Raw genomic sequence first — 72089 nt, 5'->3', positions numbered from 1 at the left:
GTGTTAAGATGAGCCAAAGCCAGCAGAGGAAGGTAAATTAAACTCTGGTGTTTGAGGATGCACCTGATACATATTTTTAGTACTTCTTGAGTGAACAGTGCTTATAGAGAAAATGATTATTTTTCCATAATAATTACACTGTTTTTAAATATATCCTAACCTTTTTTCATATGCCCAGTGCTATTAAGTGGCCTTGCCACAAGATGGCATAAATAGCACAGAAGACTTTTTTTTCAGCGGTATTTTCTAGAAATTTTAAACATTTAAGGTATCATTATTTTATTCAGAGCAATTTGTTATGGTTTATTTGAAGGAGAGCTTGAGATCTGTTGCATGTGCCTTGCATTATTTAGGATTTCAGCATGTAGAACTTAGAAAAATAATTTCAGTATTGCAAAAATAAAGTAAGATTTTTTTTAGTAGTAAGATGTTAATTTAAATAATAAGTCATATTTTGGTATATTTGAAAAAATAGAACTGATTTAATTGGTTTTCAGTATTTTTATAAATTTCTATAAAAAATAAAAATAGACAAAAAATGCATCTTTAACTCAATAAGCATATATATATATGCATATAAAGTCTCAGGAAAATATTTAAATTTACAATACCTGAATAAATATCACCCTCAAATGTTTCATTCTGAAAGTCAGAGCAGAGTTCTAGAGGTAGAGACAGGGGAAAGCAAGGAATGGGGCTGGACTGCCCATGATAATAACAGCAATACCAGAATAAAGCTGTAACTTCATTTGTGAATTGTATGGGTAGCACTCTACTAAGAAGTATTTGTAATTATTCTTAGGAGGAAGAATGAAAATACATGGATACCAGGTAAGCAGAGAATCTCTCATCAATTCCATTTTTTACTGGTTATTTTGCCATTTAATAGATTTTTAAAAGCAGGCTGCCATTTTGCTAGCACTAGCTAAAGGAAAAGAGAACTGCTGTCTACATCACCTCACTCACTTGCATTCGCATGAGGATGTCTTTTATTCCTCAGTGATTTCAAAATGCCATGTTACAGAATGATGTTTTGTGCTGTAGAGCACAGAAACCCTTTGACTCTTGACACAGGCATGTCTACTTAATCTAAATTCTTCACATTTCTCTCAGGTAAACTAAGGGGGGGAAAAAAGCTTACAGAGATTTTTGTTTCCTCTCTTTTCCAGGAGCCTACACCTCCCCCACGGTAAGATCACATCAGAGATCACTTACCTGTGCTCCCCAGGGAACTCAGTGCTAATGAATGCTCACATCCATCTGTGCTGCTCATGGTAATGAGGTGGCTGGAAGTGAGCCAGCATCCTTTTACTGCTGCCTCTCTTTGGACTTACCTCTTATCTCTTCTGATATGGAATTAGGGAGAACAGCACGTGAGCTCTAAGCATTCACAGCAGGAGCTCAGGCCTGTGTCTTCAAAACCAACTTGGCTGTGCCTGCAAATATTGAATCCTGGAAATATTGAATCTGGTTCAACCCAGATATAAATTGCTGGGGAAAAAAAAAAATATTCCACCAATTCTATTGGTGCCTTAGGCTCTGTTCACTGTGATAATATTGACTTCATTCTTACTTAAATCAATTTGCTGGGTTTTTTTTGCTGCACATCTAAATCATGTATGGAAATCAACTGGAATATTTCCTCTTACTCCCACAGAAGATAGACCAAGCTCTATTCCACAAATATATTTTTCTATGATATGTCCATAAATAAAAAATTAAGCACTTCTTAATTTGGTCAAACTCAAATAATAACAGCTATAATTAAAAAAATCCTTTCAAAAGGTCATTTAGGAATGGCAAGGTTATTCCTCCATGCCTACACTGACTGGTCTAAAAGATAAAAAGAATTTTAAAATATGATTAGCATTACATATTTAGATTTGACTCTAAAAAATATGAAATAGCATAAAAGGGGAGTAAAACTTCACAAATTCAAAACCATGTTAGCGCAGGAATAAGAACATTCTCAATCCATCATTCTACAAAATTCCAAAAATCTGTTTCTGTTTGTATTATAGTGGCCAGAATGGTTCTTAATTCTCTCACTTGACTTAATTGGGTATGTGCAAACACACAAGGCTCCCTCCCCAGGAGCCACCACTGAAGGCAGCTCTGCCAGGCACCTTGGGTGCACCTCCAGTTTTGTCCAGCCAATCTCTCCGTGCTCCAGCTCCCAGCTGGAGCTGGGCTGGGACTGCCTGCTCTCAGAGCACAGGCAGGGCGTGCCCACATCCCTCAGAAAACACCAGGCCCCTGGTACCTGTGAGCTTTCTGGGGTGAAGAACATTTTTTCCTCTGTGTCTGAAACTGGATTGTGTTCACTGGACCATGCACACAGCCGTGCCCACCTGGAAATATCCACACTGCAGAGCTGTACTTGGCACACACTGGTGAGGCACACAAGAGCAGCATTTAGTGGCACACAGCACAGTGCAGTAACGTCTAGAAATGTAGAATATTATCCAACATTACTGTTGCTGTTGAAGGGCCCTGAAGAGCTCCTGGGTCTGAGCTTGGCTCAGCACAAATCCATTGAAATACTCTCAGAAAATTCCAGTCTGTTACTTCTAGAACTTGCGCTTAAAGCACAGTCCCTGCACCTCCTTTATTCCCTAATAGCTCTTCAAGGTCTCTTTTGACTTCTCTAGGCCTCTGAAGATGCTGCCAAAGCAGTATCAGCCCCTTCCTCCAGAGCCAAGAATAAGCAGCCAGGTCTTACACAAGAGGAACACGCTCAGCCGAGATCCCACCTTTCCAAGATCACCAAAAGTCACAAGGTACAGTGCATTCCTCATCTTTTCTCCCTGGCAATCAAAACACTCTCTCTGCTCAAACCACAAAATTTTACTTCTGTCACACCTCTGCTTTTACTTAAGAAAGTTATTCTTTAGACAGCTGTGAATAATTGAGAGAAGTGGTATTTAGTGTCATGTGACGCTGGCAGGTTTTTTTAAAAAAAAAGAAATGACAAAATAATGGTAAAGGAGTAGAAAAGCAGACAGAATTTTCATGAACACTTCGTTTAAGATTTTTTTTCCTTAATAATATTTAGAGGTCTTGCAACCACTTTTAAGTACAAAAATGCTATTTACTTATCACAGTTAGTGAATCAAGTGATGGGGAAACACACCAACTGCACCAGAGATACAGAAACTCACTCCACATCCCAAAAACATTCCATGCAGCAAAAGAAATGACTCATCTGTAGGCAGAAGTCTGGCTTCAGCCCATGGGACCAATGAATCCAAGCTACAAATCCCTTCTTGCCCTTTCCATTTGGCACTCCTCAGGCACACAACACCCGTGGGCATTCAGCATCCTGACGTGGCAGTGGGGATGAGCCACCTGAAGCACCAACACTCGTGCCCAGCTGCATGACCCAGCACACGCTTATGCCAGGTCAGGAGCCTGGCTGCTTTTTCCACACAAACATACCTGGCCAGAGGAGCACGAACACACTCTGCTCAGTGCCACACAAGCAGAGGTGTGCCTGCTGTGTGACCAAAATTCACATTCATAACGGGGGATGGTGTTGGACACATGCTGGGAACAGGAATGACACAAATCCAGGGGCCACAGGGTATGATTCTCAAATGACTCCTATAGCAGCCAGAAGCTGTGTCAATCCTGTCCATCCTCCCTTAAGTTATTTCAATTTCAGCTCATCAGGATGGAATTTTGCTTCATTTTACAGAGGTCACTTCAAATCCTTTGGGGGGAAAATAAGCTTACAAATCAAGAAAATGATCTTTGGCTTAAAGTATTTATTTAATGAGTGAGCTCTAATGATGGGTTATTGGGTTGTGTTTTTTTCCTGAATGGTGCTTAAATTTTTTCATGGCTTAGGTTCCAAAATATGTTGTTTGCCAAGACATTTTATTAATATGTAGGAGCTTCATATTCAGATGCAAGACCTGACACAGAGCTGCGAAGTTCGAAATCCCACAACTGATCCCCTCCCTTGGTAGGGCAGCACAGATTGAAGGCATTTTGAGAAATGTTACAATCCATGTTTCCAGCAGATATCAGTATGCAGAGCACTTCCATTTAAAAGGTCCTGCTATAAAGCCAAATTCTGTAATATTAATACGTCATGCCCATTGTACTAGAGGTTTTTATTACATGAGCAAAACAGAAGTGGAACAGAATAAGATAACACAATGTCTGGGGAAGGCACTTGACAAATTTCCCACAAGCACTTCACTCAAAATATTTCTCACCCATCCTCAGTCCAGTTCCAGCTTTGTAAGGAGAAAACATACCCATGAGCTGCAGAGGGAAGGAGTATGGCACCACAGCTTACAGCAAAGCTGTCCAATCATAGATGTGATTTAGGAGTGCAAGTCTTGTTTTCCAACAAAATTTGGAAGACTTATAAAATTTAACACATCATTATTTATACACTCTAAAAAATAGCTTTATAAAAAAATAGGCAAGCACAGGGTCCTGGAATGTATGTTAGAAGCTCTGATGTGATTGAAACTTTTATTGCCTGTGGTAAGCAGGCCATGCAAGGGCCATGTCCCTGGGAGGTGGAGGCCAGCCCTGCAAGCACATCTTTAACGTCAAGGAACTTTACCACATACCCAGAGACCTGAACATGAGCTTTCACACACCAAGTAATGGCCCTGGAGACCAAGCTAACAAATTGAAGAAGCTAACACAAAAACAACTATCCAAACCAAAACAGTTCCTCTCCTTTCTCCTAGCCCTCTTGAATAATACTGATAATTTCCAAACTTCTTGCCTCAGGCCTCCATGCTGATTGATGTTTTCAACACAGACATGAGGAACAGAGCCCTTGTCACTGTTGAAAAATAGCTCCCAGGGTTTCCTATACCAGATCTTTCTTTTGTCTTCTGACTGATTTAGCAAACTATCTCACTGACATATTTTTTCAGTCCATGAGATAGGCTAAACAGGGACTAAATCTCAGAGCCTTCCAAAAACTACTCGATGCTTATTCACACCTTATGTTGCTGAATAGCTTGCAAAATCTGGTACCCTGTCTATTAGGAGATACACACTACTAAAAAGTGTAAGCTTTCATCACAAAACATCTAACAAAAGATGTCAGACTCAAACCTTGTCCATATTTTTTTGGAGAGAGAATACTTCCTTCCCAGGAAAGGATGATATTTCTGTTGATCAGGTATATCAGGAGAAGACAGAAAAATACCTTCAAACCTACTTAATCAGGGCCATGAGGAACATTCTTCACTCATCTTCCCTGTTTTGCACCTCCTTTCCTCTACACTTTCCATTTCAGCTCTGTGACTGTTTCATTTTTTAAATTCTTCAGTCTTCAAGGAACACTTCCATTTATAGCTGACTCTAAATTGTATAATAAGACTTTTTGGCATGAGATGAAAAGTGCTGAAGTTGATGCTCTTCTTTTTCCCCTCCTTCCAGTATAAATCCTTAACAAAGTTGTCTTTTACCATAATGAATTCACATGATGCTATTCTTTTTTTAAGGAGGTCCAAGATAATTCTCATGAAAATAATTCATGTAAAAAATAACCAGCCTCTGAGCTTCTCTAGCAGTAGCAAAATCCTTCCCTTGTCAAGATGTAATCATCAGTGATGATGTATACTCAAAGTGATTTTTATTTTATCATAATGAAATGTTTTGTGTATTTTTCTTTCTTTTCCAGACATTCCTGTGTTAGGGAATCAAATACAGTAAGTATTCATCTTTGTATGTTTTAGCCTATTAGGTAAAAAAAACCTATAAGAGTCATATTAGATTTGTGTCATAAAAGTGTCTATCTTCAATGTGTTGCAATTTCAATACTGCTGCTTCCTGAATGGGGTCAGTTTCTGAATGTGTTTGAAGAAATAAAAATATAGGTACAGTGCAAAGCTCCCTGTCCAACTATCCACATAAAGCATCTCTTGTAACTGCCTGATGTGGATGGCTGTGAAGAGGGAGCAGCAGGAGACACTCTCCTTCAGACAAGCAGAAAACTGAAATTATAAGGTCAATAGAGGAGTGTAGTAGCATTCATGTAATGGAAATACTTCAAATATAAATGACCCATTTCAATATGAAACAAGAATGGACAAATTTTAAATCCAGTTTTAACAGTGCCTGCTATCCCCCAGCTCCCTTTTGCCTCACTTTCTATTCAGACCAATGAAGTAAAGCAGAGTTTTTAGCAATGAGGGAGTTTAGTTTTGACAAGTGGTTTCCCATAAAACTTAAGAAATACAGTCCCTACAATCATGTAGAGTGTTAAAGGATGTTTGTAAAATTTGGAAAGAGGTTATCATTTATAACATTTTGTGCTTCTCACTGAATGTTTTAGTTCCTGCACTAATGTGTTCCTACTGAGTTGGTTTTATTTTTTTTTAAGGGAACAGAAGAAAGGGATCTGTAGTAGCTAATCCCTGTTTCCTTCCACAGCAAGTTGAAGCAGAAATCTGCAGACTTGTCTAACTTTTAAATCCATTGAGTTTTCCTTCCCCACAGCTCTGACTGGGAGGCTGCCCCAAACCTCACTCCTCTTGGTTAGAAGCTTTAGTTTGAAAGATGGTGACAAAAACATGGTTTGATAGCAATATTGTAATCAACACTTACTGCTTAAAAAAATTATATATTGGCAGGAAAGATACTATTTAAAAGAGCTTTTTCTTGTCCTGGATACTGACTCATTACGAACCAAACATGAAAACACTCCCAAGAAAAATAAATATCTTACATCTGTAATGAATATTTCTGGCTGCACACTGTACAGCTGCACAAATACTTCAGCTCTTAACAGATTCTTAGTTTGGTTGCTTCTTAAGGAGAAATATCGTGTGTCTCATGACATGGAAAAGATAAAATTTAATTTTGGTCACTTCCCATTCCTATAGATATGAAAGCCTAAACAGTTTCAGTGTGACCTGGAGAAGACAGAGTGTGCCCTTGCCAGGGTTTCAAACACCAAAGAGCAGGTTTGAGAGAAGGACTGCCCTTCAGCACAACCCAGACAGGCTGCAGGAAAGGCTACTGAGAAGCCTCATGAAATTGGAAAGGACAAAGGCAAAATGCTACCTAAGAATGAACTAAACCCTCTGCTCAGCTCAGAAGGACCTGGGCACCAAAGGCTGAACATGAGCCACTGGTGTATCCCAGATAGCCACAAAGGCCAAGAGCACATCAGGCTGTGACAACAGAAGCGTTGCCAAGAGAACAAGGGAAGAGATTATTCCCTTTTACTCATCACAACACCTGCAGCACTGCTCAAGGCTGAGGCTGACAGAGCAGAGAGGGGCAGCACAGGGTCACCAGGACACGCAGTACCTGCCCTGGGAAATGGGTCTGGTGGGACTGGGCTCCCCTTGCCTGGAGAGGGCACAGCCCTGGGGGAACCCAACAGCTGCCAGTGGGAGTCTGAGAGATGTTTGTCAAAAAGGCAGAGCCTGGTGCACCGCAGAGTGCACAGTGGAAGTACCAGGGGCAACAATCTGGAAATGATGAAGGTTTCGATCAGAAATAGGGAAAAAAAATAATTATGAGGGTATTGGAAGAGGTTTCCCAGAGAGGCTGTGAGATCTGCATTCTGGGAGGTTTGCAAGACCCAGCTGGTTAAAGCTCTGAGACCCCAGGTCTCATCTCACAGTTCTCCCTGCTTTAAGCAGGAGCTTGGGCTAGGACCTGCCCAGGTCTTGTTCAGCCTGAATAAGACTTAAAATTTCTAAGTAATAGGTAAACATTATTGGGGAAGTAACTTATAAGGAAGATTCAAAATGCAATATCTACCAAAAAAACTTATTTTTCTCTTTAATATTTATGCATTATAGTCTTAGATGCATCTTAACAAGCAAAATAATTGATATTACCATTGTTTTGATCTGTGAATCAAAATAATAAAGAAATACAGTGAAAGTTTAGGAGCCAAACTCCAATCTTTAGAAACCTATCAATCTTAATTTTAACATAATGTGCTGGATTAAGACTCTCCACACAGTGATTTTGAATGAAATATCTGCCATGACACTAAAATAATTGTACTGTCAGTTAAGGAGCCTAAAAAGAAGTGACTGATTTTGATCTTTGTGTCTCTCCAGTCAACCATAATCAATCTCAATTTAATACAAGATCAAGGAAGGAAAACCATATTGTAAGTTAAATTTATCCACAGTAGTCATCATGAAATGGTGATCTTTGCAGTGAACCACGTGTTCACTTACACCCCTATAAAGTATAATTCTCATTGTTGCTAGCAGACTGAGATCAGTATTCAGGCCAGGTTTTTGACAAAGTGATCAGGTATTAATGATTGAATGTCTATAAATTATTTTAAATTGGTGGATAGTTGGGTCTGTTGGGGTAAATTCAAGTTACAAATCCAAAGAAAAATATTTACTATGTTATCATTTTATACAGGCACCTGGGAGAGAGCAAGGTCAGTATTCAATATTATGATAATAATTTTTTGTCTTTCCTTTATATTCCAAAACTTCTATATTCTATCATTAAAATTCTAACTGAAACAAGACACATCCCCCAGGTATACATCTGCTAAGACTGGAGAGAGTTAGAGACCTCAACAGTTGCTGATGAGCAGCAGAAAAAAGGAAACTTAACTTGGCCTTAGCTACAGCTGTCTGGGGAGCCAGGGTAACACATTTGGCCTAAGCAAATGTCATAAGGTTTTTGGGGCAAATAAGAGTTTTGGTGCCTAAAAAAACCTCCAAAAGAGATCTGCACAGAGGACATCACCCTTCTGACAATCTTGCTGCTCTACCATTATTGGAGGGTGAGAATTTTGAAATAAAGTTTTTTAAAAGCTTTAGGCTTTTAAAGCTAAAAAAAAATTTAAAAGATTTGAAACATCCAATGTTTTGAAAATATGTCAATTCATTAGATGTACATACAGCTTTGAAAAAAAGGCTCAAACCACTCACTGTGTCCACATGCACAAAGGTCCATGACAAACAGTGTTACTCCAAAATACTTTGAAGATAGATACAGGTTACATGGCTTTCATGTTTGCACTTTGTGTTAATAAATTCATCATTTTCTCTGGCTTTTCCTTTTGTGGATTAAGCACCATTTCCTGATTTTCAGCAAGAACTAGAATCGACTGCATTAATAAATTCAATGCCTATCCTGTCCTATAAAAAGGATTTATGAACTCTCCACATACTTCTTCTTCACCATTCTAGATTATTTACTATTATGTAAAGCCATATTTGGCATCAGCAAACCCTGTAACGTCCCCCATGTAACATTCAGTACTAGTCCAAATGTTTCCCACTGAATCATTAGCTGACTCATTCAAGCCAGAGTGATTACAGCCCTTTAAGGTTTTCTATTGAACTGCCTCACCCTCATGTATGAATTTACTTAATTTATTTCACAGTAGTTGCTAGATGCTGTCAGTTAGACAAAACAGGAAATACTAAGTTCTTATCCTTTTTACTAACAGTTACAAGTTTGGGGAAGAAGCCTGAAATACCTTTTCAAGCACAACAGCATCCTCCTGAAGCCAGGTAGGAATAGAAGAATTTCATGAGTTTGTACTGGATGCTTCAAAGACTAAACATTCTGCCCTAGAAAATTGTACTTCAATGCAATAACAGCAAAATGATACCACTTTCTGATGCCATGCAGTGATGTGTTTTGCCCTAAAGTGTGACAAGAACATCTTTGGGAATTGCTTTCAAGCTATTGTAATTGCACAGCCAATTTTTATCTTTAATAGCATGCTGCTGTATTACATTTCTGCTGCTATTTCTGTGATAGGGTGTTAAATATAAAGGAGTTTTGCTATCTCTAGCCTCAGCATTTCCTCTCCCCCTCATTTTCTATTTTTATTTACAAAGGATACACACCTGGCTTTCCAAAGGCTCATTATTCTTCCACAGAAATCTTCCATAGCTAGACCTACTTTGTTTTTCTAACCTATACAAATCTTTTCTTTCTAAATGTCTGTAATCTTTTTTCTACTGAAATATGCAACAAACCCCAAAAATATAGGAGACAGCATAGGAAGTATATGAATGATTTAACATCCTTCCTAGACAAATACAGAATCTCTCATGTAATAACGTTGTTTACAGTAATGGCATTTCTCCAGGTTAATATTATTGTATGGAGTAAATATGACCATATTTGTGACCCTCAGTATTCTCTTTCTTCTTATGCTTCTGTTATGAGAAGTTATTTGGTCAATATTTCTCCCAGTGTCAGACAACAAAATACTACCTGACCAGCCACTCAGGAGCAGTCTAGAAAATCAGAACAGGCAGGGAAGAACTGCTCCCTGGGTCTTCCCTGGGAACATCAGCTGAAATTAGCAGTGAACAAAAGCAACTGTGCTTTACTACACATGCAGTTAAAATATGGAACTCTTATGGAGACTAAAAAAACCCCAAAACTCTATGCAACTTGAAAAAGTGGCTCGTGAAAATAAGGGAAATCTGTCAAAAGACACTAAGTACAAAATTATCACCCAAAACCTGGGAAGGCCCAAAGCTGCCATCAGTAAGAGAGAGGGGTATTCTGGGGAAGCACAGCTATGCATTGCTCTCTAATTTGACCTTACAGTGCCACTATAAGGAAGATTTTTCTGACATTACTTCTGTTCATTGCTTTTTCCTAGCCCTCAATGTACACGGAGCTCTAAAAACATTTGCAGATCAGGTAAGAACCAGAGATTGCTTTGAAAGCCAAACTAAACATGGAAAAATAAGAGTAAGAACAGATTCGGGTTGCTAAGCTTGTATGTCTGCAGTGAGGATTTTCAATGCACTTCCTACTGTCCTTGACTACACAGCAACTTTTACTCTCCTGTAAATGCCTTTGCAAATGCCCTTTTTTATCAAAAAACAAACCCCTAAGCTGTGCCAAGAACCTATGAGTGCATAACACGAACTTATGGTAAAAGCAAATACCGCCAGGAAGAACATATGGACTGCATTATGTGTTCAGATCAAGTAGGATTCAAATGGATTTTGGTCACTGCCAGGCTAACCAAGCTTACCTCCCCCAGCTTTGTTTCACAGGCCCCAGCTCCCAGATTCTGGTGGGCTCCCTCCACTGAGCCCCTTCCTTCTTGTGCTGGGGTGCAATTGCACACACTGTCCTCTAAAACCTGCTTCTTTACAGACACCTACTAACACCTACTTCTTTACAGAATCCATAAAGCTCATCCAGGTCTGTTTGCTGCTGCCACTTCAGATACTTCCTACCATTCTTACCAGGGCTTTTGCTCCTTTATGCTGTCTGGGACAGCAGAGTATCCTTTTTCCTCTGTCAATTCCTTGCCCTCCTGAAGCAATGGGGAGAGAACAAATAAGTAGTCTTTCCCCTGCTACCCTATAATTGCCTTTAAAGTCTATATTTGGCTTAAAAATATTGTAAGAACAAATATTAATTTTATTAAATCTTATTTCTTGACAAGGTGTTGTTAGGTCCATCTCAGCCAGACTTGGTACATAAGCATTGCAAGAGAATTTTAATTTTACCCTTCTTGTCCCACACCTTAAGACACAGCAGAAAAAAAAAAAATCTGCAAAAAATACACAGCACAGGTCCACAAAGCAACTGTGGTCCTACCACTGGGGTCTCTTTAAAAAAAAATTCTGGGGATGCCAGCCACTTAAAATGCAATGCAAACAAAAATGCTAAAATCATGATTTAATAAGCTGAACAGTAAGAATATGTCACATTTTGACAAGTCAAAGTGATTGCAGAAACAAAAGGTTGATGTCTGGTGGCAGGCCCTTTGAACAGTGGTTTCATTACTGAACAGACTGACTGCCTGCTGAAGATCACGGCTCTTTGTCTACTGCTATCAGTGGATCTTGTTTTAAAAACAAAAGTAATGCAGTTATAAATCAGAACACGCTACAAATATGAATGGAATAGTGAAAGGCAGTGAAAACCGCTTCCCCTCTGTAAAAGAAAGTCTTCCTAGTAAAATTTAATATTGTCATATGCTACACACCAGCATAACAATAATAAACTGATAAAGCATGAACAGATAAAGCACAATGAAATACCACCCTGACAAACAGCACTGTCTCTGGTGACAGTAACCAGAAGGAAAAGATGGAAGCCATTGATAAACACATTTTTCTCATTTACTTTTAAAATGGACACTGGATCATTTCTCCCTCCAGCATTGCATGAAAAAACACAAAACTGTTTTCTGTTATACAGCAGAATATGGTGGTTTTTATCTTCAATTAACAATTTTTCCCCACGTCACATATTTAAAAATTACATTTGATCTTTACATTGAAAGGAAGCCCTTGCTTTTCTGAGGTTGTTTCTGCATCCTCAGAGTCAGCCCAAGCCTCCTGTATTACATGACTTCTTGTGTTCCTGACGCCACCCCTGCACTTCCTTAGCTCCACAGAGACCTGGGTAGCTGGGTCCAGCTTGTAAAGACAGCAAATCACATTTGCTGGGAGAAGGATTTCAGCTACTCCAGGACTCTGTGCCAGCAGCCAAAGACCAACAGCTCCTCCTTCATGCGAGAGCAACCTCGCCCCTTGGTCCTCAATTTGTTAACTCAAACAAGTCACAGAGAAAACTGAAATTCAGCAGCGTGGCAGAACTTCTGAATCATCTGAGGTTTCAACAGCTTGGTAGAAACAATGCTAGTTGGTAATGGAATAATGAGAGGCTTTAATATGATCCAATGTAACAGTAACTGGGATCCAACACAAATAAAAGGGATTCAAAAGGTGAAAGAAGAACAGAATGAATCATTATCCTTGTCCCAGATTTAGTATTTTATTTAGCATTTGCTGTTTTATTTACAGTTTATTATTTTGCTATGTCCACAATAGCCTGTCAGATTGAAGTCAATAAAAAACCATCAGGAATCTTATGTGTTAAATCTCTGGGGGCATTAATCTGAAATCACTGATGCTGCATTAGTCTAAGACCACTCTAAACAGATAGCTCTAAATTTTAAAGGTTAATATCACAATACTCTAAATTAAAAGTACTATTCTCAAAATTACTAAGTAAAACATAGTGTAAAATTAAATTATAAACCTTTTCCCTTCTGAATTTACTTTTACAGGTTCCACATTAAGTGTAGACAATTTGACAGTGAAGAAGCCACCACCTCCTACATCATACGCAGCATGCAAAAATAAATCAAAACATTTGCTTGTAGAACAGGAAATGCAATCTCTTACCAAACTCACTGAGAAGGTAAAGACCAGCTTTGCTACATAAAAATACAAGTTTTTAGGAAACAGGATTAACACTATATGGCACCACCCCTGATCCCCTCTGAAAGCTGTGAGTGCTCAGCACCACTGAGAAAGTCCAATATGAGCTCTTGAAACCATGGATAAGAATTTAAATGTCTAATTTGATTAACACTTCCTAACAGGACTTCTCAATATAGATGCATTACCATTATATACTGTGCTGCATGTGCTTTAAATGCAGATTAGATACAATCTGGCTTTTCTTCTGCTTGTTGTTAATTTCTATACACTGATTATACTATCTTAAAATTAAGGATTTAAACAAATGTGAGTGGTATGTTGGAGAATATGATCGCCATAAAGCAGAGAAGATCCTGTTACAGAAAAACACTGTAAGTACCATTTATCTCAAAACATGGGATGGGAACTCCTGGGGGGAAATTTCTGTAAACTGTCCACAATGGCTTACAAGTTTTGTTGTGAACTAACCATACAATCCATAATTTACATCTGTATCATTCAGGACGAGACATTCTTGGTTAGAGATTGTTCAAAGAAATCAAAGGCTGAGCCATACGTTTTGGTTGTTTATTATGGAAGAAGAGTATACAACATTAAAGTACGATTTCTGGAAGAAAGCCAACAGTACGCCTTGGGAACAGGGCTCAGAGGAGAGTGTGTAAGTAAAATCCCATCTGCTGCTTCAGCCCATGGCTTTTATGTTAGACTTCATGAGTTCTTAATACTAAATATTAGTTACAAACTCTCCCACATAACAAACTTGCTGTTTCATTAAAGTTTCTTTTACAATACCCTCATTTTAAGTATGTCTCAAATTTCAAGCAGCTTCAACATAATTTAATACCAAATTTTGCATACCATGCTCAAATTCAGATTTTAATCAATTTTAAAATCTCCCAAGTACTTACAATACTTCTGTCTACTCTAAGTAACACCTGCAAAGTAAAAATGAAAGAGAAGTTCTACCTTTTCTGGCATACATATTATTTTAGGGTATTTTTAAACTTGTGATAATTTAAGCTCCACATAATCTGACAGCAGGACCTGGTGCTGTGAAGCAATAGGATAACAGTTGTCATGGATATTCAGAAGCAATTAAATCATGTGGGTCCCTAGCAATCAGTCTTTCAGATATGGTAAATTTCAATTAGAAAATCCCTTTAGACGAGCAATGCTTCTTTACATAATTAAATTCAGTTATAGTCATGATAAAAGTCTGATTCTTAAACACTGTATCTGCAAACATTTCACACAAGAAAAAAAAATCATTAAAACTGAAAGTCAACTCTATAAAAATGCAATACTTGCAAAACAAAATAAACGAAAAACCAAACCAAAACAAAAGAACCAAACAAAAAAAGATTTAAAAAAAAGACAAACACAACGTAAAACTTAAAGAATGCTCAGCTGCAGAACAAAAAAGCAAAGCAACAAACTCCTATGGGTCATTAGCTATGTAAATCACTAACAGAAATCCAACTCAGGTGAACCAGCAAACACTCTGCAGCTGAATCTTCAATCACATTCTTTTCATGTATGTCAACACTTTTCAGAACTTACCTTTTGTATAGTTAGACTTTAAAAAGCCTGAAATCACAAAAGACCCAAGCTGATTTAAGGCATTTGATGGGTCCAAAATTTATATTAAAATTTTTATTAGAAAACCTGGGACAGGATTCATAAGCTTTCACAAGAGGAACAATGTTTACTGGCAAGTTGTTCTTCAGGAACATTTGTTTAATGATAAAGGGAGGGAAAAAATCCTTCATTATGCAAGCACAGTGAAACAGTTTGGAAGCTGAATGGTTGCACAAGTCAGGAACTGTACTGCATCATCTTGGTGCTGCTGTAGTGACCATCAGTATTCTGTAAAGCACTGGCTGCATTGCTGAACTGAAACTCCCAGATGATTTCCTGGAATTTCAGTATGACTTAGGAGAAAGCAAGTTTAGTTTTCCATGGTTCTGACATTGTTTAGTCTTCCTGTAATGGCTCTAATACAAACAGGCTCAGAACAGAAACAATGGCATAAGGTACACTACAGCATAATCTAGTATATGTGTGCTCTCACTAGAGAATAAAGACACAGAATTAAATTTTCTTAGGTTAACAGTTTTAACAATTAAGGTAACTGCAAAATTGCTTGAACAGTACACGAACAGTTTTTACTGAACTAAAAGGAAGGAGAACACAATCCCTCCCATCTCAGGAAATACCAAAATATAAGACTTTGTTGTTTGTTCCAACTTCTGCACAGACAGTACATATCTTAAACAGTGGGTCTGGACTGACTAGTCAAATTGCAAAGTACAGCTCCAAAACAAGGATTCTAAGCATCCAGTTAACAACACACAGAGCAGCTAAGACTTGGCTCTACCAGGCCAAATCTGTAATCATGACTGCCTACCTTATGCCGCCTTCTTTGAGGATTCTTTCTCTTTAACTCAAATCTTCCCCTGGATCAAGCACAACAGAAAAAATCAGAATTGCTTTGCTGGTCAATTAAGTGTTGTGCCAGGGAATCACAAACATGGCAATCTTCCACTCCTATGCATTATTCTCAGCAGTAGACACGAAAATAGAACAGGGCACAAAGCACATATGCAGCAATGAACAATCAGTGGCACCAACATTGCTCAGAAGAGCTTCTTGCATCTCAGGCAGTCTCACAGGGTTCCCCAAAAGGGCATTTTCTTGAAAACTCTCACCTCAATTTTTGCAGCTCATCTAAGGTTTTTTTCCTAAAGAAAGTGACAACACTTTGTAAGGCTGTGAATTACAGAAAATTGCTGCCTGTAATTTTTTAGTACTCATTTAAAAGTTTTCCAGAGCATTCTGCTTTGGCCCTCTGCAGGGATACCCTTTGTTACACCACATTTTGCAGTGCAGCCAGACCTAGCTGCTCTATCTAGATTAGCTGAATATTCCCTCTTCACCAGCTAATGAGAAAGAAAACTAAACACTAACAAACATGTGCAGACCTATTACATTTTTCCACAGCTGGTGATTTTGTTCAGAGGTTTGGTCTTAACAGATTTTCTGCAGTGTGTTTTCACTTCTGAATTAGTCTATTTTCATCCATTAAAAACATATTTTTCTCACACATAAATATAATTATTCAAAGTTTTCTGTATCTTATTGCAACTTCCGATTTTACTATACAGCCTACAAATTGTTAACATATTATATCACCAAATAAGATTTTAAATTAACAGTTATTTTTTAAAATGTATTTCATTTAACTCTCATGACTGCTTTTATCATTAGTTCCCAAGTGGCCCTGTATGGTCATAAGGAGAGAAAAAAAGGGTTGATCATCAGATTTTTATGGTAAAACTCAGGTTCCATGCAGCTAAATTAGTATCAAACTCTAATACAAACAGAAGGATAAAAAAAGAAAATCCCTTACTCTCTTAGTGGAGCTACATTTTTACTGGCTATTTAGCCACAGATGTTTACACCTACATACATATTTAAAATACTATATTGAGCTTTCTAAAGGCCAAATTACATAAAGCTATAAAGATCAGATCCCCAAATGATGCATATATGGAATTTAGGAATTTACATTCAAAACTGAGCACCCTTTACTTGGCTGTTGCCTTTCTCTACTCAAGACAATTTCACTACTAAAGATCCAGAGATCCCTGTAACACTGGCTTTTTTCATCTGCATAGTTCTTTGGAAAATGATGAAATACAAACCTTGCTCATATTTAAAGCTAATCACAACACAGTTTACGTATTTTTCTTATCTCCATTTCAAAACTAGATCTGCCACATGCAAAATACATAGTTTTAGCATGTCTGTAGCATCAGTCTCAACTCCCAATGCAGTGAAAAATGTGTAAAAATGAAAAACAGAAGTAGGCTTCTCTTCAGCTTGGTGCCTGCTTTACACAGAAGTTTAGAGCAGAGCCTGATGTGTATCTCTGGATCTCCCTGTTCCAGCCACAGATACTCTCTCCGTCCTCACCACTACATTTGCAGATAACCTTTCATCTTCAAACTGTAAGTCACAGCAGTCACACCATTTCACTCAATTCATTTCCATGTGAGCTAAAAGGATTAGCTGCACCCACCTTCAGCAGCCACCAAACTGGCCTGGCCCACCCCAGCAGATTAGGGAGCACTTCCACAATGCCTCCCAGCGACAGTGTTCTGTCAACTTCACTGCCAGGAAAAGGGGCACAACAAACAGCCAGACCTTCAACTCACCAAGATAAGCATCTTGTCCACAGCTTGAATGACACCTCAGGGATGAAAGGGCTCGCTCAGGATGTGCAACATAGCCCAGAGTTACACCACCTCCCCAACACAATTCCCAAGCAACCCTTGAGACACTATTCCCATCTCCCCAGAACAGTCTGGAGACCTGCAGATAGGAAATTCCTACAACAGCAGAGATGGGCTGAGTCTCTTCCTTCACACAGTGAAGAGAAACAAATCAAATACTGAATTTTCTTCATCTTTATGTTTTTAGGTGTCTTTACACCTAACAAAATGTGGAGTTGCATTAAAAGAGCCGAGGACATAACATTCTGAGACATTTTTTACCCATTAGCAAAGAGCTAGAAAATTGAACAATGTGGCATTAACCTAGTGAAGCCTAATTAAATTTCCAAAGCAGATGAACAATCATTGTAGACTTTTTGACTTTCCAACCAGCAGAAAACATTCAAAAACAGGAAAAGAACTGCTGCTGGAAGAGTTAATTAGAATAAAAAAAGGATTACTTTCATAAGGCATGAAATACAGACCACAGTTCTGCCTCAGTTTTCAGCTGCAACGGTGACTTTGAACATAAGCAAAGACAAAACAGCAAAGTAAAACAAATGCATCTGAGTAAAAATTATCAAAACAAAACTTGAAAAAATTACCACACTAGCTTTGAGATCAAACAATTTTCATCTTAATACAGGAACAGTTTGCCCAAATCACATTTTTAATCAGATTCTGTTGCTATAAACTAGGTGTGAATCAGGTGGGGGTGAGAGACACCACCAAGTGTACAATGACGAGCCATGCTTACAGCAAATGTTATATAAATAGGTGATAAGTATTAATGTCAAAGTAAGCTCTCATTTCTGGTGGTTTAATACCAATAAATACAAAGACTAGCTCAAGAGGAAAACACTGATATGATGAGAGCTTCATGGTGTGATGAGAGCTTAGAAAGTACACACAAGGAAGAGAACTACTTAAACTGAAGGACTGCTAATCATTGGAATGGGATTCTTCCACTAGGGCAGATGAGAATAAGCACCTTGTGTAGCTTTCTCTTGCTCTTTGATCAGGTCAGCAACCTTGAACCAGACCTTAATCACTTGAGGAGTTGCCTGAGAATGTCATTTTTTTGGGTGTGAGAGAACAAGATGCTTCTTGCTCCATACTTCAAAGGGATTCTATAGCAACTGTCTCAATAAACTAAATGGGAAAACAAAGTGTACATTTATTAAGGTACACTAAAACTTGTAGTGTAAAATACCATGTACTGCTAATTAAGACTTGTGGCAGGAAAAAAACTAATAATTTATAGCTGCTTCCTCATTTCAATATCTATCATCACATCTGGCATCACAACCTTTTATAGGTGACACTGCATCCTTTTCCTAAGGAGATAGTTGCTTTGTCCTGCACATGACAGAGACACAAAAAAGAAATATGAGGATCACAATATGGTGCTTTTCCTTTTAGAACTGCTTTCATCTAATCCTAATTCCATGCAAAATGTTACCTATTTTTAAGACTGTCATTTGCAAGTCTTTTACTGTTTGTTATAAACCATCTAGCAATTTTACTTTCAGTCACTGATTACTATCTTTCCCCCCACAGAAATTTAATTCCGTGGAAGAGATCATTAACTTCTACAGATCCGTTCCCATAACGCTCATTGACGGAAAGGATCAGTCAGGAAACCACAGAGAACAATGCTACCTCACACATCCATTCAAGGCCTGCTGATATGGACAGTGCCACCTCACACATCCACTCAAGGCAGGCTGACCTTTGCTGCCTTACTGTCGCTGATTCATCCGTACAGATATAAATAGAACACTTCTTGAAACGTCTCAAAAATCAGATTCGCCTCTTGAGCAAGGAGCTCCCCATAATATAATGAAGCATTCTACAGATCTGCTCCATTTTGTGATGGTTGCATTTTCACTTTGAGGATACAAGTAAAGAATATGTTAACATATTAATTCATAGGAAGGCGTTGAGACCAACTCCTGATACCTTGACGACTGACCAATTTGTTTATCTTGCACTCTATCTTCTAACTTCAAATGAAAATGAAACTTGCCCTTGCTTACCTTAATGTCACTTAAACTCTGCTAAGTAACAAAACCTAATAAAGTATACCACAGTCATTAAATAAACATTCTTGCTTTAAAAATACACATGAAACACTGCATGTCACAGACTAACAGTTAGACAGTTCTCACTGTCTAACAATTTCATGTGGTGTGCATATGTTTGCTCAACAACAAGCTGTGCTCAGCTGCCACTGAAGTTAGTGTCAGTTGATGCTTATAGGCACTGGAAATTTTAAAGCTAGCTGTAATTATGTAAATTCTGTTATTCAAAAAGCACTTACTCTTCAGCTTAAGTGGCAGATACTTGTATGCCATACCTGAGCCTTCAAATGCTTGCATGGTAGGACCATTATGCAAAGTCACTTTGAATTCAAACCATATGCGAATGTAGAGATAAAATCTTAAGCAGAAAGAGCAGATATACTTCAAAATCAGCAAGAAAACGTGCTCTAGTGTGTATGACCAAAGAACATGAGATTGTGATTATTTTTCCAGAAAAAAAAACAGAAATATTTATTCATACAATTTGAGTTTTGGAAGCCTAGCTAAATTCTGTATGTATATGAAGGCAAACTACACTTCCATATGTACATGAAGGGATATATCTGCACAGCATCAATAACCTTCCTAACCATACTAGAAGTTTGACTAGGTTATTGTAATTTACCAAAAAAGGTATATTACAATAACCTAGTTACTTTAGAACCTCAGTTACTTTATCCTTATAGAATAGGAACAAGAAGAACAAAACCACTCAAGCCCAAAACCACAACATTCCAACCCAATTTATGATGTACTATGTAGTGGTACATACTAGCTCTAAAAAAATTCAGCAGTTGATTGTTATTTTCTTTCAACCTTTTTATTTCTGAATGCTGAGTCAAAAGGGAAGAAAAAATCCACTGTAAATTATTTCTCTCAAACTGATGACACTGTTAAACTTGAAGGAAATTATTCTGACATAATTTTATCTAATAAAAGTAACAAAACAGAAGCTGCTAAAATAGTTTAGCAGAGTTCATAACAAAAAGCATGACATAATTTGCTTTAAGAATTTCATAACCACAACGCAATTTAACTTACAAAAGGTTTTCATGTTGAAACAAACAAAAAAAAAAATCTAAATTAAAAACCAAAAAAACCCCAAGGTTTAACAATTAGGTAACAGATTATGGCAGTGACATACAGAGCTCTGCAGATGCTTACTAAAGCAAACAGTAAACTTGCTTACAGAAAACAAGCATTACTAGTGTACTTAAACCACCCAGAATCCACAAAGCTGAGCAGCAACACTTTCTCCATTTCCCCCAGTACAGCTTTCATGAGCAATGTTCTGATTTTGCCAGTGACAACTCTTACAAAGGAAATTCAAAACTATTTATTTGGTAGCTTCTACAGAAACAAAATTAATGTAACCAGTAACCTGTATTGAAGGAATAAAAACAAAGGAGGAATGCTAACCATGGGGTTTTTCGTGTTAACTATTGCAGTACTCATTTTATATGTTATGCTATAATTTTAAAATGGAAACTATTTTCACCATTGAAAATGCAAATAGCACTGTTAGGTTTGGCATCAAAACGTATGAAGTGGGGGGAAAGAACCCTCTAGTGTACCCATCTAAAAAAATATAATTCCATTTGAATACAAAATGAGAACTGTCATTTCCTTATTATTGACAAAACAGGAAAAACAAAGTTTGTTCTGTGGAATAGTTTAGTCTGATACAAATGATACAAAAATTTTCCATGTGTACACAATGAAAAGATCTGACTTAAAGCACCAGCTATCGGAAGGATTTTAACACTGTATTGCAGAATTATGGGAAGCAATAAGTGGTTTTGAAAGTAAACCTCAGTCAGATGTAGTTTTAAAATATTTACATTCTAATGTAGATATGATAAATATTTTATCAAAACAATGTATAATCTGCTGGAGTATATAAAAAAATATTCCCAGCTAAACTGTTTACAAAAATGCACCATCAGTGAAAAGAGTTAGGGACTACCAGTTTACCAGAGAAGTCCCAGTTCAAACATAGAACACACATCCAGCATTAGAATCAGTATTGATTTTCATATTTCTAAAACTGTAACACATTATTTTAATTGTAAGTATGTGCTTCAATATACTTCATTCTAAAATGATTCTAAAATGATTTAAAATTGACAAGATGAAGAGAAACATCCACAGCTCACACACAGAAACAGTAACTTCAGTGTCATCCATCCCTCTTTTTTACTAAAAAGCTGTCATTTGGCCCTGATTTAGAGAAGTGTTTAAGCAACTGAGCAATGTTTACACTGCACTGAAGTCAGTACACATCAGACATAATCTGTAACTAGGCACATGCTTGTATGAATTTGAGGCCTACAAAAAATAAATTGTAACAACATCTAAATTCTTAAATACGATGAAAGATTGCACTGAAAATCTGGTTCAACACTGTCATGTAAAAGCTGTGCAACGTGGCTTTTCAGTTTGAAAAGTCTCCAACAAGCTCCCTAGTAAATAACCTCACCAACTAGAGTTCTAACCAAATACCGAGTCTGTAAATGCTTCTATCACACACGAGGTGGTACACAGTTTATGTTTGGCTAATACTATTTCAGAACAGCCTTGAGGCCATTTAGAGAAGCGCTTTTCACTATCAACCCAAGCCTGAAGGTATCTCTGGCTTGATGGCACAGAATCCTCAGTGTTCTGCTCCCTCGCATCTACACAATACAGTCTAGGTAAAGACTCGGTACTAAACAAAATTAAATTTCTTTGTGCTATCTGACCTAGCAGGAGTAACTGATTCCATAGATTTTTTCATTGACACCCTTGTACCTCCTCTGAAGTCAGCAGAAGTGTTTTTATTTCACTGAAACATAGCACTTGCATTTAAATTTTACTTTTTATGTGTAGTGCCTAATTTGCCACTAAAACCTATGACTTACACTTGCTGTCCACGGAGGACCAAAAGTGCATTTCCATACAGATGTGCTCGATCTCTGAAACACCATGCTGTAATAAAGCAAACTAAATCCTGTTAAATTTACAAAGATCTCATCACCTAAGATTTTAATCCATACAGACCTAGCACAAACCACGTACAGCACAGTATCCTAAGGTAACTAGAAAGATGTTTGCATAGCAAATCTTCTTCAAATTTCTCCTATGGAACAGATGAAGCTGACCTCCAATACAAATTTCAATCACAAGAGTGCAAAGTGGTGCTTAATCCTCACTATCAGCTTCTCTATCTCTCTGTACCTCTACTTTCTTCTTCACTTTGCTAACAGCAGAGGACTTTTGGCAAAATAAAGCAGTTATTTCCATCCTCCATTTCAAGCAAGTTAGTGTCACTCATTAAAAGCAAGAGGGGAAACCTCCCCTAGGCTCTCACTTAACGTTTTTTTGCTTGAAGAGAAAGAACATCCCAGCCCTTGGTTGCCTCTATTAAGTGTCTCTGTCCATGACTTATCCATTCTTCTTGGTCCATATATACTCTCCCACAAAACCAACACCTAAAGAGACACCGAAGTGCTTCAGCTGGCGAAGTTTCCACCACTTGGTAATTGTTTTTGTGCGTCTTTTTTAGCTTCATTTTTAGCATACTCCGCTTTTTTGTCTGGTTTCCTGTCTCAGCATTCTGAAGAGTAAGACGCTTTCGATAACGTTTGACACCAAGACAACTACTTGTCCTTTCTGACAGAACTACTTTCAGGACTTGACCTTTATACTTGTTGATAGTCTTCATGACATTAATTATCTCTGGTGAATCAACATCAGGATGGTTTAGTACCACAACTGGCTGATTACGACGAGGGCATTTTATCAACTGATTCGTTTTCAGAGGAAGAAGTCGAAGACGTCTTGCTGTCAACAGGTATGACATATCAGAACTTGAAGTGGTTTCTGACTGAGCTCTTGTTTTCCTCTTAGGAAGTTCTCTGAGACTTGTTTGTTTTGCCTTATTTTTGTGACTTTTTGAATAGGGCTTGCTTTGCTTGCTCACATCATTGCTTTTCTGAAATGGTACACCGGTTTGCTTGCTGCTATTTTTAGCACTTGCCTCTCGCTTTGGTCTTTGCCTGAGTGATACAGTTTGGGACTCAGCACTTGGTTCACTCTGATTAGGCAAACATGGGAAATTACTGCCGAGTGCCTCAGAAACACTGACGGGGACCGGGCGGGGCAGAAACATTTCATTGCGATGCACAGGAGCTGATGTTTCACCCCCCTTTTCTATTCCATATGAGCTTTGACTGCTAGTAGCATTCAGCACTGTCAGCATTGTCCCTTTGGGGATAAAGACTGGGGTAGCAACATGGGAATTTTTAGTTACCCTGTTTTTAGAAGTTCTTGCAAATGTAAAGAGCTGATCTTCACTGTGTTCTTCACTACTAATCACACTTCTTCCACCATGTGCTCCAGACAAAGTCGCAGGTTGTTCCACTTCAGTGGCACAAACAGCTCCCTCACAGCTTGCTGAACTTTCTTGAGGCAAAAGCAACTTTTTACTAGAAGCCTGACATCTCATGGGCATGGATTTCATGTTAGGTTCAGCAGCAGACATGAGCTGAGCAATCTTTCTACACAGCAATGTTGCTGATTTCTTCCTGCGTGTTGTGTCATCCCATCTGACATCCTCTGGAACATTTTCAGTCCCAGAGCTAAGAGAAAATACAGATGAAATAACAGGTCCTTCAAAAGAACTGCCTTTATTTTCCATCTTTTGTAGCTCAAGTGATTCCAGAAGATGACTACTCTTTTGGCTTATAGTTTCAGTTCTCTTTACTTTGCTCAAGCCAGATGTTATATCCTCAAAAGCTGGAGTTTTAGTAATCTGAAGGTTTTTTCCTCTTTCAGAAGATGTAATAAATTTTTTATCAAAACCCTTTCCAGCCAAATGTGCTTCAGTAGAGCTGACTGGTAGACTCCTATGTTCTTTGTCAACCCTCTTCACAGACAAGGTATCCTTTTCTTTATGGACAGCAGAAAAATTCTTGCTATCCTGAGCAGCTTCTATTGAAACATTCTTGGAACCTTTACCTTCAGAAACGGAAGCGTATTTTGGACGGTATGTATCTTCACCTTCTTCATAACTATACAGATCACTATGCAAGTTATTTTTTCCATCTACTTTCCCCTTTGTGGATTTAAGATCACTTTTTTTTTCAGCACTGTTCTTCACCAGAGATGGGGAACAAAGTTCTATTACATCTGAATGGACATCAATACCTTTCACCAAATGAAGGCATAATTTTGATGTATCTTCCCTCTGTACAGATACAGAGCTATAGCCTGAGAGCTGAGAATCAGAAGAACAAAAACATTCAGAATTCTTGTCATATGCACTATCCAAATTAAGCTGGTTACTAACACTAGATAATTTGTTTACATTCACTTCCATAGTTAGTAACTCATTTTGACACACAGATGTTTTTTTTACTTCTGCAGATCGTTCTATACTTTGATTCTCAAGTTCCTCTTCTGCACAGTTCACAGGTTTGTAAGTTGCTTCTTTCATAGGAATTAGTTTAAGAACCAGCTGTTGTGCTCCATTCACTATTTTTAGCTCTACTATCTGAGCTAAACAGTTGGAAGGAACTACAAGTTCAGACGGTGCAATTACTGTTAAAGGCATCCCAGGTTGTAAAGGCTCTGTTTTTGGAGAATAAACCTCAACCTCCACACTTTGATTCTCACATACACTCATTTCAGATGGCTCCAATATTGTCTTATCCTGGACTGATGATGTGTTTATGCTACATTCTACATTTTGAGATGAACAGACTGTTTTAGTTGCTTTACTTGGAATCTCACAAACCCTATTTGAAGGCAAATTTGAGAGTTCATTTTGGAAAGGAATTTTATTGTACTTCTGCTTTTTACATAAAGTGCTTTGACTCTGCTTCTTTTGCTTGTGGTTCATGAGAGTATTTGACAGGCGTTTTCTGGGTGTTTCATGTACCCTTCTTGTATGTTTAACTATATAGTCATGTCTAACAGCACCATATTCACAGTACTCACACTGATACGGAAAGGTTCCAGTGTGCTTCACCAAATGTCTCTGGAATTCTCCTTTGGTGTAGGATACATAACTACAGTGGGAACAAAGAAACTTAATTTCTTCATGTTGCCCTATGTGTTTTTTATACTGTAAAGGATCCTTTGTTGAAAATCTGCATTTATCACAGTAGTATTTGCCTGGAAGAAAATTTTTTACTTTAAACGTTTTCTGGGTTTTACTTGGGGTTTTTCTTTCACGTTTTTCATAGTCTGCAGCATTGGCACCTTCAGGAACAAAATCGAAAGCTGGTGGTTTAATATGGCTGCACTTCTTGCAGATGAAATTTCTGTCTTCAGTCCACTCAAGCTTCTTATGCTTCTCGATATCTTGCACTGAAATTTTCTGAACATTTCTGCACTTTATACAGCTTATCAGCGACAACTTATTGTTCTCAGCCTCAGTTCCTTGGTAACAGCAGTTTTGGTCATCTGCCCCTTTTGATAGATTTGTTTTATCATCAGATTGCTTTGGGGATGTAGTTAAAGAATTATTTTTATCATTAATTTGGCCAGAGTACAATCTTGGTAAAATTTCCCTCATTTTTTTCAACTGCATTTCAGATGAAGCAACTCTGCATCATTTTCATTAAACACAGCATCAACAGACAGAATGTTTTCTTGGTATTAGTCCTGTGTATATTTCTTATCAATCAATCATTCAGGCTACCAATCTGCAGAATACAAGCTTTGGAAGAAATGATGTTCAAGCAACTGCGTCCATATTATATTCCATGTTCTTAGTCGATCAGCTTGCAGCACTAAAGAATAAAAAACAGAACATTAAGTCAATTAAGATTCAATGATCACTGAAATACAATGAACTAATAATTGAACTATTAGTGGACTACAGCTGAATTACAGAGTGCAAGTCTACTGTCAACATACCACTGATTGTATTCTGCATATACGACCAATAACTCTAAAACATACCAAATCAAATAATCCTTTAACATTTGCTCTCATTCAAAACATTCCCAAATTCGTGTAATTATCTGCTATGCATCAAAACCTGAAGAGTTCATGGTATTTCTCCCATGTCATGAAAAATTTTACACTTAAGAAACATATTTATAAGCCAAACAAGATACTTGATAACAGAACTGAGCAGCAGAATATGATTTCAGTTCATATATAGCCCTCAACTCAGGACAAGATAACATGAAACATGCAAATTCCATTCATATGTGAATAGCAGGGAAACAGAATGGGACTAGGATGGTTACTAGAAATACAGAACTACTAGTTTGTTTTTAAATAAAAGAATTTTTAAGCTAGCATGGAAATTCCTGACATGCAGAAGGAAGTTCTCTTCTAATCAGTGCCAATGTTTCAGATACAAACAGTCTTGAACACTAATTTGTAACAAGATGTGATTTATGCTTCACATGTTCTCAAAGCAATGAAGTCAAAACAATCTGTGGCTGCAAAATTAATTACTTTTTCTTCTATTAATATTACAGCGTAATCACTTCTATATATGTGGACAAGCATATAAATAATTCACTTCATCCTAATAAAACAGAACATCAATCAAGCAAAATAAACAATGCAACATAAGGCAGAGGGAGATCAGTAATATCACTGTAAAACACCAAATTAACACATGCAATATGTTTGGCCCACAGGTTCCAGCACTCTGTTTCTCTACTATATTTAACAGGAAGATCTCAGCCTTTAAGCTTTTGGCAAGATTATGAAACCACTATTATTTGGAAAATAAACAATCAAATTAGGCTTTTGAGACATACATGAAGTCCAATCAACACCTTTCATATTCTAACATCATTAGTTATACTGTTGCACACACTTGCAATCACGAACAGACTCAATTGCATGAGGTTACTCCTGTTTTCCAATACACCCTACAAAAGGCTTCTGCTTCTGAAGTCCAGATCCTCACCAAGTGTACCTACAGAGATCAGGGCCTGATTTGGACTCCAAAAGCACAGTGCTGAGTTCACTTAAGCACCTTCCCATCACAATAATCATGTGGTAATCGAGAAATTAAACTATGGCACTGGAAAGACATTGAGGCGCCTGAGCGAGTCCAGAGAAGGGCAACAGAGCTGGTGAAAGGTCTAGAGAGTAAATCTTACAAGGAGTGGCTGAGGGAGCTGGGGGTACTGAAAAGGGGGCTCAGGGGAGACCTTATCACTCTCTGTAACTACCAGAAAGGAGGCTGTAGCCAGGTGGGTGTCAGCCTCTTCTCCCAGGTAACAAGTGACAGGAAGAGAGGAAATTGCCTCAAGTTGCACCAGAGCACAATCAGATTGAATATTAAGAAAAATTTTTCAGTGAAAGGATTGTCAATAATTGGAACAGGTCACCTATGGAAGTGGCAGAGTTACCTCCTAGGGATGGAGTTAACATTCCTGGGGATATTAAAGACACGTAAACTGGGCACTCAAGGATATGGTTTAGTGGTTAGCTTGGCAGTGCTGGGTTACAGGTTGGACTTGATGATCTTGTAGGTCTTTTCTAGCCTGAATAATTCTGTGATCTCCCCAGTGGCTTGACAGGGCTAAATATCTGATCCAAGAAGGTCTTTCTGCATCTTATGTGCTCACAACCCAGAAAGCAACCATATCCTGCACTGCACCAAAAGCAGCATAGCCAGCACATTGAGGGAGGCAATTCTCCCCTTCTGATCTCATGAGACCCCACCTGAACTGCAGCTGCATCCAGCTTTGGGGCCCCCAACACAAGGAAGATGTTCAGCACCTCTCCTCTGGATCCACTCAAAGCTTATCACAGGGCTGAAGCACTCCTCCCATGAGGACAGGCTGAGAGAGTTGGGGCTGTTCAGACTAAAGAGGGGGCTTCACAGAGACCTTATAGCACCTTTAAGTACTGAAAGGGGCTTCCAAGAAGCGGCAAAGGACTTTTCACAAGGGCACACAGCGATAGGACAAGGGGGAATGGCTTCAAGCTGAAGAAAGGTAGATTTAAATTATATATTAGGAAGAAATTACTGTGAGGGTGGTGAGGCACTGGAACAGGCTGTGCAGAGAAGCTGTGGATGCCCCATCCCTGGCAGTGTTCAAGGCCAGGCTGGATGGAGCCCTGAGCAATCTGGTCTAGTGGAAAGCATTCTTTCTCATGGCAGGAGGTTGAACCAGGTCTCTTCCAGAACAAACCACTCAGTGATTCCATGACCTTCCTTGTACTCCATCAGTATCTGTAACTGCTATATCAACGCTGCCCTAAATACAGGGCTCTTCAAAGTGTTCTGTTGTAGCCACAAGCATCAGTAAAAGTAAGTTAGAAAACTGGTTAGGGACAACATAACAAGCTTTTAACTCTTAAGCAGATGGATGGGTGTACACTAAAACCCCTTAGTGGGCAGTTCTAGAACTGTAGTAATCTTGTCTCATTGCAATGCAGACAGCTGTGAAAATACACACAATTGAAAAACAAATCAATTGCAGCCTTGCAGGAAGGAGGGAAGTATACCTGACCGCTGTATCATCATCTGGAGAATTTTCTTCAAGCAATTCTAATGTGGATGACATTATGTGCTCTGTTACCCTGATTCTAAAGAAGACTGAAAAGCAAAACGTTTGTGGTAGTTCAGATGGAACATCCTTCCCTGGCTATTACCCCTTTCTAGACTTAAGACTAACCTGCTGACACACAAGTGTGGTGGTAGGCCTATGTTCAGGACATCCACTGTTCTGTTTCAGGAGAAAGATGATAAGAGATCTTCATAAGCTCAAGATCCAGACCAAATATGCTTTATGCATTTTTATGCAGCTTTAAGAAAAAGTAACATGGCATTTGAAAGGAAACAGGGAAGCTGCATCAGCATTTGCCTTTTTCTACTGTTAACATCTATCCATTAATACTGAAACTGCCCTCCATGTGAACTAATTGAAACCTAAGTATAGAGAATTTATGCCATCAACATCCTTGACCACAAAAAGAAAAAGTATAAACCCAGAGAATTTTCTTGTATTTTTTAAACTCAGTAGATTTCACTTTATGGGAGAACATGAAAAAGAATCCACAACCTTTAAAGGGCAAGAAAGCACAAGAAACACAGTCCAACATTTTCAGAAGACTTCAATTTAAAAGTTCTGGGCTTCTCAATCCAAGACTATGCCAGAAAAATTTAACAGAGGTTATTCAAAGAACAGGCTAGTAATCCTTCCAAATTTTTCTAATTCAAACAGGTAGGAAAGTCTGCCATGGTTTAACCATGTTTTCATGCAGACCTGTGACAAATACCATGTCACTAGAATGCAGGTTTCAAGCATTGGTGTGTGCCTGCATTCCAGGTTGGTCCCAGGCAGCAGCCAAGCAGCCACAGAGCTGCTTCCTGCTGTCCCACCCTCTCCTCCCTCAGTAGCAAGGAGAGCAAAGGAGAGAAGCAGCACGGTAAAGTTTATGGGTCAGGACAAAGGCAGTCAAACAGAAGGAAAGAAGCAGGGAGGTGACATAAGGGAAATCACTCACCACCTTCCACCAGCAAACCAAAGCCCAGCCAGTCTCCAAGCAGCAGGCACCCTGAAAGTCAACCCCCCTCTGCTTCCAGTTTTCATGGCTGAGCACAACTTTGTATGATGTGGACTATCCCCAGACCAACTCTGGGCAGCTGTCCCAGCTTTGTGCCCTCCCAATCTCTTGCCCACCCCATGGCTACTCAACAGAGTGGGGGGGAGGGGGAGAAAACCTTGACATTGTGCAAACATTGTTCAGCAACAACCAAAACACCAGTGTGTTATCGAGACTGTTTTAGCCACAGCACTGTACAGGCTGCTTTCAAGAAATTTAATTCCACCTCAGCTAGACCCAGTAAAAGGTAAAAAAAAAATCAAAACTCAATAACCAGCTGATGTCAAAGTAACATCTCTGCTGTCTTCCCAGCTAGTTTTTTACCATATACCCTGAACACTGACCAGTTAATAACAAAGGTTTTGATACAAATAGGTCCAATTTATACTTACTTTGGATAAAACAAGGCCAAAGTTATATCGTAATTTCATGCCTGTATTAAAAAAATATTTTTTCTAGTTATTTCAGAAAGCCAAGATCATCAGCGTACACAGGGAGGTGAACATTACATACATTCACTCCATACCACTGGGGAAGGTGGGGAGGGGGAGGAATTCCCCTAAAGATTTGTTTTGGTATTTGAAGGATTGGCAGAAACATGCTTCAGAAGATTTAATTAAAAGATAGATAGTCGATTTTCGAGTTATAATCATATGCAGTGCACAGAGACCAACCCAAAAATATCATTAAAGGAAGACCTCGAACTCTACAAAGAGTCTCAATGGCAAACACAGGAATGGGATGGTTGAGAAATGAAATAAGAGACACTAAGAGTGTCAAAGTCAATTCCAGTTACTGTCTTCACAGGAATTAATTTAGAAAAAAAATATATTAAGAAATACAACAAAGTACCCAATTAGGAAACATTAAAAAAAATAGAGAGGAAGAGTTTGGAGAGAAAAAAAAAAAGTGCATGGAAAAAAGACATAACAAGAAAGATAAACCAAATTTTCCCATTCACTCCTACCGAACACCTGCAATTCAGTGACATTAAAAGGTCAGGCATTCAACGAAACGAACATTTCCACCTTTCACACAACAGTAACTTTGCTGCTCAAGACACAAGAGATTAACAGATGCACGGAAATTAAAAGGCATTCCAAACTCTGGATATCCCAGCTACATAAAGGTTAAAAAACAAAGATGCATTGAAACAAAGGAAAACAGGACGAAACATCCTCTGCAGCCTGACTGCCAAATTCAACCAGTACAAGGGTTTTTGCACTGCAGTAGGTTACAAACCACTGATGTGGCCATTGTCAGACTGGAAATTTCTATTTACTTCAAATACATCAAAAATGAGTTCATCATTTCAAAGAAAAATATGTACATTCCATGGCTTTAGGTTCCTTTAGTTCAAACTACATGCTGCTGTCAATGAAAAGGGTGTGATGAGCAGAATGCATTTAGCCTATGTGAACAAATAAATGAGCCCTTACTTCAGCAAAGCACACACCTCTCATGCACAAAGATCACAGACTGCAACCAATAATCAGGGCATGCTTTGGTACTGAAAAGCCCATATAAGTCATCCCTAAGAAAAAGAAGTTTAAACAGAATTGGAGGACACTATGCATCACTGCATCAGGAGGATGCAGTGTATAAAATTTGTGCCACTGTGAAAAATTTCAATCTCTATGATACTTAAAATTACCTTGCCTGTATTGTGCAATTATACATATATATATTTTTTTTTATATATATATACACACACACATATATATACACACTGACTGTTTAACGTTAACTACCTCTGTTCAGAAGAGTTAACTGTTCTACTGACCCAACTACATGGCTGCCAATTACCAGTCACTAATTTTAGGCCTAATGACTGGGAGAGAGTCAAAGGGCTTCACTCAAGTATTACATATTGCATTAATTAAAAGAATTAATTTTGTATTAAAAACAAACAATTCAAATGCACCAAAGAAATTTTGTCTACAAGTATTTCTTCTTAAAAAGCCATTTTGTCTCACAATAACAGCTAATCAAACATTTGTAACAGTTCTTGGTTTTCAGCTGAAATTCACCAGGTTTTTCAAAGCAAAATGAATGAAGAATGACAATGCAGACAATTAAGAAGAGCAAGGACCATGCACCAAGGTTTTAGAGCTCATTTTTATTAAAAATATACAGTTTTTTCACTCTACAGAAAAAAATCAATTACACCTAAAATGTTTATTACTTACAAAGTCATGCAAAACACCGATTGAAAGGAAATCACTATTTTTTGAATGCATAAGTGAAAAATTGTCCAATCTACCAACATTTTTTAGCATTGTATGGATGCAGGTACATGCATGTACCATGCAGCATTCTACTGAAATGGAGGTCTGCTTCCCTGCGGCTCTAGGAACAAGGCCTAGCTTTATTTGTGTCTGAAAGAGACACATTTCAGTCATATCATTCAACTGCTTGGTGGTCTTCCTGCAAAAAGCTAAACAAGGCATTACCAAATAACTACTGTATCAAAAGCAGTATTCTAGAGTGCTCAGAGACATTTATAGAGTTGGTTATCATTACATGTATGATCAATTTTTTTTTAAATCTGTGCTGTTCATTTCATCAATTCACACAATTTACAACGATTTTCAAAGTCCTTCTGCATACCCAGCTCATACTGACTAGTATAAAGCATTACCCTACTCTTGAGCTCGAAGGCCTGTAGGAAATACAGCAAGGAAGTATGGCACTGAAGAAAATGGGAGAAGAGGGGCAAGAGTCCCATTAAAAGCACATATCCCTCCATACCCTCATCTCCAAAGCATTCATGAAGATGTTAAAATTGATTTCCACAGATTTCATTCCTGATAAAATTAGCCACATACTGTTTGTACGTGCAAGAAAAGAGCCTTGACTGTAACCACCTACTGCAGTAACAATGCACAACAGACTGCTAGAAAAATCCTGTAAAACACCACTAGTCATCTTAACTACAAAGCAGACTTTTTAAATTAAATGTACATTGCAAGACATTTTGGCTACATCTGCGATAACACTGGATTATTTATTTAGAAGAAAATCGGTTTATACCTCTAAATTACTTTCAATGTCCAATGTTACACTTTTCAATGATAGACTGTCTTGCAACAAAATTCAATATGGAATTCAATTAAGCCAATCTTATGCCCAAACACTCAAAAGAACCTCATCCGCACACAAAACACAGGATGTTCTATTTTGCTCATGAATACGTTTACTAACCCGACAGTTCCTTTTCTTCTGGATGACCAAGACGACAAACCTGGACAACAGCTTTAGTCCAGACGAGTCCAAAGCGGCCTGATGGCGTCCACGAGACAGCGAGCACCAAAACCCTCCTTTCCTTGGGCATCCAGCCCACCCACGCACCAGCGCTGCCGGCTCTCCGCGGAAGGGCGGCCTCCGCCGGCCGCTGCTGTCCGTGCGCGGCCCGAGCGCGGCGCCGCGGGGGATGCGGAGCGGGGCGGGCGCTGCGCGGGCCGCGCAACCTCCGCCCGCCGCCGCGCACTGCCGCCGCCGGCCCGCAGGGGGCAGCACCGCGCGCCGCGCCCGCTCGGGCCCCGCGGCCCCGCGCAGGGAGGGCGGCGGGAGCCGCGGGACCGGGGCCTTACCTGGCTCGGAGCGGGACGAGGGGGATGAAGGAAGGGCAGCGTCCCTGGGCGCTGACCCCGCCAGCCGCCGCCGCCGCCGCTCCCGTTGTCTCCGGACACAGGAGGAACGCAGCGCCGCCCCGCGTCCTGCGCGGCCGCTGCCGCCCCGCCCTGCGGCGCTCATTCCGGCAGGGAGGGCGAGCGAGCCCCCCGCCGCCGGCCCGGCCCGGCCCCCGCCCGCGCGGCGGCGGAACTGACCTCAGCGCGCCCCGCCCGCCGCGCGTAGAGCTCTACCGAGCCCGCACCTGCCCGCCGGCCGCGCAGAGCGGAGCGAGGGGAGTCCCCTGAGGGGCTGCCCGGCCGGGTCGGTGCCCGCTGGCCGCCCTGACACAACGGGCCAAAGGATGCGCCCTTGTTCCCGGTAACCTCCCCACATCCCTTCGATTCCGTTGTGCTTCGTCAGGGTGTAGCGTGGGCACGCATTTCACGGGCACCGCTCAGTAAAGTACTGCGATGACGTGGTTGTGTATTTTCATATCCTTTCTATGAAATCCAGATGTCCTTTGAAATTAAGTGTTCTTAGCAAAATTTGGAGGGAAAAAAAGAGGATTTAACTAACTGCCTATTGGCCTGTAAAGTACCTTTGATGTCACTGCATTATCAAATCGCTCCCCTTTAAAAACAAACCATGTCTAACACAGGGCCCGAAGTCTTGCCAGATGAGGTCTTTGGAATGAAGTTTTTTGGTACATGTCTTCAAAGTTGAACTCTGTTGCTGTGACGCATTTTCCAATCTGTTCTCTACTGGAATGATTTTAGAGTCTTTGATTTTGTCTAGGCATGGACATACATCCTCAGGGATCTTGGATTTTGGGATAGGCTCTTCAGGTCACAAAAAAAGAAAAGGAAAAGCTATATACAGGGAAGTCTGTGGAGGAAGAATCCTCTCAATTATAATTGTTTTAGTTCCAAAATGAGATCTTGCCTTCAAGATCTTTTGATTAGCAATGTAAGAAAGTGTTCTCAATGGCAGTTTGGAACACTGTAGTTTACTGAATATCTTTAAACTTGTGAAGAAAGTTTTCTGGCTGATAGAGCCGGTCGGGATTTTTAGAAGGTTTTTGACAATGACTGTCGAAGAAACAAAACTGCAATGGCATAAGGCCAGGTTTCTTGGCATGAATAGCTGGTTAAAGGTGGAGGGAGCGTGTGGTCCTTGTAGCATAGAGATGAGGATCACTGCTGGATCAATCTGTGCTTGCACCAGCTCAACATACAAGTGATTTGAAAAGGGAGCTGGGCACTCCGGTGACAACCTTCTGATCATACCAAGCTATTGAGGGACCTGAGGACAAAAACCCACTAAAGATCTGGGAAGGATATGGAGCAGCTGAATAACTAGACAGTAAAATGGCAGATTAGATTTTGGATAGATAAAGGTGATGCACAGTGAAGAAAAACGTCCTGACTTCAAATAAAAAATCAACTCTAAGCTGACTAGTACTGTACAGGAGCAAAATCTTGGCCTTAGAAAAGGTTTTTGTGAAAATCTCACTTCAGTGCTTCATTGAGTTGATTAAAATAAGCCTTATGCTGAGATTTGAAAGAAAGCAGAGAACAAAACAGATTAATACTGCCATGTAAATTCATGGTTAAACATATTTTAAAAGCACTTTGAGTTTTTAATTTCCCTCAGCTCAGGAAAGATAGAATAGTAGTAGAAAAGGTTCAGTGAAAGGTAAAAAGGATGATCAAAGGTACTTTACTCTCAACTTCATGAAAGGAACAGCTAAGAAAGCTTCTATCTGAAAAAAAAAAAGAAGAAAAGATTATTATTGATAAAACAAAGGGCTAAAAATCATGAGTGATCACTGAAGTTTTGTTGGAAGATGTGTGTGTGGATCCCATGAAAGCCACCAGGGACAATTTGCAATTACTGACTGGTGTCAGCTATTCTGCAATGGTGATTATGTAGGGTTATGAAAGTTTACTTCCCTAACTGTTAAATCAATCAGTCTTTGTAATATGAACATGTATTCACTTTGTTACCATGTATTAGTTCACATGATACACTGAAATTGAATGAGATAGTGGAATTTTACCGGAGATTTTGAGTTTGTTCATACTCAAAACAAACTAAAGAACAGCCCAGCCCTGGCAATAGGGATTTTGCTTCTTGAAGGCATAGAACTGTCCATGAAAGATAAAGGACACCCATGGACAACCCAGATAAAGCCAGAATTCTAGTGACTGTAATATGTCTTTGAAACCCTCCCAGTGTTATCTGGCAAAAGTCACCCCAGGGATATCTGGATCAATAGACAAGCAGCAAGAAGGCTGGCAGTTGCCTGGCAAAATTTTACAATTATTAGAAATCAGTAGTGTGGGTCTTAGTTATTAGTGAAATCATGTTCTACTGGAGAGGTTGAAGGGTATAAGAACCCTGTGCAAAACCACATTCAGGGTGACCCAGTTTGGCTGAGATACGTCATGCACATGAACAAATATTTACTCTTGTAATTCTATACTTTGTTTCCTGGCCTCTCTTGGTCAGCACCAACTGTTGCAAATTTTCATAAAAGTGAACTACACTTTGCAGATCGTTTTTTTCAAAGACAGTAAAATTAGGAACATTCCTAAAATACAGGATTATAATATTTTACACAATAATGCAAGTAATAGTTTGCTAGCCAACAGGTTTTCTCACCTCATCTGAGAACGTCCAGACTGCACTAAATATACTTCATATCAGTAAAATGGAATCAGTTATCTGATACTCAACATTAATTAAGCATTTTTACCTCTCTTTCTTCGATATGTGTAGCTAGCCAGCTTTAAGGTGAGAATGACAACTTCCTCTAACAAATGCAAATAGAGTATTCGTATTTAAATAAGGCCAAACAATGTCATCCAGAAAAAGCCTTGTTATGGAACGCTTGAGAGACAATTTGCATCTTCCTCAGTGTTCTGCAGCTACATAAATTCAGTCCCTCTCCTGTGTTTTCTCACCTCACGTTCAAAGCACTGGATTTCCTGTCTGTGCCATGAACGCTCTCTTCTTTGCAGACCCGAGTTGGACCCGATCAGATCAGATCCGATCAGAGCTCCTCTTTCTCACTTATGCTCCAGCCCTGAACCGACTTAGAACACCAAGCAAGGAGTAACTCCCTGCAGTTTCCACCTTGCCTGTCCCCTTTGGTTTGCCACGTGCAAGACATCTTTGGTGACCTCTGAATTCCCAGCTCTTGCCTGCTCTTTTGTTCCTTCTCAGCTTGTCCTGTGATTCAGCCACCCGCAGTGCTGGTTAGGCGTTCCTGAGCTTTCCTGCTGGGGCTCCCAGAGGAAGGGCTGGCACTTGGCAATGCCAAGGCTTGTTACCCAAGGAGGAAGCACTGGTAGCAGTGCTGCTAATTGGCAAACAGAAGCAGCATCTGAGCAAGAAGCCTCCTTAATTTCCTGCATCCTTTGCAGCATTGCTCTCTGTGAAATTGGTCCTGTCACCAAGAATTCACCACAGCTCCTCAGCTGACTCTGCTTGTCCCATTGCCATCATGCATTCCTTTCCATCCCCTAACAAAATTATCTGATATGAAATGCTGATTGTTGCTTGTGGATCCATGGGAACCACAGGTAGACAGAATCACAGAATCACAGAATGGGTGAGACTGGGAGGGACCACACTGACTCATCTGGTCCAACCTCTGTGCTCAAGCAGGGCCATCCCAGAGCACATGGCACAGGGTCATATCCAGATGGTTCTTGAAGATCTCCAATGAGGGAGACACCACAACCTCTCTGTTCCAAAATCTGTTCCAGTGCTCAGTCATCTGCACAGTAAAGAAGTTCTTCTTCAATATTCAGGTACAATTTCCTGTGCATTCATTTCTTTCCATTGCCTCTTGTCCTGTTGCTTGGCACCCTGGGAAGACCCTGGTTGTCAGTTGTCTCTTTTTGAGACTGAACAAGCCCAGCTCCTTCAGCTTTGAAGCTCAACAACAAAACGATAAAACAGCTGTGTTTAGAGAAAGTTCTCAAAAAAAGAAAATAAAGAGGATGAGTAAATGAGCTACAAGATTAATCAGGTGCTCTAGGTGCTTCTCTTGGAACAGTTTTGCTTTGTGTGTTACTAAATTCACAAGCTCTTCTGTCACTGAAAAGGTTGGCATAAATCAAACTCTCTAACACTATTATTAGTACTAGATTGCAGGCATGACTTTATTACAGCACTGGATGCATGCCAGCTCTTTCCCTGAACATGCATAAGCACTTTCAAGACTTTTCACTATTTGTACATTTTAGCAAACAAAGAAATTAATGTTCATTGGCTGTAATTTACATAGTCCTCTTCATTAATTATTTTTCTGTATTCTATTGGTTGTTGATTGATTTGTTTTTTCTCATGCTAATTAGCCCAAATTTTCATGTTTTTTATTATGTTTTTCCAGGTAAATAGGGTTTCAGTACAATTGCTGAATTGTCTTTGTAAGTTTCGTCTTTATCTCAGGGTTCTACAAAATGTCCTTGTGGTTCATCAATTCTGCATTCCTAGTGTCCAGTTTCAGATGTATCTCTTGCCCAGGTCTGAGATCACTGAAGGATATCAAGGTTTCTTACAGTTGTTTTAGTGAAACTTAAGGTTTCAGTAATTTTCCCCAACCGTGTTCCCACTTAGAGCGCTAGTGGCAAACCTTGTTGTGTGAATCAATGCACAGGGGTAACCGGGGTGATCACTAAGCCCCAAGCTGAAGTGCAGAGAGTGGATTTATTTCACTGCCTCCCTGACAACACTGGGTGGCAGAGACACAGGCCCTGTCAGACTTAGCTCATCCTAGGAAAGAGAAGCACATGAGGATACAGGCTCTGTCACCTCAGTTCAGCCTAGCAGGCCATGAGGATGGGCAGAGGCTCGCTGCCTGCCCTGGTACATCAAAGGGCTTCAGGCATGCACAGTTTGTCCCAAGGCTGTGCTTCCATGATCTCCCTCTCCCAGCAGGAGGCTCAAGTATGTGTATGAGTGTGCTGTCCCTACACAGCATTCCTGCTTCCCCCATACAGGTAAACAACACTAAGCATAATAAAGAGAGTTTTCCCACACTGACATCCTGAGCAGAACTATTCTGTCCTCCCCAAATCTTCCAGTTTTAACCCCTTCCTCCCAGCACTTGCTAAATGCTGGCTACAGTGGCATATGACAGAGTGGAAAATGTGACTTCTTATGATTCATTGAAACAATTAATTATAAAAATGAGTTAAAACAATTGGGAAAGTTATTAGGAAAGTTATATAATTTCCAACACTCCCCCCAGAAAAGTAAAAAAAAAACAATGTGCTGGAAAACCAGTGGTGATAACTCAAGGTGAAAATGAAGAAGGGCACTTTTTTGAGACAAGCAGAATTTCTCTCTGAGCCATTGCATTACCTTCACATAATAGTTTCTCCTGTCCCCTTTCAGGACACTGATAAAACTATAGCCGAGTGGATATGATTTTTTTTTTTACTCTATAGGCTGCAATAATGCAGTAGTACAGTCTACCAAACTCAGGGAATGCGCTTTGTATAGCTAAACTTTGTTGAGTGGAACATTTTGGCTTCCAGGATAAAAATGTACTACTTTGTAAGCATTCAGAGCACTTAAAAAAAAAAAAAAATACAATCTTTGTTTTCCAAAAACGTGCACACAATGACAGTAGTCTGGATTTCAGACAGCAAGAGCAGAAGTTTCAGTTTTTGAGTTTCCCAGCCCTGCATATTGCAGGCTTGGAGATCGAATGAACCAGCTGAGTTGCTGCTTTGCGTTTCTGCGGCTGTTCTTGGTGCCGTTTGATACATTCCCTCTTCGAGCGGCTGAGCAAAGTGCAGCATATGACGCATCCTAGAGGTTGCGCAGATCTCCTCCTCGGGCCGCTTTGCCGGGCCGAGGGCAGCCGGGCCGTGCCGGAGGCTCCGCAGCCGGGCCGGGTTCGCGCTGCTCGGCTCGCGGGGCTCTGCTGCCCTCCAGCGGCCGCCGCCCCGCTCCGCAGCCGGGCCCGGCCCGCCCGAGGGCAGGAATCCCGCCGGGAGCGCCGCGGGGCGGGGAGCGCGTCCCTCGCCCTGCTCGGTCCTCTCCTGCCGCCACCTTTCCGGTATTTCCACCTACGTCCCCGTTCGTCGGTGACCTTACCGCCGCACAGACGGGATCTCCTCTACCCCCTGAGCGCGCACGCCGGCACAGCCGCGCCCCCGTGTTCCAGCTACGTGGCAGCGCCTCTGCTGCCTCTCGCCAGGCAAAACACTGGGATGGGACGGGACGGGACGGGACGGGACGGGACGGGATGGGACGGGACGGGATGGGACGGGATGGGATGGGATGGGATGGGATGGGATGGGATGGGATGGGATGGGATGGGATGGGATGGGATGGGATGGGATGGGATGGGGTGGGGTGGGACGGGGTGGGGTGGGACGGGACGGGACGGGACGGGACGGGACGGGACGGGACGGGATGGGATGGGATGGGACGGGATAGGATGGGATAGGATGGGATGCGCTGCGATGGAATGGGATAGGATGGGATGGGATGCGATGCTGTGGGATGGGATGGGATGAGTGGGATGGGACAGGACGCGATGCGATGCAATGGGATGGGATGGGATAGGATGGGATGGGATGGGTGGGATGGGATGGGAGAGGATGGGATGCGATGCGATGGGATGGGATGGGATGGGCCGCTAGCCAGCACTGCAGGGCGGCTTCTTGGACTGAGTCAGTCTGCTCCAGCAAGCAGCCTGGTTTTACAGTCTTACAGGAAACACTCTCATGTAGACCTCAGCTCGTTGATCAAATTGTTTGATTTGGGATAGATTTAAGCATAGGGGTGAAGACTGTGGGCTGTGCAATCACATAAGCCTTGATCCTTTGTGAACTCAGCAGATGAAAGTTGAGTGAAGAAAAGAGCCAGGGTAGAAACTGGGACGAGATCCTGAAGTACTGGAGACTGGAACTCCTGCAAAGGCTTTTCAGCGGAAAGGCTGTGAGCAGTCTTTAATTTGGGGGTAGCCTGGAGACTTTTGAAGGGCAGCAAGCAAAGTGACTTTTCCTAAAATGATCTTAGGTTGATATAAACAAAAACCAGTAATGATGCAAATCCGGACTGCTCAATGAATGTCTTTTTCTTTAGAATAACGAGGAAGAGCAAAATATGATTTGGGGGCCATTTTTGGTTTTGTTTTTCTCCAATAACTCAGAAATCCAAGACATCATTATTGCTTATGTTTTACTTTTGTATCTATGGATTTTAATTCCTGAAGAAGTAAAGGTAAAGAAGAATTAGTAGAAGGAAATGGTTTTTTAATCATTGTCAAGGTTCTAAAATTAGTAAATAGAAGTTCCAGTCAAGCCTGAGAACAGCGTTTGCTTTTGGCTGCTCAACATCCCAAAGCACTGGAGCTGCTCTGCCAGCACAAAGCACCATGAATAGCATGAGACATGCTTTATGAAATGTGAGCCTTCAATACAACCCTGTGTCATGATGTGGTATCAAAACTGCCTCATTTTGGATCAAAATCACATTTAAGGAGCATCTTTTAATTTTTTATTCATTTTCTTCAATTTGTCTTAAAAAGAGATGAGAAGGTTAACATTTTTTATAGCTTGCATTTTCTCTTGCACCTGTAAATGCTGTGAAATGTTTCTGACATCTCATAGTTAAGGGTGCCAATGCTGTACCTGTTCAACTTAAGAGAACAATGTAGTTTTTAGTTTTTAGGACAGTCTTCCAGCAAGCCTATTACTGTGAAAGTTATTTCCCAATTTATCATTTGAAGCAAAAGAACCTAAATTTTAGAAAATGCTGCAGAGTCACAAATTTTCCATACTTAAGACATCTGGTTTTTAAGTTTCCTGCTGCTATGGCAGCCTTAGCAATAAATGCATTTTAAATATCCTTTTGATGAGTCACAAGTGTCTATTGAACTCTCTTTGTGGTGAACTACCATTTCATGTCCATTCAAAGAGTCCCATTGCTTTTTTACATCAATCGTTCTCTTTCCAATCTAATATTAAGGAGGAAAGAGGTAATGTTTCATTGTACAATCACAAAAGAAATCTTATCAAATTCCTTGATCTTCTGACACAGTAATAAGCATAGTGAGAGGAAACATTGCGTCACATTACCAAGCAGCTCCAAAACTGAACCTCAAAAACCTTGGGTGCTCACATATCTGAAAAACAACTTTGTAAGCATCAAGTACAGCACACTGAACACTATAAATTCATTATTATCATCTCTTTTGTTTGTCAGAAATGAGATCTAATAAAAAGTCATACTTGCACCCTATACACTACATCTGTAGATACTGCTATTTTACATGTACCCAGAACAGAAGGATGATAATAAATAACTTGAGGTGAGGCTTAAAAATAAGCCTCTTTGCTATAACCACTTTCAACCCCACATACCTCAAGTTAGTCTCTTCCCTTGGGAGCTTTAAACCACTTTAGTTCTATACACAATCCCAGAAGGCCAGAGCTACCTGGTGATCTGTGGGAGCTTACACGAGTAATTGGGGAGATCTCTCAGGCTTCACCATTTAGCTGCTTGTGACTGGTTTGAAGCATCATCTGGACATGTCAGAGAACAGCTCTGGAGAAGAACTGTGTTGGGAGAACTACTGGCTGAATATTAGACACCTGGGGGCTTCTCTTTGAGGACCTCATTTCTTCTGCAGCTTTTACAAGCTACACTGGAAGGAAGTAGATACAAACAGCTTATAGTGGGGGAAAACTTACATATATATGTATCCTGATTTATTGTTTTTTATACACGTGTTCAGTCTTGTAATCACCACTGAAAAAATGTGCACTGTTGTAGAAAGGATTTCTATTTTTAAATAAAAGTCAGTTAATTTACTTTGAACAGATAATGGATACAGGTAATCTTTTGAATACCCCTAATGAGCTTATTTGGCTTTTTGAAGTCAATTTTCTGTCTCAACAGGCATCCTTAGTGATATTTTTAGTTGCAGTAAATAATTTCATAAAATAATGAGGTTTTCAACAGGGAATTTAGTCAAGCTAGAATCCCAAGACTAGAATACATTTCCTAGCAACTGCAGATTGGCATTTTTTTCAAGAGAATAGGGTCTTCATCTCCATTTCTGGAAACTATTCCACATAAAGGGAACCAGCACAGTAAAATTCCAATGGAGACACTCCTTAGGCTGTTACTTTACTGTAGTGCATTTAATTTGCATTATTATTGCTAAAACATGGCCTGGAGTTAAAATTGATTAAATTTATTAAGTCCTTAAAATGAATTATTTTTCTGCATCAGATCTTGAGTTTAGACTTGTAGCTTTAAACAGCCATTTTATTCTAGAAGCAAATTAATATTCTGTTTTCCTGTTATTAAAGAGAGTTTCTGACAGTCCTGCTTAAGAAAATGGCCCCAAGACCCCATCTACCTCTTCAAAAGGACTTTAATGCACTTGCCCAACCCACATCATTGACCTATTTAACACAGAATGCTGCATGGATTGCTAGTGCCTTTAACTATATTTTGGCAGAACTAAAATTAAGAAGTGCAAATGGCTCCACTTTTCCACTGTAATGCAATTTTGCCAATATTAAATTTACTTAATTAATACTCCTAATTTTTTGTAACAAATGTTTATCAAGACGCTTCATAACACAATTTGAAACATCATGAGGTCTATGTTCAATTCTGTGTTTTAAAGTCAGTCATCAACTGACCAAAACAAAATATGGATGTATGATCCATTCTTTTTATGCTCAGAATTGTATTTGTTTCTCACTGTCATCTTTATTCCAAGTTTCAAAGGCAGGATTCAAAATCCACTATAGCTGATAAGTATTTCCATTGATTATCACTAGGCTTTGGTCAAGCCCCAGATGTCAATGAACAAGCTGAAATTCACTGAATCTCCTTGTTTACAGAAGTGATGAAGCAGGTCAAAATCCTCATTTAATCTCACTGTGGGGGATAGGATACTGATGAAAGAGCACACTAGCAAAAAGGCAGATTTTGAAGAGATGGCCCTGAAACAACCTGCTGTGCAAGTGCCATTTAATTACCTTAGTTCTCTGATCTTAATTCCTCTTGATACAACCTGCTACAGACTGAACATTTCAGAATAAACATAAGGCTATTTCTGTTCCCTGTCTTTGTTTTCAATTACCTTTGATGTTGGCATAATGGCTGAGTGTACACGATGTTGTAGAGTGCAGTGGGAAGCTTGAAGTGAGTTTTACCCCGTGGGTGAGACTATGTGGCCCTGTCAGACCACCCAGGGAAATCCTTGGCTCCAGCTGTTTCCCTCTGCCCTAAAGCCCAATGTTTTAGTGCTGCCCTTTCCTCTTATGAACATCCTTCTATGTTTGAGGTCAGCAGCAATTGAACTGTCTCCGCTTTTTCTTACTACCCCAACATGTTTCTTAAAAGTGAATTATTACGTAGGTTGTGCAAAACTGGGTGACTTTTAAAAGACACCACCAGTGTTGACTCTGCTAGTGGCCTCATCAATCATTGTTTAATGAATCTGTTCAGAGGGTGAGTCTGAATAGAGGAGGAGACCCCAAACTGCAGGATAAGCACAGCTGACAATATGAAGCAGGCATTGCACGGCAGGCACACCAGTTCTGAAATGTGGAATAACAAAGGATAAAAAGTCAAGCTATTACCTTTGCATACCCTATCTAAGAGAAACCATAATTCTCACAAGTTCACAAACCTAGATGAGACTTCAGGTGAGTGACCTCCTGTGAGAAACCAGCACAGCTTTGTGTCTCCAAATCAGTGACCATTTACATCAGTTGTCAGTCCAGGTAGGTGACCCAAAAGTTGGGACAGTCAATTCCTCTGAGGAATTTACTTCTGTACTGCAGGTCAGTATAGAAGCCTCATGTGGTTCTAGCTGACGTTCATCTCCAGGAATATTATCATAACATTTGCAAGTAGAAAGTATGTCTGGTGGCATATTCATAATCCCAGCATGATCCTCAATCAACACTCTCTTTCATGAGGAAAAGACCAGAAGTTCCCAAGGCCTCTTGTTCCTCCTAGCAGCACACACACACACAAATTCTTCTACTGCAAATATATCTGTCAGCACAAAAGAATAAACTATTCTTGTCAGTGTCAGTTACCAAATGTATTTCTGTGTTTAGAATTCAGGGTAATTTATTCTAATGGCTTTCCTAAGAATCTATACAAACTGTTTAAATGTCTATTTGTTCTCATATCAGCTGTTATACCAGATAGGGTCTAGACATATACAAGATAGGGTCTGCTGATTTTAGCAACTGAGTGCTTGAATGCAAAATGAGCAGACTCACTGAAGCAGATGAATAAGCCTCTACCGAACACCCACAACATTACAATATTTTCCTCCATGCTACTGCAAGAACACAAAGAAGAGAAACAAACTCAAATAGAATATTTGACAATATTAAACAATATTAATTCTCTTGAGATTGTCTGAATCAGAATTCTAAGTGGCCTGAAAGCCTGAAAACAGTTAAATGGAAAAAAATATGCTCATTTAGTAGTGCTGTGCACCTCCACTGGAGTACTGCAAGTAGAGAAATTCTATATGCTCATTAAAAAATTAAATCAATTCAAAAGCCTTTTTGCTATCTCTGTAGCATCTAATTGCACAGACAATCTGAATCAGGTATAATATTGTTTCAGTCTGTTGACTCTTATCCACAACCTCAGGACAGCAAATATCTGCCTTTTTCTTCTCTTCTCCCTGTTGAAATACCACGTGTTGTGCTTTCAAAATTGTTGACAGCCTTTTTCCCCAGAGCAGTTTCTTTAATGAGTGTTTAGTACTATCACCATTAATGGTGAATTTCTGGTCAGAACAGAAGGTGCTCTTCATGGAAGGAGATAGGACAAGAAGGGAAAAAGCCTTTGTTGCAGTTTCCAGCTCTGTGGCACTGACAGAAGAGTCTTTTGCACATCCATATGCTTAAGGCGTTAATGCACAAGATAGGCAATGACAGGAGAATTAGTGTCAATATAGCATGTTATACAGGTCTGTGAACCTGCATTGCCCCAGATTCCTGCATCTAAAAAAAATATTGCAGCATGACCAAGTGCAGGTTGTCAAATGACAACGTAAGGTTTGTAAAAAGCAGGACTCTAGGAAATATGGAAATTTTATACTTAGTAGATTCCACATGGAATATGCATGCTACTGAAGGAAAAGTAGATAGTTGTGAAGCATTTTCAATGACTAAAGCAAAGTGGAAACAGAATAAATGATGATAGATCTAAATTTACAAAAAAAAAAAGATACTGATAGAAATCTCTTTAAGGAAAAAAAGTATAAGGACATTTTATTTTTTAAAAAGAGCTGCATATTGTTTAAAGCAGAAATCTTAGGACTGTCTTGTGTGATGAAAACTTGGTTGAATTAAAATATGTCTCTGCATTAAAAAAGGGGATATTAACCTTTCCTATTCAAATTAGGCACGCCTTTGAAGGAGAATTTAAATTGAGTAGTAGCCTGGAAGATTTGATTTACATCAAATAATTGGGTATGTACTTGCTACATGTAAAGCAGGCAGCAACTGAAAATTATCTGAACTAAAACAAGATTTTCAAAATCATCACTGAATTATTTGGAACAAAGGCCACGAGTACTGGGAACAAAACCAAAAGTGAGAAAAATATTAAAGCACAGATGATTCACATAGGAAAATCTTCTATGTAAAATAATAGCCTCTCTGACTGCTACTGGAATTGAAAATTTTGTTACAATATCAACTAGATGGTCAAGTGCTCAGGCCAGAAAAACAAATCAAGTGCTAGAAATGACAAAGAAAGGAATAGAGGATACAACAGGAAACTTTTTTCCCCCCCATGTGAACCCCATGTGCCTGCACCTTGGTTATTCTGGGATGTAACCCAGAAGCTAGAATGGGTTCAGAGAAGGACAGCAGGGATGACAAAAGTCTGGACCAGCTCTGTGAGGAGCAAGTGCCAGCAGGAGAAAGAAACTGCTGAGAAGGAAATAGAGTGGAGGCCTCTGAAGCCATTAGCAACACAGAGACTAAAGGGAGACCAATTGTGTTTTACAGTCCAAGAGAAGTAGTATTACTCTCAAATAGAGCAAGCAGGCAGCAGGTGCAGAAAAAATAACAGGAGGTGGTCTTCCACACAATGAGTAAATATGATAGAAAAACTCTCAAGATAGGGTTGTTCAATGCAAAAGTGTATTTGGATTCAGTAAGTGGTTGGGCAAATGCAAGAAGAAATATCCACAGGTAACTAAGTTAAGGGGAATCACTCTCTGAAAATGCCATTACATGATCACTGGGTTTTGTATTTTGCACCAAACATCTGCTGTTGTTTGCTACAGATTGGTGGGTTAGAAGGACCATTGGCTTAATGTGTCATTTTTATACTCTTAGGTTGCTGTAGTTTTGTGCTTCTGTCTTAACAAATTTTATTTGTATTGTGCATTAGGTTGATACACAATGCAAATTATCTTCCATCTGTCAAAATGGACAGGAGCATCAGAGAGCTGTTGCTAGGGTTCTGTAAACTAGAATTAAATAATAAGTTAATGATAGTGATTTTACCATCAAAAACAGCAATAAGCATTTCTTACATAAAGGCAGGTTTGTTGCCACACAAGCAGAAGGAATATTAAAAAGTGATATAACAAGATTGCAACCTAGAAATCCAAAGGCATTTGTGGTGCTTGAGCATATGGGAATTTAAGTTACCTGTTGATACTTGGCTCAGATTTCAGAAAACAGCATAACTACTTTATAAATGTTACATAATATGAATATTTAGCATATCTTTTTTCATATTATCCCTTTTAAAAGAAATGTATAATCCATGAGAGCTGATCAAAAGCTTGGGACACTTGATGTTAGATAAGGTAGAAGCTTAGAGACAAGTTCATTAACTAAGCACAGAAGTGAGCAGCAGTGTAAGTACTCTAGGAAAGCAAGCTATGAATCAAGTGAGAAAAGCTCAGTGGGGTCTGTCCAAAACAATCTTTCAGAAGCAGCAGCAGAATGACCAATGACTGAAAACAGTTAATCCAAACCTCTCTGTCCTTTAAAAGTGCTTCAAGAACCCCAACAAAGACTGCAGTGCAACATGACCAGCCCAGAAAACTCACTCCTTTTGTTTTACTGGGATTAAAGTGTGTCCTTCAAGCATTAGTGTTTCTCTGTATCTTCAATAATTGCATTCAGTTTCTTGGCTGAACTAGTTTAGGGGAGAATTTACTGCTCATAGAGCCTGTCAGTGCTGCTCAGCAATCCTGCAGTGATTGCTCCTCAGGACAATCACACTGCTTTTGCGAGGCTGTGGAGGCAGCAGGTGGGGGATGATGGATGTGGGCTGTATATTGAAAGGCTGATATAGCCTACTGAGACTTAACATCTTGGGCTTCTTCTGGTGTTAACAGTCAGAGCTGGGGTCCTTCAGAAAGAGGTTCAGGAGTGAAATTCTAATTTCACCTCTTTGAATTTCTCTCTGGAGTGCTTATCTCTCTGCACTGACTGTGCAGGGAGGTAGGGCACTGGGCTTGCTATGCAAATATTGAGCTTTGGGACACTCTTGCCCTTTGAAGATCTGTCACTGCATGCCAGAAGCCTGTTGGATTTTGCTGTAACATCACAAAGCCCCTGAGAGTGCCAGGGAGGCCAAGAGCAGAGGCTCCAGCTTGGCTGGAAACACAAACCACAGAAGGTCAATGACTCATGGGTGCAGGAATGCAGCCTTGGGAGCTGGGAAGAGCTGGTTTGGGCAGCTGGGAAGGGCTGGTTGGGGGAGCAGGGAATTGCAAAGAGAGCAGAGATGTAATTTATGTATGTAAACCATCCTGTACATAGTGAAAGCACAAGATAACAGGAAAGTGTAAATAACAGACACAGTCCCTACTAGGGGACAAAGGAAGAGCAGAAATTGCTCCTGCACCCTCTCTTCCAGTTACAGAAGAGTAATGTCTGAGTAATGTCACTGCTACCACCTCCCTCACCTTCTGTAATGAAGGAACACTTTCTGATTTGCCAACCCCTTCCTTTTGCTCCCATGGTCCAGCAGTTCAATGTAAAGATTTTTCCTTTATCAAATCCTCAGGTTAAGTAAATAAGTACATTGAAGATCAGTTTGAATCTCTCTGTTTCCTGCTTCTACTTTCCCACAGCAGATTTATGTGATTTATTACCCCAGTGATTTATTATCAAACCAATGTAAAATGGGGTGCCAGAGTTGTTATAATGTGCATGCATTGGAAATGTTTAACAGTTTAGAAACTAAATTAAAATTATGAGATGGCAAATTGAACTGTGAAAATACCTGTTATATGAGAGAGAATGTGAAGAACCAGTGGCTCAATGAATGTCACTAGTTTTTCCATAGTGTTTTAAAAATGGCACTTGTACACACACACACAGTTATTTCCAGAGTAGATAACTGAATTCTACCTATTTAATTTACAATACTTAGCAATGACTGCTGACCTGCAGAACTGTCTCTTCATTCCTTCATAGATGGAATAGGATATCCCATTGCTAAGTGGTCTAGATTTTGTTTGTCTCCTTAAAAGGCTTCATATGTTTCAGAAAAAGTCTTCCAGATGAAGTAAAGTAAATCTTATTTCCTCCTGTATGACTATTCTGACATAGAGCAAAATAGTCACTTTTTGAACCACGACACACTTCAAGAGCTTTAGTAGCTGAAGTCCCAGAAATTCAGTGCACAACCTCCTTTGCAGCTGCCATCATAATTTCTCTAGTTACCTTCTTCATCAGGCACTCTGCCTGATTTACACCTTGGAGCTTGCTGCATTTGAAATTGTGTATTGCCACACCTTTGAAAGATAGAATCTGGAGTTCAGTCATCACAATGCAAATATCACCCCAAAGTAGGTGCCTCCTACACTGTTTGTTCTCAGCTATGTGCCAGTGATGCACTGCATGTGTGAATCTCATTTGCATCTTTGTATTAAGGATGCCTTCAAATACACAAATTTCATAGCTCACCAGGTACAGGCTGGGGAAGGTTTGCTTCTTATTAATAACCAACATAATAGAACAATAAAGTGCAGGATGTGTCATAAAAAATGAGCTCTGTTGAAAGGGGTGAGAAAGTCCTTAGTTTAGGGGAGAAGTGTCACACCAATCTCCAAGGATGTCAGAGATGGAGAACTTCCAGAAAGGGACCAATAAAGATTTTTTTTTCTGATAAATGTAACCTCTGACATATAAACCTGGATGAAGAGAGGAGTTTCTGATTGTGTGGGTCAGCATAGAGACTTAATGGGGTTTTTTGTTGTTTTTAATTTTTGGTATGAAATATAAAAGCACAATTTTCTTTATTTTTTTCGCTGATGTGTTTTATAAGGCTACTCATAACTGTGTAGCCGCCCTGGGTGTTTGCAAAGTTGTAAACAAATACTTTCCACACCAGTTATCTTAATCTAAATCAAGTGAAACAGGATATGAGCCTTTGGATAGTATTACACAACTTTTGCCCTTAAAAGTAGGAAACTGAAATTTTCAGTGAGGACATTTTGTCCCAGCAAGCTGTTTTGGGATATTCAGATGGTAATGTGTTTTTTCACAAAAACTGTTTAAATCAGTTTGAGATGTAGACTCATATGAGTCAAGAAAGATGTAACACTCTGAGGACTTTGCCTGACACCCAGCAGTCCCCAGGGTATATCTAGCAGTTGGCACTTCTTCATACAGCTTAGCACACTTTTTTCATTAATTGTTAGAAAGCATTAGGAATTCCTCTCATGCCTTCTATCCAGTAATCGTTATTACAGTCATTACCAAGTTAATTGCAGTAAGCAGTCATGATTTTAGTACTTTTCCTGTCACCTGTTTAAAAGAAGTGCATATAAGCATTAAATAACACAGCTACTTAGTAACAGCATTGGCAATGGAATTCAGACATCTAATGGAATTATACTACTCTCTAAGCTCACAATGTTAAAACACAACAAAAAGCAAAATAGGAAATTGGAATGAAGGCAAAAAACTTGTTCTAATTAAGGAACAGTTCTTACAGCTCAAGTTACACTAAAGGCATACAAAACTATAAACCAAGATAAAACTTCCCATTGCATCTTATTTTAGCCAGAACTACAAACTGAACTAAGAATATAAACAAAAGAACAGAGCATGTGCCTCCAACAGGGGTATATAAAAGAAAGATAATGGACAAAAGAAAAGAGAAAATAACTGTGTTAAGTTGAAATTACTCACATTTCTTAATGTTGAATGAACTACCTCAGAACAGAAACAAAATCTAAGAAACATTACTGTTCAGGTGCTTTTATCATGTTTAACCTTTTTTACATAGATGAGAGAAATAACTTCTTGAAAAGAGACAGTTAAATAGGTCAAAATCCTTCATATGCTTTATATTGAAGAAAAATAAAGAACCAAAGTTCCAGTAGTTCATAAGAAGAATACAGTAATACATTATAAACTGCATGCTAATCATAGGAAAAGTATTTGAAAGGATGAAGGTCATATCCAGTCAATACACAGCCCAATCCTCCTGGGTTTTACCTTGTGTTTTGAATAGTGTCAATAAAATTACACAAATATTCTCATTTGAAAAACAGCAGGAGAAATGGCGCAGGGTGGTAGAGGGCCGGGAGGATGCTCCGTGCCTGCACCTCTGCCTGTGTCCTGCTTCCTCTCCAGGCTGTTGGGAGGCCAGTGGCAGTCTGAACCCAGACTTTTTGTTCTCTGTCTCTGCCTGTTTTCCTGGTTCTCCTGCTGCTCTGGTGATGCTGCCCAGCCCCACTCCATCACTCCCAGGGCAGGGCTGAACGTCGTGGTGAGATGCAGCGCGCTGAGTGTTTACGGAATCACTGAACCGTTTTGGTATGGCTCCAGCTGTGCTCCTTGCTAAACGTTTCCTGCCAGCAATACACTGCAATAGTGAAGGCTACAAATGTATTGCAGCTGTCAGCCAGCTGTAAATAACAACCAGTCGCATTCAACGTGTCAGGCCAGTGCAAGAATGGAGCCTGAGGAATCTATTTTGTTTGGAAGAGAACCAAACCTTAGCTATAGTTCTGTCCAAATGATTAAACTGAAGCTGCAGTGCACTTGAAAAAGAATTTAGGGTTGCTATTAAATAAAGATTGAGTATTGAAAACCTTCTTGATGAGGAAAAAATGTCAAATTAATGTACATTTACAGTCAGGACACAGCTGTGGAAAGTTACCTCAATTTAAGTCACTGATTGAGGTGTGGGAAGTAAAACAGTGATTTCAGTAACTTCCTCAAAGAGGAAACTGGAATGAGAAGTCAGTATAAGTCATTTGTTTACTCCCCAAATCCACCAAACATGGCTCAAACGTGAGGCAAAATTTGCAGTTAATTACAGATGATTGAAACAGTGAAAAACAAATCTAAAAGTAATGCCAAATGAAGCAGAAACAGAGCACAGTGTTTGGGGAGGTGGTCAAGAAGATCCAGTGAAGCATCACAACTCAAGGGGCAGCTGTAGCACCATCAGTAGGTCTGTGGAGGCCACAGATGTAACACTGAAGGGAGGCTGTTCCACTGCCCAGAGATTTGCAAATACTTCATATTGGTAAAAGTTCCTGACAGACCAACATGACTTTTAAGAGACACTGAATGATGTTTATAGTGACTATAAAATGTAAATTGTAGAGGCTGATATTAGATTATTCTAACATTTATAAGATTATATCATGCCTGAGCTCCCTCTGTGTTACTTCTGGCAGGAAATGGCTCATCCTGGCAGCAGCAGGATGTGATGCATTAACAGCTGTACTGGAGGCTGCTAAAATAACAGCAAAGATTTGCAGATGCAATAGCTGTCCTTCATTTACTCTAATAAGGCTTTATTAAAATGCCAGCTGGAAACATCAACCATCTCCTTTGTTGCCAAATAATTAGCAGCTTTAATAAAGAAGGCAAGTTAAAAACTTGAATGGGCATTTCTGGCTAATGTTTATACCTAAATATCCATTCTTCTATCAAAAGAGGACAAAGTCAAGGTAGAAGTTAGAGTAACATGGCCTTCATGTTTTATAGATGAAGTCCTTCATGAATGTGTCTACACTATAGTTTAATTTTTCATTTGATAAATACTGAATTCCTTCCCTTGCTGGCACATTTGAACCTTGATGAAATGGAGATTTTGTGTAGAAATAATTAAATAACTTAGCAGAGGTGCCATTTTAACCTTAATGGAAAACAGAAAGTTGCATGGGTCCATTTTGTTTTGAGCTTTGACAAGAATTAAAATAAATGTTCTTCCTTTCTATAAAACTTGCTTGGAGAAGTGCCATCAAATCAAATCTTTCTACATCATTTTTTACCAATAAATAAACATTTTCAGCATTTAATGCAGTTGACAAACAAGACCAGTTCCTCCAAACTGGGATTCTTTCAAGATGTGTTTTATTTTCCCACACCACCTAGCCCCAGCCCATCTGGAACCCATTCTGGTTCTGTCTTCTGGAAAGTGAATACAGCTATTGATCAGCCATTTCTTAAAACAGCACCATTTACAAGACAGTAATGAGCATCATTTAACATAAGGTTAAACATTTGCATGAACTGATTTTCCAGTTGTCCAGGATAAATTTGTCCCTATTTTCTTGGGTATGGCCGTTAGCTTAATTTTTTTTCTATAATGCCCCAATTCTTCTGGAATCAACAATGCTCAGAGGACTTGTTACACTGCAACACTCAGCAAAAATGCTGTAAAATTGCCCAGGACTTCAATTTATTCAAGGACAGTATTTTAGTTCACAGTTATACCTACAAATCTGACATTCAGAAAACACAAATGGTGAGATTAACATGCTTCTGAACAGTGAAAGATAATCTCTGTCTGACCTAAATCACTTCAGAATAGTAGAAGTTATTAGTACAATCTCAGTCTTTCCTTTTACATGACTTACATCCTGTTTTCAAGTCCAGACTAGTCAGGGTGTCTCTATAGCCTTTGAAATCTAATCCCTGTATTTTCATAGAACTCTGGGTGGATTTGGCTGGAAAACTTCTCAGTGATAAGACATTGTTGTAGTGCAATTTTATTCTGAAAATTTTTGGCCTAGTATGCCTCCTCTTGTGGATCCCTGTTCGACAGCCAAAATTCATAAATTACACTGAGCCTTGTCAATATTGTGTTTATTCAAATATTTCATCAATTAAGGGGAATTTTGTTCAGATAATGTGAGGGATGTGAAAGCTAGATCTCTTGTTAGATCGCTTTTTAAACTATTTTCTTGCAAGTCTCAAGGCAATGAACTAATGCCTCCTGGATATCATTTTACTATATTTTCAGCACAGAAATGAAACCTGAATTGCATATATTAGTATCAGGAAGAATCATAAATGTTGAAGCTGGGGGAAACAAAAATACCAAATTTGAAATCTACCAGCTGGCTTTTCTACAGACAACGATGCAGCCTAGTTCAGAGCTATTTTCTAAAAGCTCAGCCTGCTATTCCTGTAAATGAAAATAATTTACACACTGAAATTTATAGCAGATTTCTTGTAAATTGTCTGAATAATGATCACTCTTGGGACGATATTTCTGCTTTTATTATCCTTGTGTGCCATGGGTGGATTTCTCAGCATTGCAGTTCTCTTATTTCTGTGGTTGGTTACTTACCTTCCCTTTAGCAGAAAGGGAATGATCATATGCTGTGGCCTCAATATGACACAGACAGAGCATGTTTCAAAAACCACATGCATCATCTTTGTGGAGAACCCACACATGCTGCTACAAGGCACAGAAAGCTGGTTTATTGCTAAATGTCATTTTCTTCTTCCACAGGACAGAAATAGAGTGGCAGAAGAACAGAAAAGAATCCCAAGCAGCTGCAGCCCTCTCCTCCATCCTTCTGCATTATTTTGCCATGCCAGAGGCAGGTAGCTGACCCACCTGAGTAGCTCTGGAAGACTAATTGGCAGGATGACTTTCACAGACCTCGACTGTGCAGATGTTGCAATCAACTGGAAGAACATCTGAAATACTTGAACATTTGAGTGCAGATAAGATATTGCTGTAGTGCAACAATCAATCTGAATTGGCTGCCCTGTGAGGAGGTCTCCTCTCTCCATTGCATCTCCTGAGGTGAAACCAATTCCATGCAGGGCAGCACCACTTGCCAAGGCTGCAGTCCTGGTCAGCATTTGCCCCCTTTGGCTGCCACTGCCTTTGGATCAAGAGTGAGCTGCCCTGTGTCCCTTGGCTGTATCATGGATGGCCATGGGTTGGGTGGCAAAGCCTGATCAGGGGGATTGCTGGCTGCTGCAGGCACGTCAACAACTGCTGAAATGTCATCTCAGTGCATCTTGTGCCTGGGTTCAAAATGGCAATTGTTTTAGTGTCAGTATTGCATAAAGGATGTGGCTTAGAGCACCGTGCAAAGCTGCCTAAAATGTGGGGTGAAAAAGCACAAAAGGAAACAATGCTCTGTCAAGTTCCTCTAGCTTTTTCAGATAATAATTGCAATTTTTATTGATCCTCTGCTCTTCTGAGACCCCTGAACGCCGATCATAATTTCTTAAAATTATGTATCTCTATTTTGCAGCCTTTTTGAACTTCACAAGTGTCTGTCAGTCCCTCCAGGAGCCTCAGAGCATCAGGACTTGCCATTAAAGAAGTACTACTGTCCAGAGAACAGAGAGGAAAGTGTCCCCCAGGTGTGCCCAACACTGGACACGAGCAGCTCAGAGCAGTGCAGGCACTCACACACATGGATGGCAGCTCTGAGCAAGCAGTGTCTGCAAAATGAGCTCTTCTCTCTGCAGCAGGGCACTGTCAGCCTGGTGCAAGGGGGGCTGGGCACCATGGCTGCTGATGCTTGGTACCAGAGCGAAACCCTGAAACAGAGCTCAGGTGTGTGTGAGGGGATTATTCACTTTTCTCTCCTTGGACACTTAGGGCTGAGACAGCGTCAGACATTCAGTATAGACAGCTGTGAGCCTGCATTTTAGTGTGCTATACAAAATTATAAAAGTTTCTTTTGCCATTTCTCTGGCAACCACTTCAGTTATGCAGGGAAAACTGCCTTGGCATCTTGAGTGTGAGAGTTGTTAATTTTATAGAACAATCCCTTAAATGGGCAGAAAATAAAATATGAATGCATAATGCTGGATCTACTGCACCTACCTGAGAATGCACACTAACATCCATGGCAATTATTCTTGAAAAAAGAATTGCTTAGTTTCAGGGTTTAAAATATTTATAGTAACATGCAAATTTAAAGCAGGCTGTGCAATCCAATCATTGGGGCTCTATGCACAGGCATCCTGGCTGCTATTTACCTCTCTTATGGACTTGTTTGTTGATGTGCTTGAGCAAATCACTTCATTGGTGGTTCTCTGTCACCCCCAAGAATGTCTGAACTGTTGTTACATACCACCAGAAAAAGGAGCAATGTGTAAGAAGGTGACAGGATCTTAATGCAGAAAACACCCCATCAAGGAAACATATATCCTTCTAGGAATTACTGATTAGAGTGCCTCAGAGACAGCTAATCCTATGCACCAAAACATATCTCCAAATCTCAAGTTGAAAGCCTCAAAAATAACTCAGGCAGGTAATAATTATTCTGCATATGGTGGAAATTTGACCAACTAAAACAATACAGTGAAAAAAATCCCATCAAAATACAGAAAATGCTATGTAGAAAAACTTCTTTTGTATAATTTCTATTCTCTTCATGACAGAAACATATTGTACCACCAAGTGTCAAATGGGGATAAAAAGACTGAACTCCTCCAAATTGCTTTTGGGTATCTTTTGAAAATTAAACATGCATGGAGTTTTGTAATTTCTGATCACACCACAATACACAGGGAAGTACAGACATGAATTAATCTACCCACGAAATTCAATAACACATGTTTACATGATCAAGAATGAGACTCATGGAAACAAACAGTAAATATATGCTTAGAAAATAATTATAGCTGCTGTTGTTTTGACTGACAATGAAATCAGTCTTGCAGTCACTTACTGTTCTTACTCAAGCAGGAAAGAGTAACATTGCAGACAAACTGGCTTTAACAGAGCAGTGTTAGAAACAGTAGTAAGTAAGCAAATGGGAGAAAATACTGAATCAATTGCATAGAGATGAAAACCCTCAACAGACATTACAGAGAGAGGTATAGATGTACAGTTATATCATTATATAGAGAGATATTGCTGACCAGATATATCACTGTATGGGTATGGAGAGATATATATGCACCTAAATAAGCCACCCTCTCCAAGTGGTTACTGTTTAAAACAAATGCACTAAATTGCTAAGAAATCAGTGTTCTTAGAAAACTGAAAGTACTAAGAATAGGAGACAGGGAAAATTAAGATAAGTGAGAAAATATTTCTAGGGCTGTATGAAGAAAGCATATAGAATGAGTTGAAAAGTTTAACATAATAACTTTGGGTGGGGTTTTTATATCTCTCTGGGAAATGATACTATTGTGATACTTGCACCAAATTCAAGTCCAAGATTGACAGCTATAATGCTAATCATTAAAAAAATTAAGCTTCTGGTTTGTACATTTAAAGAATGTTAGATATCATGACCAATAAAGACAGGAAAGAGGATTGTTATTTAAAGGCTGAGATTCAGAAAAATGAAATAGTCTGGAAAAAAAATTGAATCAAATCAAACCTCTTTAGCAAATAGAATTCATACATAATCACATCTACACTCTCAGATATAACCCATAGAAAAGGGATTTTCTTATGAAGAGTATCACATTTTGCAACTTATTCATCGTTGGAACAGAGGATGCATAAAATGGAGCATGACATAATGCCAGAATGTGTCACAATAATGGCAATCCTACAGCTAGACCATCAAGCCTGCTTGAGACAGGCATCGAGACAGGCACGTGTGAGCCAATACTAACCTTGGAGCTCTGTGGTTCTCGAATCTAACAGCTGCCCATAACAAAAGGGACATGACATAATTCTGCTACTTTGGCACCTCAGTAATTCAACTTGCTCCTAAAGTGAGATTTTTAATGATTAACAATATTTTTTGGCACTTCTGGTCCCTAAAATACCATTCTTGTTTTGCTGAACTAACAAAACAGGGGCTACCCAATAAATCAGACCAGTGGCGTGCAGTATTGCTCTATAAATCAGCAGTTTTGTTCTTGATTATCCTGTAGGCATCTGCAAAAGACACTAAAGAGAAAATAAATACATTTTCAGGCTTAAATTGCCTTCAAATAATTCTCAAGGGCTGAAAGAAAATATTTATAGGCTTGTTAATTGAAAATGGTGCTGATGTTTGAAGGAGATTTCACCGTAAGGCTTATCTCTGAAAGACTAAATGAAAACTGGAAAGAGGGATTGCAGTGTTCTGTACACCCTGAGAGGCATTACACTAGTTTGATGTTAAAGTTGCCATGGGCTACACCACAGGGTACCACATCTCCAAAACAGGCAATGGATTCTTCATGGGCACCATCTGTAATTGTCCTGAATGCAACCATTGACTGCAGTAAGCAGCTGTGGGATTAATGACTGTGACAGCTGTGGCCGTATTCCTCTTCCAGTCAATGCTATTCTGTGACAGGAAAGATACATTTTTTACATGCTATGATGTTTAATTTGAGGGATGTCTGGGGAGTCCAAACACAAATGCTCTGAATTCAGTCATTTTTGGACCTGTGGCTATTAGCTAAATTGTATCCTACTCCACATTGCTCCTGGAAAATAACATGAATTGGGAGTCTGGACAACTCATGAGGGCAAAGATGAGCTACATTGAAAGTAATGAAGAAAGAACTTGCATTACTTCCTACTCTTTGCTTAGAAATATTTGGATTTTTCCATGTATGCAGTTAGGGCTACTTAGGAAGACAAGAGCTGCTGTTGTAGCAATATCTCTTTCTGCTCATCTGTTATGGCAGAAGGTGTCTCAGTGACTTTTCTTATCCCAGGATGGTTACTGCTCATGATTTACAAGCCAGTGCCTTATTCTGTCTCTTAAATTTGGGTTTTTACAACCCAAAGACTGTAAGCTGTGGCCACATTGTAGTGTTTCCAAATGCCTTGCTCCAAGCAAGCGTGCAGGAACAGGGAATGCATAGACTGGCCTTCAATTCTTCACTTTTTTATCTCACACTTGTCATCTGTGTGCCACCACCAGCTGAGATTTTGTTAGCTGGTATCAGGGAGGAAGAGCATTGTCACCCAAGTGACCACGCTGGCTGGGTGAGCTCCCTTCCATTTCTGCGTGGGAGATGCCTGGGATCTCCAGAGATGAAAAATTGCCACCTGAAAAAGACACAGTCAGAAACTCTGAGCTTTTTGGAGAACACCTGTCCCCACTGAAGTTGTCTTTTGCCATTTCCAGAGTTGTGCTCATGACATGGAACTCAGGTGATGGTGTCATGAAAGAAAGAAGTGGCAGTGGCTTACAGATTTCAGTTATGGAATATTCTCCAGTGAAAATATACACAGCCCTCTTGTGCAGCTTTTATCTAAGAATTATCAACCCTAATAGAATTAATGCCCAAAGCACTAATTAATCTGTCATACCTATTTTGTATGGCAATGCAAAACCCCTCTCCCAGTGGGTCAGTATGCAGGGTTCTTGCCACATAACCATTTTTTCCCCATGTAAAACAAAAGCATTTTCCTCCCAGTGTTGATCACTGATTTCACATCAAATAAATCATAATGTCCACCCTAGCAGTGCATTTCTGGACAGGCACTAAAAAAACAAATGGATGACTGTGCTTGTGACTGGCCAACTGCTCCTTTGCTAAGCATTAGGTCCACCTTGTTTATTGTTTTCAGGAGCAGGGAGGAATTATTCTCATCCACTCTGTTCCTGCTCTAGCAGACTGGCTAAAAATAAAACAATATTTCATCTCCTAGGAAGAAAGCAGGGATAGAAAGGTGAGGTTTGTTCTTGTTACTGCAGTGTTACTACAGTGCTGATGCTTTGCAGAAGGTAAAAGAGCCCTCAGGGCTGTGACTGACTTCATGAGATACTTGGAAATTCCACTGTAATTCATTGGATTGTGGGATTTTAGGCCTTTCTGCTGTCTGTCACTAGTCTGCTATAGCAGTGGTCTCTGTAGGGCTAAATTCCCTCCAACACCCCTTGTAAACTTGTCTCTTTTGTGTGTTATTTTTAAGGAAATAAAAAAGTATAATGCAGGAAGAACCTAATGAAGCTTGGGACCTTTAGTGGGCCTAGTGTCACTTATTCTATTTTTAAATTTTAGATTGTTCTTGATTCAGATAGGATGAGAATGCACTTATAATTAATTGTGGACATCAACAGACAAGAATATAAGAAATTGAGTGACTGGATTTTTTTTCCAAATAATGCAGAGCTTCAAAAACTAAGTGCTGTATAAGAGGCAAGTTTGATTTGTCTACTGAGCAAAGAATCTCTGCCACAATTATTTCTATCAAATAATTGCAGACCGCTATTTTTTCAAGCAAATACTGTGACTAATGAACTAGAGCAATTGAGAAAAGCTCTATTACCTCACAATTCTGTGGACAGTTTGTTCTACCTCTTCACTATTTGTCTCCACCCAAAAGCATGATACAAATGATAGTTTCAAAGCCACAAAAAACAGACAATCTTTAATTTCACATTGTGCACCAGTTTATATAATCTGGCAAATCTTCTGTGTCTATAAATAAAAATGCTCTGAAAAGGTAAGGAATGGAAGACCATGGCTTTCTTCCTTGCATTATTCTGGGAAGGTTTGGCACTGGAGACCTTTTTTCTGTCCTTTTCTCTAAACATATTTTTTTCTTTTTCCAAATAGTCAATGACTGTTTACATGGTTCAGAGAATTTGTAATTATTGTGGCAGAAAAAGACAATAATCTGGTGCAAGAATGAGGGTCTGTGGGAAGGTGTGTTAGCACACAATTCAGGCTTTTCATTCCATTCATTCATGTATAACTAGCCAAAAGCCTATTCTTTTAAAGCCATTGTACATCTTTAAGGAGAAAAATAATTATAACTATACGTCCAATGTTAAAAAATACCAGTTATATCTCTAAAAGAAATTATACCATTGTGATCAGAAATCTGTGTTTAATACAAAGAGATGTTTTTCTTTTCTATCCAGCTTTTCTTCCATTATTGACAGCATTTTCAAAAATCAGGATTATTTTAAGAGGCTTCAAAAGCCTAATGGTTAAATCTTCTTACCCACCCTAACAGATTAATGCCAGCTAAAGGGACTAGCATGTCACAAGCATTGATTCATAGGCCACTCTCTTCCTTGGGTAGGCTCTCCTGGCTGAAGCATCCTGACAAACAGCCAAGAACCTGCTTCCTTTGTCTCCTTTCAGGCAAGGTGTAGAGGGACCCAGCACAGAAACTAAAGAGAGTCTTTCTGAAGTATCTTCATGACAAGGACATGTGCCTCTGCTTTTGTGCCACCTTCCTTCTTATTTTAAATACCTCCTCTCTTCACCTGGGGAGTTTCTACAAGAGTTGACAGGCAGAAAACAGATCTCCTTTTAACCTCCCCTTCCCCAGTTCTCTCAGTAGCCTCTCTCTTTTTCTGGCCCTTTTGGAACATCAGTGGTCCTGCCAAAACAGTCTTTGGGGAATCTCCCCAGGCCCTCTCACTGAGATTCATACCAGCACTGCTGGAAATGCTTGTCCTGGTATGTTCTGGAGTTACAGTCACCTTTTCCATGGCAACATAAAATGATATCCAGCTTCTTCTTCTTCTCAGGTCCTTCTTTGTGTTTGCTTTGTAATGGCACACTGACCTTCCAGGAAGACTTGTATCTGCTACACCCTGTGTGTAAGACATTACCCTTTCTTTCTGCGCTCTGAATTTCATTCCAGCCCTAGCTGTACAGTGGTCAAGGTTGTTTGGTTCTTCCTTTATGTAATTCTGGCCCTCTTCTGTTTTGACAAAGCATTCAAGTTCAATGCAATCAGGAATTTTCATTTTTAAGCTTTTATTGAGTCAGAGTCACAAGAGAAGATTTCAAAGATGAGCAGTCCTAGGAATGATGCTCAAGGAGCTTCCTTGGTCACTGCTGCTTGTCCTGACACATTCCTTTGCAGCACAGCCCACTGTTCCCTCCTTTCTCAGCAGTTCCCCATCCATTCTCACACCAGCTCCCATCTGTGGTGACCCACCCACAAGGGGAAGGAAGCACCCAATCCACCTTGTGACTAAAAGCCAACTTCTCTGGGTCTCTACACCATCTTCCATGCCTCAGTTAGTGCTCCTCCATAGAGTGCCTTTGGGCTGCTGGAAGGCTGCTAAGAGAGTTCTTGATTAATAAAAACTGACAGCATCAATCCATCTAAAATTTAAGGACTTCTACAGAAATGTCGAGCACATTTCACAAAAGAAGGATAATGTAGTGTTTGCAGAAAGCCATGTGAGATTCATATCTTTGCCTTTCTCTAGAAAACTGGGAAGAGCTGTCAGGACCGCCTGGTGCCATCTATTCTGGCATATCTATATTGCATTTTACCCTAATTTCCAGGCAGTTTCATGTCTTCATAATTATTCTTGTAATATGCACAAATTATTTATGTACTCCCTGTGCTTCAAAATTTATGCACTTACTCCTGTTGCAGTAATTGTCCTAATTTGTTTGTTTTGTCAGGCTTCAAACCAAGGATGGTTTTCTGAGTTAGTAGACTTTTTAGTGTTTCAAGAAATCTCCTCAACACAAGCACAGCAGAGCAGGCAAACAAAAATTATCAGCTAAATTTTAGTTTATTTGTTTTAGCATCCTTCAGGTCAATTAAGGAATAAAACTGATTAGGCTTGAAAGAATTTCTTTTGATCCACATTCATCATGGCTGGTGCACACCACCCACCAGGCTGAGGGGAAGCAATATCAAATGTGGCATGCAAAAGAAAAAGAAAACATTCATTGTACAGCTAGATAACAGGCAATAAAGCAGACATTTGTGTTTCTTTGCCCCTTTGAGTATGCCAAAACCTGCTTTTTTGCTTCCCAACATGAAATAAAGACCCAAGAGATTCCAGGAGAGATTCCAGGCTGTAGGACACTGAGTTGACGCTCTGATCTTCTCTGCAAGATCCAGTCAGGGCTGTATGAATCTCAGGAAGGGCTCTAATATTTTCTCTTGACATCATCAAAGACCCTCCTCATTCTGGGGCCAAGAGGAAATCCAGATTTAAACTCTAAGACTCCACAAGCCCAGAGTTATGGGAGTGTGTGGGTTCTGGCTGAGATGAATTGCCTGTACAGCCCAAGACCTTCTCTCTCTCACACTCCCCACAGCAAGGAGGCTGGGGTTGGGCAAGGGTTTGGGAGGGGATACAGCCAGGATATCCAACCCCAGCTCACCCCAACTGATCCCAGGAACATTCCATAACCTCTGGGGCCACGCTCAGCAATGTGAGTAGTGAGTTTTCTGTCTGAGTTGTTGCTCAGGGGCTGCATCAGCAGCAGTCAGTTGGTGGGAAGTGATTGCTTTGGCACCACTTTGGGTTATTTGGTTTGGTGTTGCTTTTTTTTTTATCCTTTTTTTTTTAACCCTTTACTTACTATAGTGTAGTTTATCTCAAAGCATCTTTTCTCATTCCTGCTGTGCTGGTTCTTTCTTTTATTCCACTGGGAGCTGTGAGCAAGCAGCTCTGTGAGGCTGAGCTGACATCCAGGGTGAGCCCATCACAGTCCTTTCTGGCACCCAACTCAGGGCATCAGGTGTTCAGAATAATAACAGATTCAATCAGAGCATGGTAGAGGAACCTAATTCTATTTCTATTTAGCAGCTGATCATTGCAATATTGACTTACTTGTTCTTGACACTGACTTGTTTGTTCCCTTACTTGCTCCATGCCACATTCCATGTCTTGTGTACATCAAATTTGAGAGTGAGTGTAGGGCTGGTTTTGTTTTTTGCAGTTTGCTATGCTGTGTATCATTTGTTCACTGGTTTTGAGAGTAATCTGGTATTTGGGCCTAGCCCTGCAGTCACCCTGTACCTTGGGCATTGTCATGAAAACAATGAACCTTTTCCCTTTTTTAATTTGATATTGAATTTATTGTCATGATGAAGAATGGCACCTTCCCCTTCTGTGTTGAGATGCTTTCTGCCTTGTTACAGTGGCTCCTCAGTCCCTGCAGCATCCTTGGGAAAACAGAATGCACATACTGGTGTGTCTCAAGAGCCTGTTCTGACTTTTCCAAGATACACCTATTTCACACAGGAACACATCCTGAAGCAGTGTGGTTATGGGTAGCAAGGTGCATGGCAGAATGTGGGTAAGAGCCTGCAATGGTTTTCACCTCTGAGAATGGGGCACTTCTCCCCAGAGTGGAAGGATGGAGAAATCTGATGTGCACACTGGGGAGAGTTAATCTTGGGTGAGATGAGCCATGATTTGAATTACATGGTGCCATTGCTGTATGATGCCCCTGCTGCATGAGACTGCACATCATCATTAACAGCAAAATATCTTCATGTTAAAATGGCCTGTTTGCTCTAAAATGAGCAGCAAGCAAACAGTGCATCAAAGACTGGGGTCTACCCACGGGACCTGGCTTTTGAGCACTCTAAGCCAAACTGACTCCATGTCTGAGCCATCAGAGCAGTGCTGTGTTTAGGGTGTCTCCCCTGTGCCACAATAAGGGCTCAGCACAGCATGGGAACAGGCTGGCCCTTGTGTGCCACCAGTGTGGAGAGGGGCAGGGCTGCTGGGGCTCATGGGCACTGTGTGCACACTCCTCTAAGAACAGACAGCCAGACCCAGACAAATAAAAGAACACGGTTAGAAACCTAATTCTCATATTTTCAAAAACCAGATCAGCCTGATGACCCCATCTGCCCAAAAGGAAGGCCACGCCACCACCTGTCCATAAGGAAAATCCATCTGGATCAAGAAGATATGCTTGTTTATATAATAAATGTGTTTACATTGATTACACAGCTCCGTCCTTCTGTCCATCTGTCCCCCTTTGGCTCACAAGTCCATACTGTAATCCCACACAGAGCACTGTCTGTCTGATCAGACCAAACTAATGACACACTGGGCTGGTAGGAGAAGCTCAATACATAAATATTCTCTCACACACACAGAGTTTAACCATGTGTTTACAGATGTTTGATTTTTTCACAGCAGTAAGAGCATACGCTAAGTACCTTATGTTTTCTGCATTTATATCATGAGAAAAAAGGTTTAAAAAATAATTCTGGAATGGAGAAAAGTGAAGATGTTAAATACATCCCAATTCACACAACTGTTTTGAATTGAAGCTGCATACTCCTAACTGAGAGCTCCCTATTTTATACACTATAAAGTCAGATTTACAATTGTTCACAATTACTGTCATCTAGCAAGCAGCACCTACTGCTCTGGGAATGCCACTCATCAGGCTGGGAAAGGCAGGATTTTATAAGTATGTTACAGCAACTAGCAAAACCAAAAAATTTCATTTCATATTTACTTCTTTAATAGACATAACACTAATATAATATTATAAACTATTTATAATCAATTTATTATATGTATATTGGATTTGGGCTCTTACACATTCATAGCTGTGTACAATGTTGACTTTCACATCTGTTGATAAAATTCATATTTGTTTCTAAATAAAACATTTAAATAAAATCGTTTTCATCCAATTTAATTTTCATTAACTGCTGATTTATGAAGCATATTGCAGGTACAAGCATGGTAACGTGGGAATGCTGCAGCTAAATCAGAGTATATAATTTCAATTTGTGATGGTAAAGTAAGAACCACGTGCAAGTCTGTTTGAACATGATAAGAACAGGAACAAACATTCAGTCTGTGTTTTGCTGGGGATTATCAGCATTTTAATATTATGTGGTAGGCAAACCACTACAATGGAAGTGAGAACAGATGGGGAGAACACTAATGCTTTTCTAGACTGCAGAACACAACTGGATATTGTACTTCAGTTGTCACCAGGCTCCACCATCCATATACGAATCTCACATTCAGCTGATAGGAAAAGTGATGAAAGATAATATTTTAATAAATTAAAATGATATAATTCATGCTGCAAGTGAGAACCATCATCCCCTTTAATAAGTCCCTGTCACCAGCTATGAGATTCAGGTACAATGGAATCAATGGACAAGAAACACCAAAGGACTTCACACAAACTTAGAAGTATTCTAAATACAGGCGAGAGAAAGATCCCTCAGCTGCTTTTCTGGAACACTAATAGAAAAAAATATCAAACTTGTGATTAAAAAATATTATCAAAGCAACAGCTGTGTTGTAGGATATTTATTCTGAAATTTGTTCTTAACATCTGCACTTGCATTCCCAACTGCTATGCCACCCTATATATAAAAATATATAAATGGCAAGATATGTCACCTTATATATAAAAAGGGTTGCTTGGGTATACAGTGTAATAAAAACAAAATATATCTTGTATCTTAAAAACTGTAGCAATATAGATTTCTCAGAAAGTATCTTGCAAAGCCGGGCAGCTAGGCTCATAAAAGAGACCAGAGTCAGAGTCAGAGCCAGTCCTGCAAGCTTGCAGTCCTACAGGTGGACACAGGTCAAGGCAGGGAGATGCCAGTCAGAGATTCAAGCCTTTGTACCAGCCCCTTGTTAAAGAAGTGGTAGTGTGTGAAGTTTATACAGCATCTGACAGCTTCTCAGAAATATGTTATGAAAGTATGATACCCTTTATGAAAGCTTTGAACCTCTGATGGCAGGTCTGGCTCTAAAAATACAGTGTGGGAAAAGTCCTGCAGAGAGGAATAAAGGAAGAAAACAATCTGAAGAAAAGACTGGAGCCATTACTGGTGCAAGGGGAGCACGGTAAGAGAGGAGATCAGACTGCTGAACGAGATGGAGCTACAAAGACCTTCAAGACATCGATGAGGCTTTTAAAGTGACTGAGGAAACAGGGGAAAGGAGAAACAGCGGCAGATGCTGGAGAGTGTTGTGTTTGGAGTGAGGAGGAGTGAAGAGAGACAGTTCCCAGTGAGTTCCAAGGAAAGAAGTTATATCACGCCCGAAGGAATGTGGGGATGGTCAAACTGGATATAACTGAGCCGAGGGGAGGAACAGAAAGACTTTCACGGCCAAACCAGGATGTAGAGGAGGGAGGAGCTTCCTTCAGCCAGGAGGCTGAGTAACAGCATGGAGCAGTTGTCAACAGCCACAGATTAAAGGCAGCAGCAGCGAGAGGATTAAGGGCAGGAAATAAGAAGCTTGGTAGTGTGTTACACCTGAGGGAGCCATTCACTGCCGTGCCAGGGCGCTCTGCATCACAGCACAGGACACACAGCACAAGGACAGGAGCGGATTCATGATTCCCCAGGGAAAAGCTAATAACTGGAATAGCTTGAGAAGCTCTCCAGGATTAACACATAAAGTGAGTTGAGCTCTATACCAGAAACTCTTTCCTTCAGAACATTTGCTCTCTCTGGCCCATGCTGTTGGCCAGCTCTGTGGACTGCCTGGATTCTTCCCTGGTACCTTCAGTTTTCCATCACCTCCGGCAAGCATCCTTTTCAAGAGTGTAAAACAGTTTCTGCAGTTTATATTTAAAGCATGCACATATGTGCAAGGTCTTCTCTATTGACATGGAAAATGGTGCTTGCTCTATGTTAGACTCCTGTATCTAAGATTTTTGAGCCTTTAAAGCCTTGTCACTCCTTACATCTTCAGCATATTTGATCTACCAGTTTCTTCTCTTACAGTTGTTGATTTTGCAAAAATAATATGAATGTTTTCATCTCAAGAGTTTCTTTGACCTGTGTTTTTGTACTAATTGAATTTCGGTCTAAGGAACACAAAAGCTTTTTTCAAAAAATATACCAAGAGTAATGTTAATAATTTTGCTGTGATCCAACTCCCACGTTCCCTGGTTTATTTTCGCCTAGGGTCTCCAAGCAAGATAGATTTTGTTTCCTAATATGAGTATTTTATTTTCCTTATAATTGAAAATGGATCAGACACTCAACAGTTATATAGAAAAACAACTACCTGCAGCACATCTTTTATGTTAAATACTAAAAAAGTGTGAGTTCCAACAAAGTTCATGAACTATTTTTAAAAAGCATATTATTCCAATAAGGCATGTTTTATTAGCTAATAACTATAAAGAAGTAATTTGATAAAAATATATAAATGCACAGAATCAAAAAGTCAGAAAGAGAATTAAGCAAACTTGTTTGTCATTCAGAGAAATACAATTAGCAATATTTCCACGTCTTAATCTGCCCTGTGGAGGGGTGCTTTTAAGATATGCAGCATATAACTAGGCATTAGTCAATATAATCCTAATATTTGTCCCCACAATCAGGATTAAAAAATAAAATAGTCCCATTCTTTTCAGAATAACTTGGAAACCTGAATTAATTTAGAATCAACAAGCAGTGTTACATAGGGAAGCACATTTGATATAGCTGTCATTATTCCCTTCATTATGGAAAAAGGCTAAACTGACACTGCTCCCATTCACCTCTCCAAATATCAGCCACCCTGAGGTTAATGGCTGGCAGCAGCAGCCCTTGTTGAGGGGAGCAGTCTCACACCTACCTGCAGACAGCACCCATCACAAGGTTCTCATGACGACCTGATTGCATTAAGAGTTAAAATGTTTATGTCACCAATTTACATAAAAGTACAGCAGATTTTATTTCCTGTGTCAGAAAGAGAGGTGGGATGGAAGTGAGGATAATGCCAGACAGGGAGAATAGTGCCAGATGAATACCCAAGTCTTTTCTGTCCTGCTAGGAAGAGTGGAACACCAGCTACCACGTACTGTCCCTTCCCAGCATGGAGCCTCACACTTTGCATTTAGATTAGCAGCTGCAACAAAAACCTCTTCAAGCAAATCTGGAGCTGCCATTTCCACAAAGGGTGCAAAAATCCCACTAACCAAAAACAGAATATAATGTCATTCCAATGACAGAAATTTTAAAATGCAGTCAGCTTAGTAGAGAAGGCCAACTACTTATAAACACAGTAAAAATTGTCTGTATTGCCTGTATGTTCTGTAAGGAAGAACAGTTAACAGCAGTTATTGAGAAACTGTTTCAGAGGACATCTCTGCTACTTCTTTCTTCCTGGAAACCAGGTGTACACTCCTGGGGATACCAGGAATACCCCTGGGAACAGTGTCACAGATGTATGTGACACAGACTCACCAGTTTTGCTCGGTAAGAAGGGCAAAAAATCCTAAAACTCAGCCTAGGATCCCAGGAGACAACACAAGCAGGGATGAGATTGGCAGTGAATGAGCATCAGTTTAAAAAAATCAAATCTACTGGAATGCCTCCATGTCTCAGTAAAAAGGGGTACAGACAAAGACTATAAATATTTTATGTGTAATTGGCTCTACATTTTAACACTGACTGCAGTGATTGCTGAATCTTGTCATTCTGAACAAGGCCTGTCCCTGCAGACAGGCACTGATTAATGATACCATCCTCTGAAATTTGAGCCACAGAGACCTTCAAACTTCAAGAACATTTTAAACTGAATTTATGTGTCCTTCCTAGTTCACTGAGCTCACTGTTCCATTCTGTCACATTTGCTTACAAGAGAAGACTTGAGACCATAACTGGCTGATATTTTTCCTGTTTTCGTGTGGCACATTGACATAACATTTGGAAAAAATTGTGATTTTGAGCAAGAAATTTTATCAGGTGGAAGTGGTCATTCTGATGATACATGAAGAAAAATCTATGCCCCCTGGAGAACTGTATGTCTTTGCCATTGCCATTTATGCTTCTATTTCCAGTCCCCATTTTTTACCTGATCTCATTATCAGTGTATCACAGTGGTACTCTATTAATGAGACTAAAATATATCCTCATCAAGAGGCTGAGTCAGACTTTAATGTGTTTTAGAAAGAGATCCCCACAGCTGGATAATTTCCATTGTCTAGGAATATTTATAAATGACTGACAAACTCCTTCCATGTCTTCACTGACTTAACGGGGTCCAAAAGCACAGATGATGGTGAGTTCTGAAATCCTGACCTTCTCAAAAAGCCTTCAAGGTCTCTGTTAGGGATGAGCACTGGAAATTAGGGTCTCTGCCAAAGGGTCACAGATAACATGACTCAAACTGATATCCAAGCTTATACTTCATTTAAATTTGTGTCATGTAGATATAAACAGAAGTATAATATGTTGTCCAACTGCTCTCTTCACTTTAAAGTTTTCATTTTTACTATTTTTAGGCATAAACCCTATAAAGTACAACTCCCAAAAATCCATGTACTTTTGTTACCAGATCAAGTCAGTTTGACTGGACACTCTGTCCATCTCCAGGAGCAAAGGAAGCAAAGTTATGATACTTCAAGCAGAAACTCTTGTTCTGGAGGCATTTCTTCCCTTGGCAAGCGAGATAAGCATAGAATCCCATAGGAAGTATCAGGTTTCTGCTGAGCGCACAGTAAAAAGACATTACTGCTTAGACATTTTAAGGTAGGTAGGTTACAGAGGCTTTGGGTTCCCAGCATTCTCTTTTTTTGTGTGTAGCAGTTCTGCCACTGGAAAATCCCTTTCTCCAATTCTAGAGGCAAAGCTCTCCCTCCTCATCCTGCACGTGGTCAACCCTGACGCTCTAAATGCTGGGAAACATGAGTCTTGTCCCCCTAGCTTGTGACAGATTAAATAGATAAGAACAACAACAAAATAGGTGGCAGAGACCAGCAAGATTGTCAGCTGGTCGTAATTTCTATGACCAAGTAAAAGAGAGAATATGCCATCCACAGGATGATTGCTGAGCAAGGCTGACTGCTCCTTGTAACTTCAGCTGGGGACGTGCTGCGGGTCCCTCCTCTGTCCCAGGCACTGCCGGGGAGGGGATTCATGAATGGAGCTGAAGCACAAGTTGAGAGCCTTGCCCGGGACTGTGGAGGCTGCAACCACATATCCAATACCCCATAGAAAATGAGTTTCAAAAAGATTATGGCAAGGAGGAGGGGGAGGTGGGGTACTATCTAGAAAACAAGACTAAATACAATAAATAGGCGTCGTGCAGAAAGCCGAGTGGAGCAGCTCCTGCTCCGGAGGCTCTCTCCGGGCTCCTGACACTAGGTGTCATTGGCACTGCACCTCCTGGGCACCAGGGCCAGCTCCCGCGGCTGCTCGGTGCCTTGCTGGCAGGGCCTCTCACTCCAAATGCTTGGGAATAGAAACCTTTTGTTCTTGTTGCTGGAAGTACTTTTGCTCTTTTCTTCAGCCTGTTTTTAGTACTGTTGCTTCAGATGCACACTGATGCCTAAGGAGAGAGGGTCAGTCACGGAGAGAGGCTCAGTTCCTTGAGCCAGAAGGGATAACATGCTGCAATTCTGCCCTTGCAATATGCTGATATTATGCTGAGATATAGATAGATAAGTAGATAGACAGATAGATAGATAAGTAGATAGATAGATAGATAGATAGATAGATAGATAGATAGATATGAGATAGATTAGATCAATAGATTAGATAAATAAAAGATTAGATAGATAGATAGATAGATAGATAGATAGATAGATAGATAGAGATGAGATAGATAGATACTAGATTAGATAGATAGATAGATAGATACTAGATTAGATAGATAGATAGATAGATAGATAGATAAAGATAGAGATATATGAGATAGATAGATAGATATGAGATAGATAATAGATTAGATAGATAGATAAATAGAGATAGATAGATGATAGATAGATAGATAGATAGATAGATAGATAGATAATAGATAAAGATAGAGATATATGAGATAGATAGATAGATAGATAGATAGATAGATAGATAGATATGAGATAGATAATAGATTAGATAGATAGATAAATAGAGATAGATAGATGATAGATAGATAGATAGATAGATAGATAGATAGATAGATAGATAGATAGATAGATAGATAGATATACAAGGTGCATGTGGGCAGAGATCTCTGCCTGTTCACACACCACGGGCAGGAAGGCTGGGAGGGCCTCCCCTTGCTCCAGTTCCACTTGAGCTGCTGTTGGAGAAGCCCAGGGCAGCATCCCCCTCACACTCAGCATGCCTTGCATTTTTCTCTGAGAGTGATGAAAGACTTGCCTCAGTCCCAGCAGCATTTTGGTCACATGCAGGGTTACACCTTCATCATCCTCCAGCAAGGTGCAAAGGAAATTTCCCTGTCTTATCTCATACTGACCCAGATGTAGGTAGGGGGGTGGAAATAGTGTATTAAGGTTACATCATCAAAAACACTGGTGAATATGAATATGAATATGAATATGAATATAAAAAACAGTCCTCCACAGCTGGCAGGTATCTGGCATATCCAGAATGTTAAAGAGAGGAAAAAAATTAAATTAATGGGTATCCAATTTACCTGGCACCTTCTCAATAATATTTTTCGAAGAAGGCAGAAAAAAGTGATGTGTAGATGAATAGAGAACTACTATCTC

General features: G+C 39.8%; 1 protein-coding gene across 1 annotated transcript; it reads right to left on the bottom strand.

Moving 5' to 3' along the window:
* Positions 1-20406: 20406 nt before the first annotated feature.
* Positions 20407-33890, bottom strand: ZNF518B (zinc finger protein 518B). The gene is made up of 2 exons (XM_084204454.1): positions 33717-33890; positions 20407-26327 (listed from the first exon to the last, which is right to left on the bottom strand). The coding sequence occupies exon 2, from the start codon at positions 26123-26125 to the stop codon at positions 22901-22903; it is 3225 nt and encodes a 1074-aa protein (XP_084060580.1). The 5' UTR covers positions 26126-26327; positions 33717-33890; the 3' UTR covers positions 20407-22900.
* Between the last annotated feature and the right edge of the window lie 38199 nt (positions 33891-72089).

The sequence above is a fragment of the Fringilla coelebs genome (genome assembly GCF_963513975.1).
Source record: "Fringilla coelebs genome assembly, chromosome: 4".
Classification (NCBI taxonomy): domain Eukaryota; kingdom Metazoa; phylum Chordata; class Aves; order Passeriformes; family Fringillidae; genus Fringilla; species Fringilla coelebs.
This window is presented reverse-complemented; position numbering and strand designations above follow the sequence as displayed.

What these genes read in the sequence shown, in the direction of transcription:
- ZNF518B (XM_084204454.1), bottom strand. Translation starts at nt 26,125, where the DNA reads ATGCAGTTGAAAAAAATGAGGGAAATTTTACCAAGATTGTACTCTGGC.